We start from the raw sequence: 71,262 nt of genomic DNA on the forward strand, positions 1-71,262 counted from the left end.
GGATGTACGTATGCGTGGTGGAAGAGTTGAAAGGGGACCAATGCGAACAGTAGTTTCGGACAACACCCGTGCAACTATTGTGGACAACGTCATAAACCATGGCATGTCCCTCAGTGAGGCTGGCCAAAGGGTTCAGCCCAATATACGGAGATCAACAGTGGCATCCATTATTAGGATCTTCAGGCACGAAAATAGGTAAGCTACTGTTACCCTTTTTTACAGCACTTCATGCATTTCTATTTTTATGTAGGTCTTGATCACTGTTTTTATATTACAGTACATAACATTCTCAAATATTTATTGATAGAACTGAAAGAGCACCCCGCTCTGGTGGCAGAGGAAAGAGTCTGCCATTGTTGATATGGTTGTGGCCAACAATGAAATCCGCTTAAGGGAGATTCAGGCCAGAATAATTGCAGACCAGGATGTCTTCAGTAACATTGCATCTATAAGTGTTGCAACCATTGACCGGGTGTTAAAGAGGCACCACCTCAGAATGAAACAGATCTATAAGGTTCCTTTTGAACGCAACTCTGACCGTGTGAAGGAGTTAAGGCACCGGTATGTACAGGTAAGGACCTCAATCACAGTGATGGCTTGCCTATATTTTTAGTATGTCGGACTGCTTACAGTAATGTAAAACGGTCCTCTGTTTGTTTCATTTTCTTTAGCGAATGATGGAGCTGGAAGGCAATGCATTACCACATGTTTTTCTATATGTGGATGAAGCAGGCTTCAACCTCTCCAAAGTGAGGAGACGTGGGAGGAACCTTATTGGGCAAAGAGCAACCGTCTTTGTTCCAGGCCAAAGGGGAGGAAACATAACATTGTGTGCGGCTATCTCGACACAAGGCGTCCTTGCTCACATCCCTCTAATGGGAGCATATAACACGCAACGTGTCCTTGCCTTCCTGGATGTCCTGTATGACCGACTGGTGCCACCAGAAGAGAGAGATCAAGTGAGGTCGGTTCACGTGGTCATATGGGACAATGTGGCATTCCACCACTCTCGTGACGTGAGGGCATGGTTTGAGGCTCATCCACACATGGCCATTGAGTTCCTCCCTCCATAGGCTACTCCCCATTTCTAAACCCCATTGAGGAGTTCTTCTCTGCCTGGAGATGGAAGGTTTATGACCATCATCCTCATGACAGAATGCCCCTTTTGGACGCAATGAATGCTGGCTGTCGGGACATCTCTGCGGAATCCTGTCAAGAGTGGTGTCGACACGCAAGGAGATATTTCCCACGCTGCCGCCTTGCAAGGGAAGACATACGCTGAGACGTAGATGAGGCTATGTGGCCAGACAGAGGCCAAAGAGCAGATCAGTAAAGCTATATAGATCTCATTCTCTGCTTTACTGCTGATTTACATCATTTACCCGTGTTATTTTGTTTCCAGTGTATTGCTATTCATCTTTTGTTTCTGTTACGGTGCTCTTCTGAAAATGAGACTATAAAAACAATGACATAGTTACAGTAACATACTGTTTTTCCTATATGTAAGTTTGTTTCTCCCAACTTGTCAGTTTTCCGTTCAGTTTCCAATATCGATAGCTTGAGGTTTGTGTCTTGATGATTGTAGTCAGTATTTAGTGTGCCACTTAGTAATGACTGTTCAAATAGTCTTCTAATGAGCTGACAAATGTTTGTTTTTGGAGAAGGTATCTGGTTTTGGAAGGGGTATTTTTAGTTTTGAGTGCCTTAGAGCACCTTGCAAGAAATGTATATTGTTATGGTAGAATGTGTTATTATGGTGACCGGAGTGTCAGTTATGAAAACACATTTGTCTCATTAGAGGACAATTTGTTCTGTTTCGATCGACTTATTCTTTTTTGTGACCAGTATTTTCAGTTTTGGTCATGTAAGTGCATTTTTCAAAAGATATTCAGAGTTATGGCAAGTGTGTTTCTGTTTAGATGGCTATGTTCTTGTTTTGAAGAAATGAATTTTGATTCTAAATAGTGGGTTTAGCAATTGAGAAAAACTGTAAAAGGTAAAGTTTATCTGAAACAAAATTCCTAATACCGAGTAACCAACGAGAAATTTTAAAAAGTGTGCAAAAACAAAAACAAGCTGTCCTGATGCTAAAGAACAATGTGAGAATAATAGTGCAAAGATACGCTTTACACAAATTATAATGAAAAGTGTGTTAAATGTGCATAAAACTACATAAACCTTTTTTATAGAACATTTAAATAAATGGGTATTTAATGTTAAAAAAAATGCTGAATAATGGTGTCAAGATAAACTTCTACCTAAAAAGCAAAACCAAACACTTTAATTGCTTTCTTTGAAAAGGCTGTAGGATATCTGTTTATAATGTGCATGGAAACACGATGACAGCTTGATATCCAAGTTGAATGGCTTTTCTTCAGTGGTCAAATTAGATTACAGCAATAAAAGTGTCTCAAGTGTTAATTATTAGAAGATATTAAAAGGCTACAATTAGCACCTCGAAGAGCACATGTGAGTGAGTGTAACAGTAGAAAGAGCATAGCCTGGCATGGTCTTAATCTGTCTCCACATACCAGCCACTGCCTGATATGGTGTGTGTGTGTGTGTGTGTGTGTGTGTGTGTGTGTGTGTGTGTGTGTGTGTGTGTGTGTGTGTGTGTGTGTGTGTGTGTGTGTGTGTGTGTGTGTGTGTGTGTGTGTGTGTGTGTGTGTGTGTGTGTGTGTGTGTGTGTGTGTGAGAGAGTGTGTGTGTGAGTGAGAAACCTGATGCCCACCCCCCAACTCAATTCAGTTTGGGGGGGTGTGTTTCTCTCACTCAGGATGACTTTGCTGCAGATGGTGAGGGATCTGCCAACACACAAACACAGCAGGCGCTTCTTGTGTGAAAAAGAGGAATGGAGTGAGCAAGAGGAAGAAGAGGAACTGGAGGGTGAAAAGGTAGAGACACTCTGTCCTCTCCCGGCAGATTTGGTATCAACGCTCAACTATCGACTTTCTCTCCTTGGATAGGAACTTTTTTCTTGAACTGATTGACCTCGATGTGACTTCTTGATCTCAACTTTCAAATGTGTTTTCAGTGTCGACATCTGTGTATTTTTCTCGCTATTCAGCTGGACAACAAAGATTGCTCAAACTGTTTCCCTGACACCCTGACTAAGTGAGGAGGGTATTTCCAGAATCTGAGACAGTGTTTGGTCTTTGGTCTCTACGGTCAACAGCTTCATGCAAAACTTACACAACATCTTAAGTCATTTAAATCCTGGGGAATTAAATGCAGTATATTTTGTAAAGTTATTTGAAAAATACCATTATTCAGCCTACTAGCATTAATAATTGTTGATTTTGTTCATTAGAAACATCTGAAGATCAGCCGGCTCTCCCCTGGAGGACTCCTTGGTTGTTGGTGCTTTACTCAAAGTTCCATAATTGGATTTCTGGAAAACAACAGACAACTGGATTTGCTCATTGAGAAACAAATGGATTTTCAAACAACTTGGGCAAGCAGAAAGACCAGATCTGAAGAATGAACATCAACTGCCTCCAACTCTTTAATGACTCTTTAATTGCAAACTAAGCGCCAACAGACCAAACACACAACGCTTATCAGCAGATGGAGAGGAAGGTGAGTAACCATTTTTTCCAGCTTTTAACTCATATAATGTTTTGGTTTCGTTTTTTATGAAGGTGTCCTGTGCGGGTTTGTTGTCTTGTATGTTCCTTATAGTCTATGGTTTCTTCCCCTGTCGAGTTGTGTGTTGCCTGCTGTGATATTGCATTTCTCATGGTTTTGCTCATTAACGTCAAAGCATTTTTCAGAACGTTTTTAACAAGTCCATATTTACTTGAAATCTATTTAAAGTCAGGGCACTGTATTTCTTAATTAATGTTAACACTTATCAAACTAAGGTCATCTATCAAAGTGAACATTTAGTGCAGTTTGTTTTATCAACATATCTTTAGTTATTAAAATAATAATTAACAAACACTTATATTAAATGCAAAACTGACCTTCCACTACAGATCCATCACACATGCAGACAGACTTTATTGTACTTTTTCGAATATAAAATTATGCAGCAGTCATCTAAAATATTGCCGTTTTATAGAATAGGAAAACCATAAAAACATGGAGCTATATCATGTTAACTGTAACAATCAGATAGCTTTCATGAATAGTTACAACAGAAGATTTGAATTCCTACCTTAACCTTTATGTTGTGTTCGGGTCTCCGGTGACCCGTTTCAAGTTTAAATTATATAACAACAACTACGCTCTAGTTTTTTTTTATCGGAACAAGGCTTCATGATATCCTCCACAGCAGATATAAACACAAAACAGATTTTGACCATTTCAGCCAAGTCTGAGGGTCTCTAAACAAAATTGTGTATAATTTGGTGTTCGGGTCTGGGGAGACCCGGCAGAATTGTTGTGGGTGACTCGGGGTCAAATTTGGCCCAATCAAGATTCTTCTTTGACTTTAGACACCCCACCCTCACCCCCTTCATCCACTGTAACAATAATTTTTCGCAACATGCACCTGGTCTCCCCTCCCCCCACGGGAACTCGGCCTTTCTCAAAGAATATGTACACACACATGCACGTGTGCAATATGTGGTGTAATCTAATGTGTTTTCAAATCAAATCAAGTTTTATTTATATAGCACATTTTGGGCCATAACATAAAATTACAACAGCATTGTACGGTTATGAATGCATAATAAGTTAGTTATGATGTAGTTAAACAATATTGGATGATAGTCATTATTTTTGAGTGTTTTGGACTGAAATAAATCATGGGTCAAAAATCAAAATTGACCCGCGAACACCATGACTGGTAACAGCTTTTGAACACAACACAAGGGTTAAGGGATAATAAAAAGGGAAACAGGACTTAAGGATAAGTGAACATGAACAATCTGAAAACACTAACTTGAAGTTGTTTTTCAAACTAGCGAGCAGTGACTCAAGTTTATGCAGTTTATAACTTTATAACTAAAATGTGCAAAATCACAATGCCTGTTTGCTATCCTGGCTCGGATAAAATCATTGAAAGTGCTTCTAATTGATATGAGGGCTGGTTTCCACTGCAGCATGGCCACTAAAATATAACAAACAAATAGGATAAAAAAAGAACCTTATTATAACTTATTTGTATTCAATTGATGAGGATATTATTGATGAAAACCGGATTATTTCTCAAAACGTACAGTATGTTACAGTAATAATCCTTAATATCCACGGCTATTTGAATGTATAATAATAAAGCTTTATTTATATAGCAGTTTTCATACGACTCATGCAGCTCAAAGTGCTTTACAAAATGACACATCACAAGTTCAAATCAAACAGGCCTGATGAATCAAAGACATTTCCGTGCATGCAGCAAACTATAACATGTTATCAGGTTAATAGACACAAGGAAGTGAAATGTATGATAATACAAATAAAATAAATGATGGTTTCTCTCTGACAGATAAGACACAAGACAACTGAGTCGATGCATCAATATAAAATATAAATAATGTATCCCTCCACAAACACATTTGGCTGATCAGTGTGTTTATTGAATCATTTCTGAACAGGAGGAGGTGAAGTGTGGCGGAGCAGCCATGTCGCTGCCGGGGGAGCTGGGCTGCCTGCAGGGTGGGGGGGGAGCCGAGGGCGAGATGGGGCTGTCCTCCCTGGAGAAACAGCTGATCTGCCCCATCTGTCTGCAGCTTTTCAGCAAACCCGTGGTGATCCTGCCCTGCCAGCACAACCTCTGCAGGAAGTGTGCCAACGAGCTGTACCAGGTCAGTGACACTGCTGATGTGCACTGTGGTGTAAGGAGTACTTATGGAAAGGGGCCCTATAATGCTCATTTTCAGGTTCATAATTGTATTGTGTGCCTCTACTGTGACATGTCGCCATGCGAGAGATGGAGACTGTACATATAAAGCTGGATCACACTTGTCTTTCGTCACACACTTTTTATACCATGTGTGTAAGTGGGTGCAGTGGATTATCACTTTCTAAATTAAGATGTGTGGATGGTTCTGACTCCTTTGTTCTTGTACTTGAAAATCACCTGCTGAGAGCTATATTTACTGCTACTGTTCAGTGTGTGTGTCTGTTTCACATGTTTGATTCCAAATATTAGTTCTTAATTTCTGTTGTCCCACTTAACACTGCTTTAGTGGTATGCAACTAAACGTTTATTGTCGTACAAATGTTTGAAGTTCATTAGTCAGCTACATCTCAGAACAAAGATATTTTTTATTTTTACCCCACATAATTTAACTGACAGCTGTAGTTACTTTGCAGTAAGAATTGACTCACAAAAAACACTAAGCTTATAAATCCTCAGATCATCATGAATGTCTGTAGAAAATGTCAGAGCAATCCATCCAATATGTGTTGAGATGTTTCAGTGTGAACCAACATATTGGACTGAGAGATGCTAGAGCTACACAGCTAGCATGAACAAAACAAGAGCCTGTCTTTAACTATAGTCTAAAGAAATATGACTTTTCTTCCTGTACTACAAGAGACACATTTGAGTGGACTTTAAAGGAACTCAGTTTCTAAGAATAAAGATACAGATTTAGTTTTTCTGGGTCTTTATCACCACCAACTTCTGTAGTTTTATTATTTCCAAACCTGATGAGCACACACATTTTGTTCCAGTAATATTTTACCATCCAGCAGAGCTCACATGCACAGCTACACACACTTTACAAATGTGGAGTTCACTTGGGGGTTTGTGTGGGTTTATGTATAAGTGTTATGTGAGATGGAAATCTAATAGACTTTACTTTAACTGCCGTGCTCATGTTCATGACATTTGATACCAAGAAGGCTGTCCTGAAGAACACACACACACACACACACACACACACACACACACACACACACACACACACACACACACACACACACACACACACACACACACACACACACACACACACACACACACACACACACACACACACACACATACCTTGTATACATCACTTCAGGGGACATTACATTGACTTACATGCATTTCCTGGAGACTTATCCTAACCTTAAACATAACCAACACATGCCTAACCCTAACCCTAACCAAGTCTTCACCCTACAATTAATGATTCCCCTTATGGGGACCTCCAATTTGTCCCCATAAGGGTAGCCAGTCCCCACACGTGACTATGTAAACAGATTTAGGTCCCCACAAGTATAGTAATGCTAGACCACACACACACACACACACACACACGCACGCACGCACGCACGCACGCACGCACGCACGCACGCACGCACGCACACACACACACACACACACACACACACACACACACACACACACACACACACACACACACACACACACACACACACACACACACACACACACACACACACACACAGTCTTGCCCAGCTACTAATCTTCCCTCATTGCTCAACTTTTTAATATCATTTGGAAACAAATTCAAGTGTAATTGCCAAGTACGTTATTCACATACAATAAATAAGCCATACAAATAAGATATTACGAGAAAATAAAATATAGGAAAAGTACTACCATAGTTAAGAAACATAAATATAGAATACAAAAATAACTAAAAATACAACCAAAATACTTAGACATAAACAAATATGTATAATATAACTGTACCAGTGAGAACAAATAAATGTTATTAGTCTAATAGTATTTGACGGTTTTAAATGTTTTTGCTGGATAATCTTTGTAAATTCAGAAAAAATTAATGTAATCTGTGAAAGATATAGTTTTGCCAGGATGCTTCAAAAATGTGTTGTTGTTCAAATCTTTTCCATATACAATACTCTGTTGTAATACTCATTTTACCAACAGTAGGCTGATGCGCAAGACTACCCCATGTTCTCAATAGGACTTAAATAATTTATGTTTTCTTTACATGAGTACTACAATAACCACAGATGTCATTTATAATAATGACAAAAACGTGCAGGACATAAAAAAAGAAAAGCTGTACTTTATTGTCTCTGAGGGGACATTTTGTTTTTTAAATCTGCTAGACATAGTGCAACCTATGAGTGCAACCAACATGAAACAATACAGACACCCTGAATGCAGAAAGCTTGATGAAATGTTGGCATTTTCAGAGACATGGTAGATATATTTAATGTGTAGAGACGAGAACTTTGTAACACAGATTAACGAGGTGACAAGTGCATTATATAGCAGAATGTTTTGAGCAGGATGTAGTCATTTTCTTTGACTGTCAAATCGTGTGACTGTTGACACAGCTGATATAAATCCTAACATGATAAAGCTTCTCTCTCTCTCTCTGATCCCCCCCCCCCCCCCCCCCCCCCCCCCCCGCTGATCCCCCCCACAGGCAGCAGCAGCTGAAGCTTATTACCAGGAACTATTTCAGGATCCTCGTCCTCTAACCTTCCCGCCGTCTCTCTGTCACTTTCTACACATACATCTGTCCTCCCCTAACTCTCAATTCACTAAATATTTTTTCCGCTTCTGCTCGGCTTTCTCTTGTGATCTCTCATTGTGTTACTATCTTTTACCCACTACACTTCCCATTCATACTACTGTATCTGTCTAAAGTTAACTTACTAAAGTAAACTAAAACATTTAGCTGAAAGACAATATCTTAAACTTGTGTCACTTGAAATCATTCTAACTACTGCTGGAGTAAGTAGTAGTAAATACATTATTGAATTTGAAGTGCCTCATGTTTGTAGCGATTGAGAAAAAGTCTTGCAATTAGTTTTATTTGATTTGACTTATTTGTCAAACTACAGAAATATGATTTGAACTGCTTTGAGAATAAGATCACATCAGAGGAGGTCGACATCACGTCAGCTAGCTCACTGAAGTTACTGTAAAGTACCTGACCATTGGGGAACTAGCTAGCCACAGCTTCATATTGTTTATCTTGGTTTGATTACACATTATAAAAGTATTTTTATAAATGGGACCTATTTTGCCCTAAGTGTTACTCTAGGCCTGGTTTAATATCTAACTCAGTTGTATTAAATATGTAGTTAAGGGCAGTGGCGGTTCTAGACCAATTTGACTGGGGGGGCCACTGGGGGGCCAGTTATTTTCTGAGGGGGGCACAATAAATGCAGGACGAAAAAGAGAACTAGACAGTATGAAGTAATTGCGCATAAGAAAACAATGCAATACAGTTATTGATATTTGTTCCAGTACACTTATTTATTTCAGATAGATCTTATAGTTATTACTGTTAGCTTCAGCTTAAGTTATAGTGCAATGTTTGCACTAACACCATATTTATATAAAAATAAAGGCAATGAACAGTTACATCTCTACTTTGCATAAGGGTGTCTGCACAATCTCACATTACAGCAACAAAATCCTGCAGTTTTTGGCAAACCGAGTACCAGAAAATATACATTTAAAAAAAATTCAGGGGGATCAGAGGTCAGTGTTAGGGGGGCACTGGCCCCCCCTGGCCCTCTCCTATAGCCGCCCCTGGTTAAGGGCTGGAAAAGGTTTAAGGAAACTGATTATAAACTATAGAGTGAACATTATTCTGTGTATGTCTGTGTGTGTCTGGTCTTGTTTTACCCAGTTACCTGTCCTAAACTAACTTTGACTTCATCCAGACATTTGGAAGACTTTACTCCCTTGTTGACCCCGACTGATATTAACATTGTTGCTAACTATCGAATACCAGCAAGCAGCTGTGTTGTAAGACAGCACACTTCCAACTGTTGGGTGTTGAAAGTCAGCAATGGAGGATTAAAGAGAGCTGAACATTCCTTTCTTCAAATAAATAATGACATCATTAAATATAACTTCTTTCTGTGCAGCCCTCCCTCTTCAGCGCTCGTACCACCATGCAGGTGAGCAGCGGGCGTTTCCGCTGTCCCTCCTGCTCACAGGAAGTGATTCTGGATCGGCACGGGGTCTACGGCCTGCAGAGGAACCTGCTGGTGGAGAACATCATCGACGTCTACAAACAGGAACTCAGCAACAACAGCAAGGCCACAAGGTGAAGAGAGACAAGAATCATGATGTAAAATGCACTTCCATGCACAGTGAAGGTCATTCTGAAGTGTGATTACTAGTTACCTTGTTGTAACGTAATACATCATTTCATTATTTAAAGATTTGAAATTCCACTTGTAGGTACCAGCTCGAAACGCTGATACTGTCACATCTTAAAATTCACCAATAAAGCTTATATTGCCAAAGGATTGATCTGATGTTGACAAAAGCAACAAACTTCTATTTATAAATGAGCAGAATTGACATAATATAGTTCCCTTGAAGACAAAGACACTCATCCCTTATCCCCTTAATGTGGCAAGAAATGTGTAAAAATACAAGAATCATATATAATAGGATTATCTCAGCACTCATGCTAGTTATTGATTGCTATGCAGTATAATAATAATATTTCAATAGTAAACATCTCTCTGTCTCTGCAGCCCCCTCCCCCCTCCTCCCCCGGCTCCTTCTGATCATGTGACCTGTTCGGACCATGAGGGGGAGAAGGTCAACATCTTCTGTCTCACCTGTCAGGTTCCCACCTGCTCGCTGTGTAAAGTGTTCGGGGCTCATCAGGCCTGTCAGGTGGCTCCTCTCTCTGACGTCTGCCAGCAGCAGAAGGTATCTGATACTCTAAATACTGTACTTCTAAAAAACCTTTAAACTAATATAATTTGGTTGTTTTTTTTGGGTCATTGTCTCTTTTGTTCTGTGGTTTTTGCTATGGTTGTTTTAAGTGTAATCAGGCTTTGTATCATCTTGTGTCTTTTGAGAATAAAAGGGAAAAGGCAAAACATAGTTAAAGTTCTAGGTCCAGGTTAATTACAGATGTATTGGTTGATTATATAACTTAAGGCTGTAAATAACTCCTCATCATAAGCCTTAATAACATCTCTTTTACTTGCTTCTGTTTCCCAGGATGATCTGAGTGAAGCGGTCAGTTCTCTGGTGGCCTTCAGCGACAAAGTCCAGGCTTTAATCAATACGCTGGAAGAGACCTGCAGGATCATAGAGGTGTGTGTGTGTGTGTGTGTGTGTGTGTGTGTGTGTGTGTGTGTGTGTGTGTGTGTGTGTGTGTGTGTGTGTGTGTGTGTGTTCACAATGTGTAAAAAGTTTGTATTTATGTTTTACTTAGTCACACAAGATTAATCCGCTGCTGAAAATAGTCCCCAATAAACAGAGCATTTGTTGGGGACTATTTTCTCTTCAAAAGGTCTTCAAAAGTGTTGTTTCTACGTGTGGAGCTAACCCATGCTGTCTGCCTGTCTATGGTAACAATAACACTGTAAAAGTAAATGAATATGCTAAAACTCTCATTTGACTTTGTTTACTCTCTCTGCAGGAGAATAGTAAGGCTCAGAAACAGAGTGTGTGTGAGAAGTTCAACCGAGTGAATTCAATCCTGGAGGAGAGACAAAAGGTCAGTTTTTTTTTTCTTCTCTTATTGTTTATTAATTAATGTCTGTGGTGGCCCTGATAAACAGTGATTGAATTTAACTATATTTAAGTACAATGTTGACATTTTTCTTCCACAACTGCTGATAAACCCCATTTATAGACATACTTAGCTCTATCAATCAATCAATCAATCAGTGTTTATTTATATAGCCCAATATCACAAATGTTACATTTGTCTCAGTGGTCTTCACAGTTTGTACAGAATATCAGTATGACAATACGACACCCTCTGTCCTTAGACCCTCACATCGTACAAGGAAAAACTTCCGAAGAAAACCCACAGTTTAAAGGGAAAAATGGGAGAAACCTCAGGGAGAGCAACAGAGGAGGGATCCCTCTCCCAGGACGGACAGACGTGCAATAGATGCCGTGTGTAAATTGAAAAGATAATACATTTGCAACATAGGTAGTCCAAATGTTTGGAAATGCATGTGTGTATAATAGGAAGATGAATCCACGAGGATATCCATCCAGGACTTATGATCCAGGACCACAGCCACGACTCAAGATCCAGGGCTCGCGATCCAGGACACAGGACCGCAGGATCATCCATGACTCCGGATCCCGGCGTATATAGACACCAAAAAGAAAGACATTTGGGGAAGCTGGGTTAATCGGAACATGAGAGTACACAGGTATAGACAGAGAGAAGGAAGAAGTAAGAAGTAAGATGTCCCCCGACAAACTAAGCCTATATCAGCAAAACTAGGGGCTGAATCTAATCAGCCCTAACTATAAGCTTTATCAAAAAGGAAGGTCTTAAGCGCACTCTACTTGGAAGGAAGGTCTTAAGCGCTCTCGAAGCGCTCTAGAACTTGTAGCGGCGATAGGAGTAATAATGGCAAAGAAATGGAAGCAGTTACAGTAGTAGCACGGCTGAATATATTAAATATGAAAAAGAGTAAGAGTATGTATATTAAAAAAAAAAAAATGCAGTACATTATAAAAAATGCAGTACATTATAAACATTCAAAATGTCAACACGTTTTGTAGGTACAAATGTTATGTAATGTCAGCAAGTATAGCAGTAATAGTGCTTGCAGTTGTATATTGTTGTCTTCATCTTCGTCATCATTGCAGGTGATGATGCAGCGAATCAGCTCGGAGCAGGAAGAGAAAACAGGCCACGCCCAGGCACTGATGCGTTGCTATGGAGACAGCGTGGAGGCCAACAGCAAACTGATGGAGAGAGCAACGAGCAGCATGGAGGAGCCCGACATGGCCGCCTTCGTTAAGGTGTGTGTGTGTGTGTGTGTGTGTGTGTGTGTGTGTGTGTGTGTGTGTGTGTGTGTGTGTGTGTGTGTGTGTGTGTGTGTGTGTGTGTGTGCGTGTGTGTGTGTGTGTGTGTGTGTGTGTGTGTGTGTGTGTGTGTGTGTGTGTGTATTATCAATACGATAATGAGTTGAAATGTAATTGTTCTCCCTCCCTTTGCTTCTCCCTGTATTGTTTTTTGTACGGTCTACGTGTCTAGTCGAAAGAAATGTAAATAAAGACCTAATTGCCATTCAAAAGTTTGTTTTTTATTCTCTTTTTCTTGAATCTTCCCTCCAGAATTCAAGAGAGCTGATCACACAGTGAGTATTACAATTGTGTTCCCATGATGTATTTTGACATTTTCTGTACCAAACATAATCATTTCTTAAATGTAGTCTACCCTCATTTGTGTGTCCGACATTCCTTCCATTTCCAACAACTCACTGTAACTCTCCTCCGTTCCCCCTCTACCTCCCCAGAGTGATAACAGCGAGCAGCTCCTGTCCGTCAGAGAAACTGAAAGCAGGTTTTGAGAGTTTGAGTCACTACACATTCAACTTCAGTCGACAGGAGCGAGCTTTGAAGAGCATCGACTTCTTCAAAGGTGAGAAGAGAGACTGGAAGACACTTTGAAACGTTATCTTTAAAACCGCCTGTATGTTGCACAGGACACATTGCAGCTGCACCAACACCTTTCTGCCCACTTTAATTCTACATCTGCAGCTTTACAAATACTGACTGCCAAAACATAAGATCTGAAATATTGAAACAAATGTGTTAACATAGCAACCTTTTATATTATTAAAACATTTATAAACCCATTCATTGACAATGTGATGATATCTGTTATATCCCTTTGTGTGCTGTTTGCTCTTTTTCTCCCTAAATGCGCTTAATATATGATCGCAAGATCCGTCATTTCATTTAAATAAACCTCATTAAACACAATTACATTTCTTAAGATGATTAAGGAAAAAATGTTAATCAAGTGTTTTGTGTGCTTGTGACGGCTGCACTGAGCGGCACTCAGACTGTGGGTGCACCATAAACTCAGTAACTCGATCTGCGGAGTTTTTTCATTTGAGGTCTATGGGTCTGCTCCAAAAATAGTTGGTTGCTGCAGGAGGGAAAGAGAGAATGAGTTACATCTCTCAAACCCCACTGCAGTCAGCATGTCGTTGTGTCCCTGGGCAAGACACTTCATAACAATAATGATAATAATAAATTGTATTTCTATAGCGCTTTTCTTGAACCCAAAGACGCTTTACATTTTGAGGGAGGGGAGACAAACAAGGACAGGCAAAAAAAATAACTTCACTTCACCCCAAATTGCTCCTGTGGGGATTGCCCACAGTATTGAGTATGTAAGTCACTTTGGATTAAAGCTTCTAACAAGTGACATGTACAGTAATGTAATGTAATGTAAAATACCACACTACTAATACCAGACTGTTTTTAAAAAGTAAAATGCCTGCATTTAAAACCTTACTTAAGTAAAAGTATGTAAGTGTTATCAGCAAAACGTATTCAACAGTATGAAAAGTGAAAGTATAGTCACCCCTGTGATCCCCTGTTTGACTATAATTGTTGTTGTTGTTTGTATTAATTCATCAACAATTGTATACTGTAGCTGTCCTGTCAGAACTACATATCTCTTAAAAAAGCCAACTTTTGATGCAAAAAACAGCCCTGTGTGTTGTTTTGTGAGGAAGCATTATCACGCTTACATAATTATGTTAATGATGTGCTTTTAACTAGCTGCACTAACACATGCAGTAATATTATACGATTTGAACCATAAATATATAACATTTTCTAATATTAGTTATCGCTGTAACCTGGTAGAGATCATGTATTGTAATATTGGAGTTTATAGATAAAGAACAATAATATTTATTATCCAATTCAATCTTAATTAAACAAGACTTGTACATGTCCAAACACCCATTCAGTCTCAGCAGTGTTGTTCTTGCAGTTGTGGAAGACGTTCCTGAAGAACCCAAAGTGGAACCAGAACCAGAGCTCATTGTGCAGAAAGTGGAGCCAAAGCACCATCAGGAAACCTCCACCAACAGCCCGCAGTCGGTTTTAAAACCAGTTGAAGAGCCGATCGCAGCACTGACCCCCCCTCCAGAGGAAGCAGGTCTGCTCAGGGGCTTTGAGGAGCCTGAGGGGGGGGTCCTGCAGACGGAGACCCGCGACCCGGGAGTAAATGACGCAGGGTCGGGTCTGATGAAGGACCAAACTGAGCAGGAGAAAGAGGAGGCTCCTCATCCCGTTAAGGAGGCACATATCTGTGAAGAGCCGGAGGGGATGAGCACGCTACAGGTAACATATCACACCTGCTGTCAAGAAACTACAACATACTTGTATTAAAGTGTAAACCATCTTAGTTCTTTTGTAAATCTAAAAGATATTATTGTTTTATACAGACCATGCAGCTCGAGTTAATGTTATAGTCAATGTTCATTTGTAAGTGATAAAAATGTTTTGTATGAGATGTCAAGTGTTGATTGAAAATGTGTTTATACCCTCTAAATAAAGTAAAAGAGTTAGCTCGAATAAATGAAAAGTACCTTGAATTTGTACTTAAATACCTCAGTGTACCTCGTTTCATTGCACCGCTGGATACAGTTGTTTCCTTCCTTCTTTTTCTCCACTTTAAAGTATTTCTGGTGCAGCATCATCTCTCTCTGTTCTCGAGTCACTACTGTTTCTACCTGCATTCTATCTCTCGTCTCTTTACTTTCCATCTTCATCCATCTCACCCAATCTCTCCGTCTCCCTGCAGGTGGTCACTCTGCTCTTCTACCTGCTGGCCTTCCTGGTCATCCTGCAGAGGGTTTGGGCTTACATCGGCTTCTTCATCTGCACATAACACCAGCAGGAGAACATCCACCCTCACTGCTGCTCAGCTCAGGTACAATCCTCCTGGCTTTTATTATGAAAAAAGTAGTTAAACTGCCAATTAACTTTTTTTTTTTTTAAATGCTGGCATGTAAATGATGCAGATTAAGACTATTCTTAATAATTTCTAGTAAAATATTTCCCCAATGAAAATATACTCATACTTTCTAATTATATTACAAGAAGAACAAGGACATAGAAGAAGTATTGAAGTATTGGTATTGATGTCCCAGCCATAATATTGTATAGAAAAATTATACATAGCAGTAAAACATATTTAACGCATCATCATTTGAACTTATCACATGTACTGTACCCTGTAATCATTTCAATTCGTTTTTTTTGTTTTTGCAAATTGATTTCTAAGTATTTCTCAAGCACAAAGTTGTTACACACCCTAACTAACATCTTAATCACTAACATCTTGTACTATTCTGCTGTACTTACATATTTGTTTCATTGATACCCAGTTTATACTAAAGACAGTGTTCTCTCGCCTCTGCTGGCACCTTGTGGTAGAACTGTGTACTTATAGTTAAGATTGTTAACTAAAACAACATTATAACATAATACAGAAGTATTTGTACAGTGTGGTTTGAATACTTTTGAATCAAGAACTTGAATACTTACTCCACCACTGTTGTTCACCACAAGTATCTCTGAGTCTTAGATATTCATATAAAACCATCTGTTGTCCCTCTTTGCTCCAGATGGAGACGGAGACAGGAAGTCCTGCTCACACCGGTCCTCCTCTCTCCTCCTCTTCCTCCTCTTTCACCCTCAGCGAGGCTCCTCGTCGACCCAGCTTCAGCTTCTCGTGGCTGAAGACCCTCCACAAGAAGAATGAGAGGAGAGAGAGAAGCTTTTTAGAGGAGAGGTTGTTCTGAGGAAAGAAAGAAAGACAGAAAGAAAGAAAGAAGGAAGGATGCACTCCGGAGTCAGATTCCTCAGCTCAGTGGTGCCCTAAGACTGAACGCATATTGTACTTGGATAACACTTCAGAATGAGTGGTAGTTTTTTGAACAATCTGTTATTTTTAAACATTACTTTAGGTCTGTGTGCCTAAAGGGGAAAACACTGACTTGGGTAAACCGATGGAAGAGAAAAAGATGTTTCCCTTTCACAACAAAGGTCTTCACAACTTTCAAGATTGTGGTTATATTTATCGTTAGCAGAGGAGTACTAACACTGAAGACAAAATGGTAGTTTAGTATTCATGATGGTATTGTAGTAAAGTAGCTAGGGTCACTCAAGTACTGTGTAAGTTTTACAGGTGATGTGTGCCTAAGGTCAGAAATGGGGAGAAGAATAGTTGTTAATGTTAGAAAAACAAATGTTTCAACAGTATGATGGTGAATGTTTTTAAATTAAGTTTAAAGAAGTCCAGTTTGCAGTGCACCACTTAAAGTGTGTGCTTTTGTATGTCACCTGTCATTCAGTGTGGTATCTGTTTTCCGATGTATTTGCAGCAGGTTTTATGTGTATCTGTGTGTCTGAGCACTTTTTCCTTTGGAGCGTTTGATGTTTTGTAAGCTGGTGTTTTTGCATAATGCAAGACATCAATTTGATTGATAAATGTAAAGATGGAATAAATATTATTTTATTCACGGACACTTGCTCTAATGCACACTTTTTTAATGTATAAATAATTAAACTACAAAACAACAGCAAAGAAGCCTTGTCTTTCAAAGTCCAACAGGAGAAATGTCCCTAACCAAAAATATTTTTGACAACAGCTGTTTCTGTGACGTCATTTGACCATACCGGAAAATAAATACTCAGAACCCCAAACCTGTAAACGGTGAAGAACACAACTTCCGGTTTGGAGGACACGCCTTTAAAATAAAAGCACGAAAACAAAATGAGCTTTACCGAAGCATCTAAACTTCGTTGCACATTTGAGTTGAATACTTTATTTGAACAGCAGCATCGCTCGCTGAGTTTAAAATGTGTATTTGCTGTCTTTGTCTTAATGAAATCTTAAAATAATTACTACAAGTTATAATAACAATAAAGCAGGTAATTCACTTAGAAGATACAAATGTGAATGAAATCAGTGTTTCCCGAAGAACAAGATGATGTCATTAAATCTATTTGTTGTCCAAATATTAAAGATAGAAAGTGTACTGTCATAGAGGAAGAAAGAAACCAAAAACATCTATAAATAGAAAGATAGATTAGATTGTTTTGATTAATATAATTATTTAATTATCATAGACCATTGAGAGGTTGGAATCAGATCAGTTTTCTTAAACATTACATTAAAGGTAACCTATCATGCTATTTCTAAGCAATAGCATAGGTCTCAGATATATACAAAAATATAAAAAACATGTCGTGTTTTGCTCAAAATACCAAACAGATCACCCATTCCAGCCATGCCTCATCCCTTTATTTCACTTCCTGTTTCAAAAGTGCTGATTTGGGGTATAAAGCTTTAAAAAAATTAAATAATTGATACAAAATAAAAAAGGAGGGGGCTGAGCTCATGCGAGAGATTCTACCAGATATTGCGGTGATGAAATGCCATATCATGGATATCAAGGATGTCAAGGATTATTTCTGAAACATTATGGAGCTCAAAGGCATTCGCTCTTGCTGGTTATACCACAAGGTGAGTTCCTTTTTATTTCCTGCTTCTTCACACACATGCTCTCCAGTACAGGTTAGCTCTGAGTGTTAGCGATGCTAATGTAAACATGCACCGACCATATTGTCCAACAGTTGGGCATTGTTTCTGATAGGGCCATGGGTGTAAAGCCAGCCTACATTTCCGATAGTACGTCATATCGGACGCAAATCTGGATCAGCTCCGTTGCTGCCCCGTTTTTAGAGATTTGGGTACGGAGGAAAAAGAGAGGGTTTTATTTTCTGACGCTGCGTGAGTTCCCCGACACACCGGGGACAAAATACATAAAAAAAAGTGCATTTTACATGATAGGTCCCCTTTAATGTATTTATATTTATCCTTATAGTTGGTGATTCATTTAACATAATCAAAATAATAATTAATGTATTAAAGCGTATATTTCAACCTTCGCAGTTCTACTGTTTTCTATGTTTATAATGCACAAACACTTATCTTATTTCGAAATTCCTCACCGGATGTGCGTGTGCTCCAGCCGTTAGCTTCACATAGAGCTGTTTTAGCTGAGCTGACTGTTGGGCTGTTTTGAGTTCCTGTCGACGACTTTCTCTGAGTGGGAGCAATCTCTGAAAAGCAGGAAGATTAACACTTCGAGTAAGAAGCGTGTTGAAACAGCCTCCTATCCACATTTCACACCAGCTGTGTTAAGCTTTTAGCTAAAAAGGAGTTTCAGCTCTGTGGAAGCGACGCCGAAATGGACCCCGCCAGTCAAGGTAACGTTAATTGTTAGCTTAGCAAGTTAGCTCCCGTATAGCTTAGCTTCAGAATTGCGTGGACCTTTTGTCAAGCTGACAGCAAACGGTTGTGATTAATGAAACCGCCGCCACGTAGCTACTTACTCTACCCTTTTGCCGGATTGTTTGTGTGAAAGTTTGGATTAGTTTGGAGCTAATAAATCATAATAATGGGATATCCGTCAGGACTGGACGGGCCCGCTTGTATAAATGACAGGAGCCATAAGTGATGATCGTGTTACTATTGACAACAACTTCCCCAGCACAATATGATCTGATATGACTGACATGTATATCATTTAATTAAGTGAGGAACAGTGTCATATTTTCTGTGAGGTTTTTCGGGGGTTTGAATCTAACGAGAGGAGCTTAGATCTTGTAAACAATAGGACTTAATGTTGCCTAAACAAGTGTTGGCAGTTTGTTTTGGGGGGCTTCTCAAAGGGCAACACCAATTTGCCATTTCTTCTTATTTACCTGAATACATGCTCTCAATTTCACTCTTAATCACACTTCCTTAGCTAATAAGAGCTAGATGTGCTGACTAACTGAGCCTGCATAACAGCATTGTTGCTAGCATGCTAGCTGCTGCTTTATCAATGTCACTCGTGGCTATATTGACAGCTCTTGACCTCCATCTTCAGCTAACCAGAGAGCATCTTGTGATATTCAGCGTCTATTTATTTAGTTGGCTAAAAAGAAAACACAGGTGTTCCTGATTTTTCATTATATAACCCATCCTGACATTGTGCCAAACTGTTTTAAGATACGTTTTACTTAAGGCAGCAATCATACAGTGTTGGATTGAGACTAATACAGCTAGACTATGGGAGTTATGGCTTCAGTATTGATTTTTTAAATATTTTCTACAATTTGATTGTGAATAGTACATCTAATTTAAATTGAACTGAGTGTTTACATAAAAATAACTGAGGTAAATATGGTTTTGGTAGAATAAAATACCAGACAAACAAGGCATTTCAACACAATTATTGTGTAAAACAATTTTGACAGTAGCAAAAGACAGCATTTAGGAAAGTGACATTACAATAAGCATAACTAATAGGAATACAATGTACATTGGTTTCTCCTTTGAGGATGTCCTAATGAGACTTCCTGTGGTTTGGAATAGTGAGTGGCCATGATAGACATGTCATGCTGTATCAGGCTTCCTGCGTCTCAGGGTGAGCTCTTATAGGAAACCATTAAGGTGTGCCTTCATTTCCCTGCTTTGAAGTATGACACACTGGGGTGCATTAGGGGCATGTCTGTCCGAATACAATCCCACTACTGGTGTTCCCTAAATGAGGCTGAGCTGGGGACTATTTCTGACTGATGCATCCTCACATGATGCTGTCATGTCTTTGTTTTAACATTTAAAAAAAAAAAAATGTACGTCAATATGTGGTGGTAATAACTATTTTAGTTTTCCTGTAAAGAAAATGGCCAAACAGTTTAAAAAAAATCTCCATTCCAATAGGTGTTGCATTTATTGTCAATCTATGTCAACTAGGAAAGAAATCTATTTAGCGTTTCAAAATAGAAGTGCCACAGACACTCATTCCTACATCAATATCTGCAGGAAATAGACCAGGATGCAATGCAGCAGCAAGGTCTTAAGTGGAGGGTGTAGCTGATCAAATACACGCCTCAGTGTTGCACAAACTACTCGGCCTGCTACTATATAAACGAAGCAAATCTTGACCAAATATGCAAAATAGCTTAACTCTTGAATTCACTATTGTTGTCTTAGGGCATTCTGGGAAGTGTAGGAAATAACTTAATTTGTACTTTCCCCTTTCCTGTTCTCTATGAGCTTGTTTGTTGTCTCTCTTAAACCTGGCTGCTGTTGTTTCTGCGGGCGGGGCTGAATCCTTCCTGAATCAATACTCCTTGAGGGTGGAACAGCCGAATGTCTGCGAGCTTGTATGCGGATGTTGTTGTTGAGACACCACATCAGTCACCAACGCTACCTGCAGATAATGCTAAACTTGGTCTTTTAAAACACTCTTATGTGTTTGTTGATGTTTTTGTGCACTCATGCAGACATAGTTGCTGCGCTGCTATTATGGAGAGACTCAGTGTTGCATTCAGGACTCCTATCATGCTGAAGCGATGGTTAAGATGTCATGCTAAGCTGCTAAAGGTGAAAGTAAGACTGTTCTTTAAAAGAGGACAGCCTTACACTCAAATCACTGCCTGTTCGCTGGTTGGTTTGTAAGTGTAGGTCTACTTTTCTTCACAAGAGGTTCGCCCACTGATTAAATGCAATTTTGAATGCGCTACTATTTCAGCATTGGTCTATTTTTACTCATTGTTACAGAAAATGTTTCCAGTTTGTTTGTTCCCCTTCGTTGTGTCCTCCATGCCAGCTCTGACTGCCAAACTCCTTTATCTGCCAACATTATGAAGTTGGCTTCGTTTGAATGACACTACATGTACTCATTGTCATATAAAGGTTGACATATAAAAGCTAGGTTTCAAACTATCATTTAACCTCAGGATAACTTAAGGTTTATTCACGAATAGATCATAGCTCGGTGTTGTTCTTATTGGGAATCGTTTCGTCTCCCTTTTATTTGTACTTATATTAATGATCCCGGACCTCCTGTTTACCGAAAGCAAAATATGTGATGGTTATGGAAAGGAAAGCATGTAGTTCAACTCCTGTCTCCGCTAATTGCCACTTTCTCTTCCTGTCCGATATCGCCTGCTGGCACCATTAGCTTTCCCCTGGCCGAGAGACAGACGATCGTATAAAACCACTCAAGGCAGACCTCTGCTGCCTCTTTATTTCACTCTCCCATCAACTTCTTCTATTCTCCACCTTGTCTTCTTCCCCTCCCTTCCTGTTATCCCATCTCCTCCCTCTCCAGATATCAACCTGAACTCTCCTCACAAGGGCCTCGTTGCAGAGAATTCAGCCGTCCTGTCTGACGTTCAGGTGGAGGGAGTGGTGGAAGGAGCGGTGGAGGGAGCAGGAGCAAATGCATTGAACCCTCTCCCCCCTGGCCTGACGGAGGAGGAGGCCGAGGAGCTCCGCACAGAGCTCACCAAGGTGGGGCACTGATGATTAAAAGTTGTTTACATGTAGAGTCAGAGTTGTGGTGTGCATTGTGTTCAGAAAAGAATCCGAAGCTTTAATTATTAACTCAAGGCAGATTTTCTCAGGCCTGTGCCAGGTGGATAAAAGCTTTACTTCTGATTCCACTGTTTTAGTTCCTTTTCATTATAGTTTGCTTATTTTTCATGTGACTTCAAATTATTTTCAAATATGCTCAAACATTTGTTAACATGATTTACAGCTTGAAGCTTTACGATTTCCAGATTTTATTGTGGTTTCATCTGCAGTCATTTTAATCACAACCTTTCCATATATTTCCCATTTGACTGATACATTTTCTCCAATGGTATTATTATGAATATATTCAGTTTGGCTGCTACATAGTCTGAGGAAATCCATGGTTCATTGTGCATAGAGAATCACAATGTGGCTGCATCCCTCACATTTCACAAATTGCCTCCAGTTCTTGACAACTCTTGACCAGTGGGTGTTTCTCAATGTCAAGGAAGGATGCTCCAGAGCCACTATTTCAAGGATGCTACGTCATCGAGTCCCGCCGAATGTCCAGGATGCTTGGAATTCTACCGAGGCCGGCGTCCTTCGTTGCGGGAAATTTCGAGGCTGCACATGTGTATCCTCCGCGGCCTTACAATCCCCACAATGCTTTGCGCACGGACCAATTTCCAAATCTTTGGCGGAAATCATGCTCCATTTAAGGCGGGGCCTCACATATGACGCACACCTGTTAGCCTGTTCCACCATTCTTCGTTTTCCGAGGCTAGGAAGGATTCTTGCCTCGAAGGACCTGACTCGGAGGGACATGTCCTACCAAGGAAGCGTCCTCGACATTGAGAAACACCCAGGTTCTTGATGGAAAACAGTATTTTCTAACAAACATTTGCTAGAAAATACTGTTGGGATGATTTGATTAGGATCCTACGGTAATGGATCGCCAACCACCTTTGTGTTTCTCGGTGATTGAGAACCATGAACAAAGGAGACTTTTAACACTTTCTGGTGACTCTGTTGTGTTTAAAGGTGGAAGAGGAGATCAACACCCTGCGTCAGGTTTTGTCGGCCAAAGAGAGACACGCCCAAGAGCTGAAGAGGAAACTCGGCCTCAGCACGCTCAACGAACTCAAGCAGAACATCACCAAGAGCTGGGCGGACGTACAGACCTCCAACGCGTATGTAGCAACACAATTACTTAAATGTACAGTGCAAACTTTGGCTTAATCACTACCAAGCAAGTTTATTTTTAAATGTTCTATTTCACACAGTCTTCATCAATTTGAATTTAAGTGTGTAGAAAACAATTATTCAGTCTTTTTGTTACTTTAGCACCTAGTTACCTGGTTGAGTAGCTTCAGCACTCTCACCCTGAAAGATACTATTGTGAATAGTCAGTTTTGCGTCTTTCCATAATTTTTTCTTTTATTACCAATTTTTTGTTATTGCTTTAATAACTAAATCTTCTTTAAGTCATATCTAAATGTAATGTTAATATGGAGCTACACTTACTAGAAGATGTTATAGACTCTGGATTATTGTTTTCTGCTTTGGGAATGAATCAAGGCAACAGTCATTATATTATTTGTTTCTATTGAAATAAACGCTTACCGAGCCACAGTTGTTAAATATTAAGAAACGTATATGGTGTCCCTTTTAGTTCAGGATATGGGTAGAAAACATCAGTAGCTTTTCCTACCCTGAAAGGGGCATCACCCCATATGCAGACATTAAGAAATATTTAACACGATGGAAGAGTAAACATATTTTCACCAATGCTGTTTGCTTTAGGTTCATACTGTACATACTGTACATATGTTTCCATCCCAAATGGCTGTGAGCACAGCACACTGAGATGAATCGGCCCTTTCTTTGATAACGAGGGCTTTATCAGGAAGAGCCAGTCACAGCGTGACTCACCATGGTGACGCATCCCGGCTTCTGAAGTCTTAACACTACTTCCTGCACAGGTTATACATGAGGACTGTAACGCTTTGAAACAGATGACTTCAGCAGAGGAACAGTTGCTCTGTTTGAGATTAAGTTAATTACTTTAACATTATCAAATCATTGTATGTTAGCAACTTAAATGGTAAGATATTCTTAATGATTTATTTAGCAGCTGTGGTTTTTGCCCTCAGCTGGGGGTATTCACTCGGGGAAGAATCTTAATGGGCGCACAACAAACTTCTCGTTAAATGATGAACGTCGTTATTTTTCTGATGAAACATTTCATTACTTGGCTTCATTTAAAAGATCTGTATCAGCTCAGAGAAAAGTAGAGTGTCTCTTTCCCTTTATTTCATTTATATAAATTCTATCATTCAAAAAACATCCAAAACAAAATTCAGAACCCAACAGTAAACAGAAATGCTTACTAATATGACCACATGTATTTACTGTACACTTGCCAGACAATAACTGACCCGTATACAAAAACAGATGCAGTTCTTAAACGGCGTTAAAGCCTGAATTGGCTTCTAAAAGATGCTGCTGCTGCTATATTCAATTCATTTGATTTAAATTAAATGTTTATTATTAAAAGGACCACACAAAAAAAACATTATTTTCAAAAAGAGGAAATACAAATTCTGCCTCATTGGTACACAAATAATAATCAACAGACACGAAAAACATTACACAGTCCCTCTAGCGATTATAAAGTAAGATCAAAACTTGGTTCAACATATTTAAACCAGCATCATTATTCACACAGTTGAGTCGGGTCGCTTCATTTAAAGCCCCATCAGTGCTTTGAGATTCTCTGCCCTTCCCTCACCCTCCCTCTCTGAGCCAGCTTGCTCCGAGTCCCAGCTGAGCGTCCCGGTGTAACACCCTCGTGTCTCTTGTTTTTAGCTTTGTGAAAACCACTGAGAAACTGGGCGAGTGGAGTGAGAAAGTTACCAACTTGGAACTGTGAGTCTGTGCACTGTTTGCTGCGCCTGGGCTGCGCCGTGTTTGCTCTCTCACGCTCTGAATCTCTTTCACTAAAACACTAACCTTCCCCGTTCGCACCTTCTAACCATGGTTGGGAACGCTGGTGTTGACCTTCGTGTCTGTCAGGAGGAAAACCATTCCCCTGGCGTCTGTTCCAATCCTTTTTTTGTTTAACTCATGTTGCAGGAGATGATGTTAAGGAACAATAACAATGTATCTGCTGAACTTCATTGGAGAATGTGAATGCTTGTACTTCTGTCTAAAAGTAGTACTTCCAGTTTGGGCTGCATGATTATGGCCGAGATGAAAACAACACATATTTAACATAATTATTGATAAAAGCCACAATTATATTTCTATACATATATATATATATATATATATATATATATATATATATATATATATATATATATATATATATATAACTTTCATTATTAGATTAGTTGTGCAGCCCTACTTCTGCTAATACTGCCATTAGTACAATTTCATAGGTGGTGGATTTTGACCCTGTTCGGGAGCTTTTTGGGGTTTATGCAACGTTCCGTGTCAGATCTGGGATCTGTACTTCTGCTGCTGTTAGAATGTGTTTCATATATGGCTAGACTTGTAGCACTGAAGTGGGATTTGGTGTGTTTAAGTTTCTAGCCCTACTGCTTTAGTTACATAACTGATTCACTTGAATCTGTGTTTGTCTACTGAGGACCGTGACCTTTTTTAAGGTGGAACTGTAAGCTGACGTGGCAAGATGTAAATCTTTGCTGATAAAAGTAAAACTACAGGATTAAATGCATATAACTTTCTTCCATTTGATCATATACATATTTATATTACATCATTACGTTTTGTTTTTTTCTCCTTTTTTTACATCCCCACGTCCCTCCTATCGGCATCCTTCGTCTGTTTTAGTCCCTCTCCCAGAGGTCAGGTGTCCGGTCTCCCTCGATCCAGAAGTGATGACACACATCCTGCTCTCGACTTCCTTTTAGAATTCTCAGATACTACATAACCTGTGGCCACCGTTTCATCTGATTCTGCATTTGAAACAAAACACTCGGTTTAGATCAAGTAGAAGGCGAGGAGTTTCGTTTAAATGAAGTAACCCATTTTTTATTATAATTGTTAACTTTAGCTTGCCTTGCTAAACGATATGATGTCTTATTTAGTTGTGTATGGTAACCTAGTTGGCACAAGCAGACAACTTGTGTTACAAATCATAATCTCTTAAGCCACACTCTAATGTTTGCTTGTTGCATAAGGATTTCAGTTTGAGGGGGCGAATTAGCTACATCAAATCAATTGGCAGTAATGATGTCATTACATGACATTTGTTAGACGCTTTTATCCAAAGCGACTAACATACATTCAGTACTGTGGACAATCCCCACAGGAGCACTTTGGTGTGAAGTGTGTTTCCCAGGGACACAACCACACGACACTGACTGCAGTGGGACGCAAACTTGCTATCCCCTGATTCGAAGTCCAGCACACTATCCACTGAGCCACAGCCTCCCTGTTATAATTATGTAATAACCAGTGATCAGCTGATGCCCGGATTGTTTTGTTCTGCATCCATAACTAAAGCTCTAAAGCGCTGCAAGGTAAAAACTGGATCTGAGCTTTGTTTGTTCATGTTGAAGATAAGAGAATGCTTACAACTCCTTTTCAAAGACACACTGACACGGCCCTACAAAAATAATTGGCGAGTATCGGTAGTTGAAATGTCTCAACGACAGATATACTGTGAACAATTACAGTTTCCCCCTCATTAGTACGAGTTTAGTTTTTTATATTGGTTGACCATCAATAATGCAATGTAGCATGTTACAAGTAAACCAGTTGGCACCAAGAAAAGGGTCTTCATAACCAGTCTGACTGAATGGAACTATGTTTATCGTTTTATTCTTTTAGTGAACAATCTGAGTTGGTAAAGTTTCCCCAGGAGCTGGTGTTTGATTTCTAATCTTGACTCTGTACTGCTGCTGAAACATTCAATAGTATATATTTAGCAAGAATTCTATCTGAGTGTTCTGCACGTTTCCACCACACAGCTGCTTCTGCTGCGTCGAGGTCTGAATTCTCCGTGTGGCTGATCTGATTTGAACTGGATTGTCAAGCTCACTCAGCTAGTTAGGCTAAACTGACAGTGACTGATACTGCTGCTGACTTAAACACCTTATGCACACACCTTTACAAATGGCAGCAGGTGCACTGGTCTTTGAAGTGTTGGTTCTACTTCCACACCTGGAAATAGACGCGCTTACACATTCCTCACACTTTATTTGGTTTTGTCGTCCAGTAATGCCCAGAATAATTGTGGATTATTGCACACATTTGCCTAAAATAGCAGGAGCAGGCGTGCACATTATGCTTGGTTTAGGCCAACACTCACAGTGCCACGTGCAGTTCAGCAGCAGTATGTGTTTGTGTCTTTTACCCACACACATGCATGCGCCAGGTCGTGACTGGTGACCAGACGGGCAGCTCAGACTTGCTGCTGCAGGAACGAGTGGGAGGAGAGGAGAGGAATGTGAGAGGGAGGAGGAGAAAGATAGCTTGGTCACATGATATCAGATGTCCAGAGATTGAGAGAGATGATGTACGACCTGCGCACAGATCCATTTGAACTAGAGAAAGACACAAATAGGTTATGAATATGTATGAGTCATGAAGACAGAGTGAGTTTCCATGAAAACTGCAGTAGGAGAGAGTCAGCTGGTGTACTTAATGTTCAGGTCGGTTAAGAGTGCTTTATTAGCATGATAGTAGAAATGTAGGCATTTTAGGCCACATCATATTGAGGGAAAGAGAAGGTAACACCTTTCATTTAACCAATGTGTGTATTTCACACTGCCATGTAGTTCCCTCTGTATGTGATGACAAATATTGACCACTCATTTGACAGCATGTCTTCATTGTTAGCAGCATTTTTGTGCATAAACTTCTTGAACTGGGATTTTTGTGTTTCTAAACAAATCCTTGAAAAAGTCAAAGTGAAGTTCCTATTCAAGGTATTGTGTTCTCTGCTGTAAGCCAAAACAGAAGTGAAACGGTGAGGTGGTGTAATGTGACGACGCTGGTGTGCATCACTGTGCCGTACAGTAAGCAGCATTGTGCTGATGTGAGTCGGGACATAAAGACTGGCCTTGTTGGGAGCAGAGCCGTCTCCTGTTAATGTACAACGATTCCTGTATCTTTTATTTGATTAATAGGCATGGATCCTGAACCAGTTGCTGTGGTTCCTAAACGTTTCCACTTTGCAATAATACCACTTACAGTTGATCGTGGAATATCTAGGAGAGAAGAAATGTCACTGACTTGTGGCATCATATTACAGAACCACGTTCGAAATCAGTGAGCTCTTTAGAACGACACATTCTTTCACACGTTTGTAAAGGCAGACTGCATGGCTAGGTGCTTGCTTTTTTACCTGAGGCTATGGAACCTGAATTAAATGATTACGAGGCGTGTCCCAAAACGTTTGTCTATATAGTGTATTTATATTTAGATCAAATCAAACTTTATTGTATGCAGCCCAATTTAAAATATGAAACATTTGTCTCAGCGGCTTTACAATCTGTACCGCATGACTCCCACTGTCCTTGCAGACCCTGCCAGCGGACAGGGGAAAACTCCCTACACAATGTTGTACACAAAAGTATCAGTTTGTCAAAATATGCCTCCCGCATTCTCTGACTGTCTGCACGAGAACTGAAAAGCTATTACACATCTCTGGAATGTGGTTAGACAACTCTTCTGCAGCAGCACATCTTCTTTTAAACAGCTCTGTCACCTAATGACACCATTCAAGCTGTTTATTCTGCTGAGTGAGACGGGATCAGGAGTATCACGACCATCAGTGTGTAAAGCCTCCACCAGTTGACTGTAATGGTAGTTCCCTTTCATTATTGTGTTGCGTTGGCGTGCTTCCTTAACTTCTCTTCTACAAACACACTTCCTCTCGTTCTGTATATGCTCAGGCAGGACTCTGCGCATGGGCGTGACTCAAGCTTGCTTTGTTGCTAATATTGATATGCTGTGCTATCCGGTGTTTATTCTATTAACTTTTGTGGTGTTTACTGTGAAACTGTGCTTCACTGAGGCATCAGGTTTTTCAGCTTTCCACTAACAGTGTCTGTCTGCATCCCTTTGCCCTCAATGCTGCCCGTCAACTCAATTGAAAGACTAATAGACACAAAATGAGCTAAACCAGTTTTTAAATGACCTTTCCTTTATTACCATTATATGAAAGCAGTTTGATCTGGAAGTGTTTCCTTCTGTTGTTTTGACAGTTTGCTCAGTTTTGCCCCGCCTTCAATGTAAGCAGAATGAGCAAGCAGAAAATGGTTATCTTTTATAGATATTGAAAGAGGAAATTCAATGTTTTGTAAAATCTGCTAGTATAGCATGTGTAACACAGAAATGGTATTGTTATCATGCCACGCATAATTTAGTAGTTCCCTGATACCTTGCTACCCCATATTGTTTATTTACTTCCTTAAAAGGACAATGTCACCCTCATTTAGTCTTCTTTTTGTTTTGAGGGTGACTTAGCTGTGTTAGCTGAGGGAGGAGTCACTGTTGTTGTTAAAATATAATATGATGTGAGGAAGTTTCTCCACAGCTTAGAAGACTTACGGTAACGTTATCTCATCCAACACGCAGGCTTATGTCTATTTTTCTTACTTCTAGAGATGGACCTGTTTTAATGTAAAGATCGTTTTGTGTCCGTATACTTCCTCTTCCTGAGGAATTGTCTGTATTTAAAACAGCTTTGAGGACAGCAGAATCATACACTTGCATATGGTTAATAGTGTTATTTTGTCATTGGTACAATAGGAGAACAACTTAAAGTGCACCTATCATGCTATTTTTAGGCAATAGCATAGGTCTCAGATATATAAAAATATATAAAAACATGTCTATGAAGTGTTTCGCTCAAAATACCAAACAGATCACCCATTCTAGCCATGCCTCATATCCCTCGTTTTCACTTCCTGTTTCAAAAGGGCTGATTTGGGGTATAAAGCTTTTTTTTTTTTTTAAAGTGCATTTTTTTAATGATAGGTCCCCTTTAATCTTTGGGCACAATACAAGTGAAATGTATTCAATCTCCTTTTATGGTGACGTTTCATTCTGTCGACCTAATGCTGTGTGGGTCATCATAAATATTCTGCACTACAAAATCATATTTCTCATGTTTTATCTCACTTTTTTCATCCTTTTTAATAGACACATGTTACTTCTATGATTTTGCATGGTGTTTCAACAAAAAACATTGACTATCCTGAAATATATTAAATGTGTAAGATCTTTGAAATCCGACTCAACATCCTTCAGGTCCGATGAGGAGTGTGTGTTGAAGCTGTAACTCTATATGACTGACCTTTGAACTACTGTACTGTACTGTGAGTGTGTGTCTCCCCCTGTGTCATTATCCTGCTGTTGTGTCTTCAGATATCTGTCTGCCTCAGCCACTTTGGATGACATTTCCCGCTCTGAAGCGTGAGTTGACCCCTTTCTCTTTTGTGTTCTTGTTCTTGTAGTTGATTTAAGGTTTCTTTAAGTTTGGTTTCCCTTTTTGGAAATTCTCTTTTTCATTTTTGCCTATCCATCATTTTATTTTTGTTTTCCTTTTACTGTTGTGATGGTGAGGGTGTTTGTGGCTGTTGAATTTGGGAACGTCTTTTTCTGTTCTATGGTGGAAGACTCACAACAATGCCTCGAAAGACAAGTTGTTCATGTTGTACTTAGATTAGCACTACATCCAACACATTATGAATTAACACTGCTAAAACCTCAGTAAGTATCCTTTAGTTTCATTTTAGTGTGTGTAGGTACTGATATTTGCACCATCTGTTGCTGAGACTTGTGTGTTTGGGTGGATCAGCTGATCATGATGTTGGCTTCTACCCACAATGTGTGTATGTTTTTATTGTGTGTGCATTCAGCCAGGGAGGTGGGGTTATTTCGTCCTTTTGGTAGCTTTTGCCAGTTTAGATTGGTGATTGCTTATGTGCATATTTCTGATAAATGTTCTGAAATGTATTTATTAGTGTGTGTTTAACCACACTTGGCCACTGTGTTAAACCCAGTAACACTTGTGGATTCCCAGATGGTGATACGCCCCCCATAGTATCCACTAACCTTAAGGAGTAGTGCAATGTTTTAGGGAACGGATAACTAATATCGGCTTTGTGGTGAAAGTGAGATGAGAAGGCTCACACCACTCTAATGCATTGAGCTATAAAGGAGGTGTTGGCTGTTAGCTTAGCTTATTTTAGCATGAGAACTGGACAGCCATGCTGGCTTCATCCCCTGCTCATTTGTTTACTTTGAGTCACTGAGTGGTAAAAGTAAAGAATGTCCAGAGTGTCAAACTATTTATTAAAACAAAAAAAGAGCTTTATTTCCGCAATCTCAGATTTTAAAATCTTGTTATCACTTTTAGATTTAAAGGTATGGGTAGATAAGTTTGAGAAACCAGCTCGAGATACACTTTTTGTTATATTCCATGGAATGCTCTTAACATCCCGATAGCAATGAATATCTTAAGTGCTTTGACAAAAAATCCATAAAAAAATATAATCTGTGGAAGCCGTGGCACTGTAAAAAGCACGACCAATCATCTGAGCCGGCCCGGCTAAAATAACTGGATGGCCTACCTGCCTGTCAGCCTTCCATCTGTGCACAAACTTATCTCGTGCCCTTATTGGTAATGCACGTTCGTGTGTGTTGGAGAAGGGGCTCTGTGAGGAAGTGTATTTTCAAATTCCAGCACACTCGAGCTGGTTTCTCCAAAATGACCTACCCCACCTTTAAGGTTACTCAAGGTCAGTTTAAATTAAAAGAGCAACCTAACACCACGCTGAAAAACATATTTGGAGATCTGACCACACAGCCGTGAATACCACTCACCTTTCACTTAAGGTTAGGAGATATGGCCAACTTTCATCTATGAAATGCATTAGAAATGTTTTTAGGACTTTGTGTGCAAAGCATTCATAACTAAACACCTGCACCACATGACAGCTTTATTTGGAGCCGTTTATCATCTGCAGCTTGTCTCTCTCCGATGGCAGACTTTCCCATTTTTAAACAGCTTTTAACACTTTCGCCTTAAATCATGTTTAACAACACTTTGTACATCCTACTTTATTGGAAGCTTTACCCATAATAACAATGGTTTTCCAGCTGTTGTTGTTATTTTCAGTAAGAATTAAGAAAAGGGGGAGTGCCATAGACTAAATTCAGGTTTTTACTAATAGGACAAGGGCCAGACTGAAATATAAAAATAAGAGTCTGAACTTGTATTTATTCAAATGTATTTTGCATTTCAAGAGTAGTCCAAATGAAATGAAGTCCAAATTCTAAGAATAAAGTCAAACTCAAAGGACTGGTGCCAGGATCAGTACAAATAAATCAAAAGTTATTTTCTCTTTTTGCATTTTGAGAATAGTCTAAATGTTTTTGTTTCAAAGGATAATTCGACTCAATTTACAGAGTTTAATAAACCACTATTACAGTTGGATTGTGATTGTCTTTAGAAGTACTGCTTGTATAGTGATACTTGGTGTATTACCACACCCTGAGAGATGAGTCTGAATGTTTGAATTCTTCATCATGCACTCTCTTCCATTGTGCTGAAATGTACACCATCCGGTCCTTGGCTGCATTGGGACATGCTGAATCATACCTGCCATTAATGCTGATGCTCTCTGCACTTGGGTGTATCTCTGGAGGAATTGACTAACACACACAGGAGATGATGAAAAAAGGAATCTTCAGTTTTATTGGCAAAGATGACTTTTTTTCCTTACACTCACATTGTTGGCCCTTAGTTGCTGTGCCCTAAATTCCTGTGACTGTATTTCTCTGTGAATACTAACCATTGGCACGGTAGATACTACGCTGTGTGTGTTTAAGCTGTAACCTAAATCACTGTTGGCTTTTGTTTGTGTGTTTTCTGTGTCGAATGGTTTGCTCTAATTAACCTCTGTCTTTTCACCCTCCTGTCCCTCCCCTCTCCCTGCTTTGTTTTCCTACACTTGATTTATTTCTGCTCTATATCTGTCTTTTTCTCTGTCCATCCTTCCTCCTTATTACTTCCTGTGCCTCCTGTCCTTTTTCTTTCTTCCCCCCTCGTTTTCACCATCCAAATCTTCTTTTTCATTCCACTCCAACCATCTGTCCTCCTCGCTGCATTCCTCGTTTCTTGTATCCATCGTTCTTCTTCCATTCCCCTGTTCCCATCATCTCCTCCTCCTCCTCCTCCTCCTCCTCCTCCTCCTCCTCCTCCTCCTCCTCTGTGCAGATACAAGAAGACTCAGGAGACTCTCTCCCAGGCGGGACAGAAGACCAGTGCAGCTCTCTCCACAGTGGGCACGGTCCTCAGCAGGCGACTGGGCGACATGAGGTACGGTGCAGCAGAGCCAAAATGGCCGACTCACTGGCAAAGCTACAAGAAAGAATGAGCAAAGTGGACGGTGTTAAAGCAGAGAGGTAAAAAAACAGATCTATATTTGATTAACCCTTGGACAACAGGGTGAAACGGAAGTTTAGAACTTTTGACAATACGGCAAGATAACATAGTATTTTAGAAACATGAAAAAAAACTGGTTTTGAGAAACTAAAATATGCTCGCTGGAATACTCCAATAAAAAATAAAAGATCAATGAAACAAAGACAGATACATGGATAAGGCCCAAGTATTGTATAGATGTTGCTAAACACAGATCATTCTGTCTTACGTTCCACTTTATTTCCCAAAAAGTGTCAAAACAACGATAAACTGATGGTAATCGGTTATCATTTTGAAAATTAATTATAATTTGGTGACTGTCCACTGCTCTTTTTTTCTTGAAGCATTGCATTTCTCTCACGCTGACCAGTGATCAGCAGAACCGGCTCTAATAACACTAGTCTCTGTTAAAACTACATTTGTTTATTTGAACAGTTGTATGTCCTGAAATGTAATTGTACTAACTCCAAAGGGGTGGTTCAACAAGATTAAGAGTTGGACGTCTTTTGGCATCAAATACATCGTTTAAGGGAAGGTTTTCCGCTATGTCTCGGAGTCAAATCCCAGATGCTACATTTGAATTTCAGCCACTTGAAACGCTATCTTTGTCTGCCTACTCATAGTTGTACCACCCCTTTAATGTAGAATACTTTTTCACCCTGGAATCACGCTTTGTAGGGGTTTGATTTGACTTCAAACTGTGCAGATTTCTATAGACATTTTGATGTCCATCGAACGTGAGAAAACATTTGTTAAAAAAACACTGTTAAGTTCAGCGTCAAAGCAACAACGTCTTAAAGTGTGATTAAGGGGTGAGATAGAAAAAACGTTGGCTCTGGAAAAACAAACCGACCGAGTGGAAATGCACTAACCCTTAACTCATTAACATCTCACATCTCCGATGGCTCTTTGTCGACTTGCACAACCGTCTGACTTTTTTAATGTTCCTACTTCACCTCCCATATTTGCTCTTCATGCAAGTGTGTGTGTGAGGAAAGGGATTAATGTTTGTGTGTGTGTGTGTGTGTGTGTGTTAGGGCTGCACAATTTTGGAAAAAAATCTAATTGCGATTTTTCTGACAAATATTGCGATTGCGATTCGAATTGCGATATTTGTTTTTAAGCGACCCAACGGAAGTTTATTGTAAAATGCGGCCATATCTCCGGCTAGGAAGGTCGTATCAACATACTCCTGTCTCTAGCACCCCCGCAGCCCGAGCTACGAGTGAAAAAACTAAACTTACATGACACTTCCGTTGGGTTGCTTTAAAGTCAAGCTTCAGTTTAAGATTCACCCTGTAATAGAAACATGTGATGGAGCATTACTAACCTGACTCAGATGGTTTGTTTCACCAAACCATCTAAAGCTCCATTGGAAGCCATTTGGAAAGGGCAGGCACTTTCAGAAGCACTTAGACAGATTGATCCAATCACCTGCCATCACCTTCTATCATGGGCCGCTTCTGATTGATTAACAATGGCTGGTACATGTGGAGCACAGCACTTCTGATTGGTGTGGATGACTGACACACAAGAAAAAAAAAAATTGTACATTTTTTTTTTTTTTTTAAATCGCAGGCTTTGCGCTTTGATAATCGCATAATTTAACATCGATTAATCGTTCAGCCCTAGTGTGTGTGTTTTCCCAACTAACATATTTCAGCAGGGTTGATCTGGTTTAATGTCCCTGCATGTTACATTCATTCATTTGGTATTATATAGCAAAAGTGGTAGTATGATATTGTTTCTGTTCTGGTTGTGTAATTTGGCAAAAGGAAATTAACTACACTTGCACATGATAGTTGAACTCTGCATATATTCATTTCAAAGGATGCCAGCATATTGGGTCAAATATGTTTATGTTTGGATTGAAAGTAAATTGAAGTGGCCCTTAATACCTCAGAGGCTGATGGCATGACTACTTGGTACTAAAACTGTCCTCTGATCTCCAGTTAATGCAAACTCAAACGTTTTCTTGATAAATGCAGTAAAATGTCCATTTCCAATCAATAAAGCAACAACGTTAATCAGCTATGAATCAAAGTCAACCCTTGCTCTAGAGTTTTCCCCTTAAAAGCTCTCTTAATGGGTATGCTTTGATTGTGAACAACCATCAGAAGGTGGTCAGTATTATTGTCTGTCGAACAACATCGATTAGGAGAAAGAACCTGAATTATTTAGAGTAATAACACATCTGTACAAAATAAATACAGCAGCATAGTGATGACCCTTTATTTGGAATACATTTACCATGTGAGCAGCTGCTGTTGTTGGCTGCACGGTATTCAACTGTCTTTTATGGCAAATTGATTTCATTAATGTAACTTCAGATTCAGATTAGGAAAAACTATATCTTAGCTTGTTTCACCTCCAATAGGATTTCTAAATAATCATGAAAGAAACGACGTTCATATGAACCACAGAAGTGGTGCTGGTGTCCTTAGCTACACACACACATCCCTGCTCCTGCTGAGGACTCTCTCTCCTGTGTGTCGCCTGTTGTTGCTTTCATTTTGTTTCCTGATGCTTTTTGCTAATGCCCTCTTCTTGTTTTTTTATTGCTTCCTTGGTTTGACCTGCAGAGCTCTTCCTTTCTCTAATTCCTTTAGGTAAGACTAACATGCCCGACTAAAAACAGTCATGTGGCTTGAAATGTGTCATACGCAATTGTTTTAATTAGGTTAAGCATAAAGGTTAAGCTCTGCCTTTTTTTACTAATAATAATACTTGATAATAATGACTTGCATTTTTTTTTGTTATCCTCAATTATGTTATTCCCTTAGATTATCTGAAAGTAATTCAGTTTTGTTTACAGTTGTTAAACTATCCATTTGAGTAATATTTTCATTTTTAATTAAAGTAGGGCTGTACCAACGAGTTTGAAGCTTCGTTTATATAAGAATGCAGACTAGTTTCAGACCCGTCACTCGTGTGATAACCACATTACCAATGACTCCTGAGCATTATAAAGTTTACGTTTAAGTCAAATGTATTGAAACTTTTTATCATTTAAAAAGTTCAAAACATGTTTTTATCTTACAAAATATTCAGCTTGAATCCATATTAGCCTTTCAAAAACAGCTAACCTTTATTAACAATCGTCAACAGTTTCTTATAACACAATAACGCTACATTCATTTTTTAACACCTTTTTAAGTGTAATGACTTTACAAAATATGACAACACAAATTCAAAGCTTTCCTAGAAAATGTTGTTGTAGACATTTAGTGTTAAAAAGGCACTTGGTACAGCCCTACTTAAAGTGTATTTGAATAAGAAATAAAACAATACGTCAAGTTAACTAATAACCACCGACAGCAGTGTGTGTGTGCGCTAACACTTGCACTTCTGTCTCCTCTCTTTAACGCTTACAAAGTAGCAACTATTCCATTCGCCACTCGATAAGTATGCCCGCCATGAGGTAAAGTAACACCAACCTGTCAGACTGTAACACACATTGCTTTTATTAAAGAACTGTATTCCTGCACTGCTGCCGCCTTTCTAAATGTTCTTTATCTGTTGATGTCAAAGCTTGTTTTGTTAGCGGTTGCCTGATTTCTCAACTGTGAGATTTTTAAAGTTGAGTTTACTTAAATACTGAGTGAAATGAGAAGATTTGTCATACACTTTCCTCACAAGGGTATTGCCAAATGTGGTTATATTTTTCACCAGCTTTTGGCAGCATTCAATTGTGTATAAGTATGTATTTGTTATTTGCTTGTGATGTGTTGAATTTGTGGATCTGCTGAGAAAATGTTGATTTTTACTTTTGTCATCTTCTGCATTATTTAATTTAAAAATGTTCTATTTTTGTGTTCCTTACATGGGTTGGGGAAACTAAGAAGGTTTTTTAAAATAATGAAACCCTATTCTAAACAACACGTTGTGTCAGTTACAGACAGTGTGTGGCAGTATTACTATGGCTGCAGTGAAGCATTAAACCAATCATTTTTTATTTAACTAGTCATTTTATGAGCAGATATACTTCTCTACAAAATATATCCTGATACAAAGACTACAAAATGAAAAACACACGTTTAATTGTTGTTATTTGATTTTCTGTTTCATTTAGCTTCTATGTGTTGCCGTCACCAGCTGGAGTGTCCTGTTATCTTGCCTTTTTACTTGTCTTGCTGATGCATGTAACATCGCATGTGTGTGTATTTTGTGAGTGTAACATCGTGTCTGTCCTGCAGGAACTCTGCAACCTTCAAGTCCTTTGAGGACAGAGTGGGGACCCTGAAGGTGAGAAGACGGTTTTCAATTCAAACAATAAACATATTTTTAAAATAATTAATCATGAAAGTGATTATTCATGCAGAAATTGTATTCGCAGCCTCTCCGATGTGGAGACTTACTGATTTTCTCTGTTTTTATATCATAATAAACGGAACATCTTCGTGTTGTGGACTGATTAAAACAAATACTTTAAATGGCAAAACATTGGGTAGACTTTTTAAAATGTATTTTTCTAGTTTCTGACTTAAAGGCCGAGCGCTTCTTTAATACTCTATAACCAAATCAGCAGAGTAAAAAGGAAAAGGACCTTAAATTGCAGACCTATAGTGTATGCATTCTATCTCCTTGTCCCGTCTCAGATGTGTTATTGATCTCAGGATAGCGTCTCTGTACGTGGTCAAAGTGTTTTCCCCCGGCAGGAAACAGAAACTGATGAGTCAGTATATTAGCGCTGACGATCAATAACACTCTCTTTCTCTCCCCCCTCAGACTAAGGTTGTCGGCCCCAGAGGAAACGGAGAGCCCGTCACCCCCACTGACACCACCCCCACTCAGGAGAACCCGCCTTTCTGAATGCATCCCTCCTCCTCGCTGCCACCTTCCTCACGACCTGAGACTGTACTGTTAACACCTCACATCGCTGACCCTCCACTGCACCAACTCCACTCTCTTTGCCCTGTCAGCGCAGACGGGCAGGACTCGTGGGGTTGAGGTGGGACGAGCTTCCCATCGCTGCTGGTCCCACGGCCTCCATTCCCCCGCCTCGCTGCGGGGGGAAAGGAAAATGTTTTGTTGATGTCTAAACCTGAATCATTTACATCTTCACCCTATTAAGACCCACATTTGTTACCTCAAATAAGTTGTCAGACACCTTTTTTCAAACAGGTTGCTTCTGCAAATCACCTGGCTTACAAAAAGGCATTATTAAGATGTCAGGCTCCTCAACTAAATGAGAAACTTCACATTTAATTCTTAGATGCATCTCTGCAGCAGTATCCAAAATCACAGAGTTTAAGAAGCAGGACATCTTTAGACTGAGGGTGGAGGAGCATTTTACGGGCATACCTAAGATGGTGGCGTATACTGCTACTATTTCTGTCTTCTCGTTTCTGAATACTATCGTGTACTTTAAATCATGCATTCACACTGTGATCACATGCTAGTGTCACCACAGTATCCCTCACCTTCTTTCAAACTTGTACAGTTACCTTCACGACCCGCAGTGTGAACGCAGGCTACACTCGCAGGTCAGCGTGCACACCCCCCTCCCCACACTTTAGACCTTTTACTGCTACATGCATGTGCATCTCATCTCAGTTGTACCATACCGACCAAGCAAAGAAGACCCTTAAAAACACACACACCCAGGATGTAAAAACAAAAAATAAACCGTAAACCATTTTGTATTACAAACTATTTTACACTGCTTTGCATAATGTTTTTACATAACTTTTATCAATATGTATACACATATATGAATAAATATATTGTCACTGATACTGCCGTATGGTGGAAATCAGGTTCGGGGGTTTAGGCCAAAAAAAATGCCGGAGGAGGAGAAACACACTTAAAACAAACACTGGGTCAGTTTCACAGGCGTGAGTTATTGTCAGTCAGGAGGTTTTTCTTCTTTAAACACGTTTTAAATGTTTGTGAAACTGAGCCATTAACAGGCTGCAGTCTACTAATCAGACGAGAAGGAACATAATCAAACCGGTTTCATTTAACAACATGCATCTGGATGCTAGCGTCGTGATTTGCAAGTGAAACTAAGACCGCCGGTCGGAAGTGAAACTACCTTGACTGCGTTTCTTCTCTGCTCTGGTGTGACCGCTGTTCCCTTCATGTTAACACACAGCACTCCATGTGAGACGATGCTTTGCTCTGTACACTACCTGGTGAATGTCAACGCTTGTTTTCTTTTCTTTGTTTGTGTTCCTTTTTTAAAATTGTACAGACTGGTTGTAATGAAGGAAGGGGAGTAAGGGTTGTTTAGAGTCCGGCGGGCCACAACATGTGTCATGAAAAAAATCTAGCTGCCATAGAAGAAACTTTGCCAACAACCCCTTAATGCACTCCTGTTAACACTAAATGTCCTGATCGCGCTCACACACTGTGCATTAAGCCAAACTCACACTGTACCAAATCACTGTTGCTCTGATTGTTTTGCCCCTGAAGGTATAAAGCCGAAGCTCTTACAAACTGGCATTAAACCTGAAAGCGCAGAGATGTGCAGCACTGTCACTTTTCTCCTAAAAACAACAAAGTTGTGGTTGTTTTTTTCAATAAAGTTGCAGATTCAAAGGCAACAATGCCTCTGGAGGTTTGACAAAATGTAACACTCCTATTAGTTAAAGTTCCAAGCCAAAGAGATGGGGCAACTCTCAATTAAAATTGCCAAAATTAGTCTGAAATTGTAAGTCAATCTCAAGTTGTTGTTGTTGTGGTCGAGGATGATCATGTAAAAATGTTCTCAAGGGAATTAAGATTTTTCCATGTTGCCAATAAATTGTAGAAATGGTTTCTCTGGCATCCTCACTGCAATGTCTCAAGTAATCTTGTGTAGAGCTGTTGAATACCTTAATATTTTGGAAATCATTCAAGGATTCACGACAAAACTTCCCAGCTTGTAGTCTAACAAAAAGAGCAGAACATTTTTTTTAAAGACATAGAAACAGTTCTCGGTGAAGGAGCTGGCCTTCAAAGAACAAACATTAAATAAAAATATACAAACTGCTTGTAAACAACTTTCGGCTTCAAAACTGCTGCCAGTTTATCTTAAATGTTTTTCATTGCTTTGTGTGTTGCTCATTTGGTAGGTCATATATTACTGTTGGGTGATTTTCTGTTTTCTTGTGGCTTTCCTTCTGTTTGGAGAGGTGTACTCTGTTATTTGTACAAATTATATGCCATCAGTTTAAAAAAAAAAGTTGCCAATATTTAAATATCTGTTACAAAAATCTTTCTCTTTCTGCCTCTGAATATCTGGAGTCTTTCTGCCTCGCCAAGATACAACATGTCGTTATACTATAAGAAATATTGATCTCAAGTCATTTACTACAGGATTTACACATAACATCATATTTTTCATGAAGAAAGTAGAGGGCATACTTGATGCTCCCTGTTGGGCAATGATCCCACTTTGTATAGGAAAAATACATTTTAAAATAAATCCTAAATTAAATGACTTGAGATGATTGTTTGTTTTACAGTGTAGCTGTTGCCTGTTTATTGCTGCATTCAGTTTTGTGAGCCTGACGGAAAATGATGATGGTCTTTTGTTTTGGGTGCCAATGGGAAGTGCAGCACATGCTCGGAGAGGACACTAGACTTATAGCTTTATTTAGGTCCTGGGCCTAGCTGATGTAGAATATGGAAAGGGATCAGATATAGAAAAATATGGTGAATTAATTAAAACATTTGGTTTTGTTGTATATGTTTGGATATCAATAAAGCATTCCTTTAAATGAACAAGTGGTGTTGGATCAGTGTGTCACATATGTCCTTGAAATGTACTGAAGGTAATACAACATTTACAATTTACTTTGTTGGAACATTTTCCGCACTTTACTCTTATCTTTTTTTCGTTTCCTTGTACAGCCAAAATTCAAACAAAAATATTTACTCTTGTTAATTTTGTTTATATGTTGAGAAAGACCTTAACTTTTAGCTCTGTCTGATTTTAAGGGGATTTGTTTCAAGCAGTGGCCAATTGTACACCGCTTCACCTAAAAATGCAACAATTGGCACAAAGTTGAATTTATTAATTTGCATTAGAAGCATTATAGAGTTTTTACTGTTATCACACGTTTGCTGGTGTTCAAGTCGTACCTTGAGTTATGATGATATAGAATGATTATATTACAATATATAGTTTGTGCATTATGCCTTTGCTCGGTGGGTTTAAATCAACACTGTATGTAAGAAGACAGTAGTAAATCATTCAAAACCTTTATCCATGTAACATTACTTCACATTTGTAATACAGTAGTGTTCGATACTTGACAAATGATAAGTTAAACACGAGATAAAAACGGTAGTTCCCTGACCGGGAATCGAACCCGGGCCGCGGCGGTGAGAGCGCCGAATCCTAACCACTAGACCACCAGGGAAGGATGAGGGCGTCGTTTCATGTGAAGATTTAATAATGACACAAACCTAGACGTCTGAACATAAATTGATTTAGCATCAGGATGCACAAAGTCAGTCTGGAGTGAACTGCCTCGATGTGTTTTTAATTAAGAAATTCAACCCAAAAGTTACACCCGGGCGCAACGCATACAGGGCTTAAGTCTAAGTGGTGCACTAGTCATAATTTTAGTTTGGTCTTAACCTTCGGTTCTACGTCAGACGTAGAGTTACGCCCAGCTTATAGCTGGTGCACTCCACTCCAGGGCTTTTATCTATCAACGAGGCTTTTGAAAAAGGCAAGAAGTTTGCCAGTTTTGCAACTCAAGGCATATGCTCGAACCGGAGCTGCCTGGACGTCTGTCCGTCCTGGGAGAGGGATCCCTCCTCTGTTGCTCTCCCTGAGGTTTCTCCCATTTTTCCCTTTAAACTGGGTTTTCTTTGGAAGTTTTTCCTTGTACGATGTGAGGGTCTAAGGACAGAGGGTGTCGTATTGTCATACTGATATTCTGTACACACTGCGAAGACCACTGAGACAAATGTAACATTTGTGATATTGGGCTATATAAATAAACATTGATTGATTGATTGATGGACGCTGCAATCATGTTGCGCACTATCCGTGCTGAGTGTGCTGACTTTTCGTAAAATGTCCCACTGTCTGCTTCCTGCATAAAGTCAAGTGCTCGGCGCAGTTGTGGCGAAATGTCGCTCCTCTGTTTTCATTTAAACAGGTCCTTATATCTGTTAGCGCAGCTAGCTAGCACCAGATGCTAACAACAACAATGCACTAAGGTCTCTCTCTCGCTCGCTCGGGCCACACATACACACACCCTCCCGGTCCTCCCGATGGCCAGTCGGTGCCTGCCGGTGAGCGTGGAAGTGTGGTCTGCCACAAGCGGGCGGCAGGAGCGGGGCTCCTCAGCATCAGCTTGTAGATGGTATTTTAAACTCGATGCGCTCTGAAACTACGGGGCGGCCAAGGAAAAAAAATACACATGCGTTAATCGCGTTAAAATAATTAGTGGCGTACATTTTTTTAAATTATCGGTCTTGAGAAGCAGGAAGTTATCGGTATCGGTTTCAAAAAACCAATATCGTGCATCCCTAATTAATAGAATATCACCTCCCATCTTCAGAGCAATCTGACTATTATAACATTAGCGTTAAGAAAGCTTACTTAAATATCGGCCACAACATAAGTAACCGGATCAGAGTACATTAAGTACAGTCCGCGGCATATCACTTCATAATGTATCATATATTTTATTATCTGAGTCAGCTGAGCCGTATCTGGCCGTGCAACACTCAGTGTCACATACTGTATGCAGAAGTATTATTTTAAGCAACACATTAAGTTGACGAAACACTCGAGTCAAATGTAATGAAAGTCAGATCCACTGGTGTTTTAGACGGGGCAGTGATATCATAATATATGCATTCAAACACTTTTTCTTTTATCCTGGATAAAGTGTTTAAGTCATGGATGTTTAAAGTTTAACTTCTTCATATGTCTAATATTATAGTTGACTTTTCATTCAGGAAGTATGACGCTGCGCTGTCAGTACGCTTCTCCATGTTTGTGATTGGTCGAATGCTCCAAATACCACCCCTTTCATGTGAACGCGCACGTAACTAGATAGGACACGGCTGGCTTGAGCGATCCACTTGATAACCAGCGTCGTAGTACCCAGCGCCATATAGATAGAAGAGTTACGACACCGGAAGTCCAAAAACGGTTATCGTCACGTGGTTCATGTAGACGAGGATCGTTCCCGGGAAGTTCATGGCGGGCAATGTGAATGCATTGATAACAGGAGATAGAACTACAATTTTTGTTAATTATTAGTGAATAAAGGTTTTGATTTGCAATATTTATACAACAAATCGATGTGTATGTATTTACATCAATATGTTTTAAAAAATAAAATAGAATTTGCTAATATTAAGTGATAATATTAGGATTAGTGTGAACAACTAGTTTACATGTTACTAACAGTGCCTTGTTAAAGAGCCTGTTGCTGTTTATTTATAGCTTTGAATTCTTTCAAACCAATATTATCTTCTTAAACTTGTATGGTAGTCAGGAGCATCACTTTCTAATGTTTATTGATATATTTAGAGGTAGGGGATCTAAAGTAATGCTTTAAAATTCAGATTGGATTCATTTCTACCATTTTCTTAAATTCATGGTAGTTTCAGTAATCCCCTGGTAATTGAGGACACAAGTTATCTAAATGACTAATGTCATCTTTATGGCTTTCAGAAAGGACAGGAGACCGACAGGTGACTATCAAAGGACTAGCAGCAGCAGCAGGACTAGCAGCATATGATGATAATGATGATGTTAAATGTGTTGTTTTAGGAACATCCATTGCAAATACATGGAATTCAATAAACATTGAATAGCATATCATGCAGTTTGTCGGTGCCTTTTCCTCCGTGTTGTCCTGGTTTGCTGTGCTGCCTCCTAGTAGCCACCATGGTTTGCTGTGCTGCCTGGGGATGCTCAAATCGCTTAGAGAAAGGAGTACGAATGTACGGCTTCCCCACTGACACAGAGCGGAGGAAAAAATGGCTGGCTCAAGTCAGCAGGAGCAATTTCACGACCAACAGCAACAAAATATGTGATGTAATTATATACTGCATTTGCACTTTTTCACAAAACGAAAACCACACCATTGGGAAAGCTTAATGTTTTGTTTAATACAAAAAAACAGGGAAAGGCTTGAAAAACACTGAGAGATGAGACTCAGGGTGCAGGGTGAGGGTCTCAGTGCAGGTATTCAGGCTCCATTGAACCCCCCTCTGGTTCTTGTGCTGAAAGAGGGAGTAACAGACAGGAGAAAGGGTTATACACACACAGCACACCTATTGGATGGGAAATGCCTTGGGGAGATAAGGTGTTTACTTATATAAAACAGTATTACACTTACCTTGTGTTTTCACTCACTTAAGTCCCTCTCCCTTTGCCACCAATCCAGAATCAGCTGAGCTGCAACATTATACAGACAGGTAATAATCAACAGAATCACAAGGACACAATATGGCTCTGCTAAAAACACTCACTCTTACACGCACCAAAGTTATATTTATCTAATATTTAACTCCCTCCACCCCCGCATCCAATCCCGTTTAGAAGCCCCTCTTCTCTAATTCAACATGTTGGACGAAATGACATTAAGAGAACGGAATTTACAACAGGCTGTTCAACGTGTGTTGCTAACTTGCTTCGGTATGCTAGCTTAATCTGTTATCTGTAAACGTTCCCTAAATCTACTAATTTAGGGATAATCCACTGACATCCTTTAATACACATGTTCATTTGAATCAGATGTACTGATAATATCCGCAATATAAATCTTTAAACTTCTTCTTACCTTTAAAAGTCTGTCACGAACGGTCTATTATGCTGCAACTCCACAGCTCTGCCAGCCTTGGCGCTAACTTCCGGGGAACGATTGAGAGGCTCCACGATCCGCCATTGCTGTAAAAAAGTGGTCCATTGGAGTGAACGGAGATGTCGTAACTCTTCTATTAAATAGCTCTGGTAGTACCGTTTAGCGAGAGCGCGTATGTTTTGGATTAGGCCAACCGGCTAACTCAAACATATCCAGGTTAGGTTGAACCAGCTTCGTAGTACAGGCCTCAGGGCTCCGTACAGAAGCTGTTTGTATGTGTTTATGTTTTACTGAGTGCTTATATTCAATTTCCATCCGAGTATTCAGTTAACTATTTATTTTCTGTGCACATTACATAGACTAGCTAATATTCTACCTACTGCTTGGGACTTTGAGTCTTCAAAATGTCCAATGTCACAGACTGGGACTTACTTTAGAGTCAGTTGTATTTACATTCAGTATGACTTGTTATGATTCAATGTGAAAGAGTATACTGCTCAATAAATAATGATCACTTCACCACCTCTCTTGACATCTAGGCGCTTGAGAGTGAGTCAGAGGCAGAACACAGGGACAGTGGAGAGATGTCCGTTGCTGAGGTGAGTGATGAAAGGGAAATGACAGTTTAGAGTCAATTTGATATGTGGACTCTCATCCCAGAGTGTTAAGGAAATCAGTGGGGATATTGAACGTGAAACATTTCAGTCAAGGGGCATCATATGACCAATATAGACAAAAGAGCAACATTTAAGTCAATGATACCATTCCTAGGTGAACTTAACTTAACTTAATCTGTATGGAGTCTGATCAGTCTCAATATTAATAAATGCTCACAGAAGGATTCACAAATGTATTTTGCGATGTATATATAAATGACCCCCCCCCCCCGTTAAAAATGTCCCCCCCACATTCAGGATGCTTCCTACGCCCATGTTGTGATGTAATGTGTTTTTATGTGTTTAAATTACATGTACAGCACTTTGGCTCGACCAAAATCGTTTTTAAATGTGCTCGACAAATAATATTTGATTTGATTTGATTTAATTACTTATTTTCTTTGTTTTACTTGTAGTACTGATAAATAATCTGTGACTCGTTTGTGTGTATTGTGTTTGGAAACACTCACAAGAAACACCGGCTGTTGTTATGCCTGCTGTGACGTTAAGTTATCGCTTGTAATTATGCCATTACAAGCTTAAAAGTTGTATTTATCATGTGAATTTGGCGAAACAAGTTTCATATTCTAAAAACCAAGACTTTGTTTATTTGAAATCAGATGAAAACAAACTGTCACGGACCCTGCCGTGTTATCTATGATTACTATACGCTTTTCATTCATAATTTCAGCGGGAGGGAGGGGGAGCGGCGCTGAGGAACAGCAGAGTGCGGGTTGACAGGTGCCTGTGTTGACATTCCCCTTATTGTGTCTTAGGTTCAAGTTAGTACATAAATGATGTGGCCCCCACCACCATCCAAGTTGCCCATCCCTGCCTCAAACAGATGTTATTAGGGAAGTAAACCCACCAGGGGAAGTGTTAGGAGATGTGCTATGACCGCCTACCTCATTAGCATACGGACACAGAAATACATAAATCAATGTAAGTGAAAGTAAATGTAGAAATACATTAAAGATTTATAATAATGTGTATTTTGTTTTATTCTCAACTTTTATGTATACATTCATTTATGTTATTCCATATTTATTTATGCATTTATTTATTATTTTATGTATTTATTCCTGTATTTATTTCCACATTTATTTATTTCTACATTTATTTATTCATCCATTTATTTATTTATTCCTGTTTACATTTTTCGTCTTCCGTACTACGGCGCCCCGATTAAATGCAAATGCACCCTAACTGACTTTTGACCTTTGTCCAGTATCGCGAGATTTGAAAAAGTCTCATTCAACAAGACGATTATCGGTTGTCGTGAGTGGTTACGGCGATGGACTAGAAATCCATTGGGGTCTCCCCGCGCAGGTTCGAATCCTGCCGACAACGAGTAACGTTTTGGCTTTACTTTGACCAGATACTGTTAGGTCGATGTGTTGCAAATCATTTCTACAATACACAAAGACAGATAAGTATGATATCATAGTGTAAACATGACAATCAACAAATGTGCATTTTAAGTTTCGTTTGGTTATTGGGTAGAAAACCGATATTCATATTGTAAATATTTCGCATATTAGTGGGAGCCTGAAACCTATTATCTATTATTTTATGTGCTGAAACTTGAAACTGACAAAAGATGATTGTAAACATGAATTTGCAAACAACATAGAAAAACGACACGTGTATGCGTCCTTCAATCTGCTGTATTACATTTTAAATTAGATGCATTTCGTAGATTTTACCGCCAGAGGGAGCTCTTATTACGGTGTGTTTTTTCTCTGGGTCATGCTCACTGTGGTTTGTGATATAGGCCTACTACTCTGACTATAACAGTATCACACTTTAAAAGTCAATTAAATTAATCTTATTTTTGAACTTTACCCTATAACCCCTATCCTTTAACAAAAACACTTGTTGAGGTATGCTACAAATATTATAAAAATAAAGGCTACACATATTATAAAATAGACCTTTATTAATCCCCACAGGAAAATGCAAGTGTCATTTGTTTAAGTGAGTAAAGAGATTAAATACAAATGAGCCTATAGGCTATTGAGGAAATAAATAAGTAGAGAACAATTGAAAAAATAAAGAAAATCATAAATGACAAGAAGTAAGCTACATAAAGTAAAGATACAATTAAAATGATTAGTACTGAACATTTCCTACCAAGTTCAGTACAGTAATTTAACATTCTGTTTTTAACTCATATTAATAAATTCACATGTATATAGTTTACTTGCACATTGCTCACTTGCAACTATTTTGTTCAATTTCTGGTCTGTTCTACTCTACTAACTTCTACTTTATTTCATTTATTCATTATTTGTTATTTATACTTATTATGTTGCATTGTTGAAGGAGCCTAGGTCTTAAGATGTGCATGTCAATATCTACACTGTAGCTACTGTGAATATGACAATATAAAGCCTTTGAATCTTTAATATACCTGAGTAAATTAACCCTATATTCCACCACTGTGGCTTTTTTTGTTGTAATATAAAATACTTTGAATTGTTGTGTTTAAAAGTTTCTACAGTATTGAGTGTAGCGTGGATGTACACCACATGTGCACTTCATGGTACAATCCCTGCGCAACACATGGGCTGTTATTGAACACGCCCCGCCCCCTGCATGATGTGACGTCACCGCCCGGCTCTCTATAAAACCACGAGATGACCGTTTATGCCAACAACAATCCGTTGATCTCTGCTCGGACCTTGGAGGGTTACATTTAACCAACACTTATTTTCAAATGGGCCTCGTCGCCTAGCGTTTACTCCCCCAGCCTTGCCGACTGAGTTGAATTGGGTGCTACTGAACATCAAGAACGTTTGGGTTCCTAAAAAGGTGAGGGTTTCCCCGGGTTATGAAATGGTGGTAACACTGTTTTTGGTGGTGGGCGACCTAGCGATTCTATGCTAGTTTGTTATGATCTGTTGCAGAATCTCTGTGTTGTTTAAAAATATATATATATGCTATGTATGTAGTATTTTCTCGTTGTATTCGTATTTTTCTCATTCATAGCATACTAAAAGTCCTATTACTGATGTTGTCGTCGTGTCGACCCTCAGTTTGAATATCAACATCACTGTTATGATTTGTTTTTTGTCTTCGTATCGTTCGAGACAAAATGTCCTCAGTGTGAAAGAAAGGATCCGTCTGTTTTTGCTTTGTTCATGTACACTCTTCAAGACAGACTTTACTAAGCACTCATATTCTCTGATTTTATACGTAAAAAGGTCGGTTTTCTGCATTGACAGTTTAATGTAAACAAGACTCCTGTAAAACATGGGCTGACGTCATTGTAGTGTAGGTGTGAACGTGATGTTCCAGCGAGGAGGAAACTAAGAATTCTGTATACAAACGATGTACAATGTCCTTCAGACATGAGCAGTTAATGTGCATTTTGTTTTAATGTGTGTGGATGTTACTCGTTGGAGCCTCATGTTTGTTTCTTTTTACATCCATCACAACTGGAGTCCAGGATGTTTTTCTCTTTTGTATGGGTTACATGTTCCTTTGTATCATCAGCCTGAAGGGATTAACGCCAGTTGATTAAGTGTTTGACGTCATTTATCAAGCAAAACAGCCAAACATGTGCCTGTTGATGTAGTCCCTGTACCTTAAACACACACACAGACAAACAGTTAGAAGAGATTAAAATAAAGAACAATACACAGTTTTTATATATGTATCACAATTCTTATGGATTTTGTTCAGTTGGTTGGACAGAACAAGACATTGGAATAATTAAATAGGCATTTTTCTGATTCATCATTTTCCAGCAATTTATTGACTTAACAATTACTCAATTCATTAAGGAAGGGATAGACACACAAAACAACAACGTTAAGTTCTTAATTGTACAACTGGTTAATTATGATTAGACAAGATAATGACATATAGCTTAATAATAATAATTAGTTGCATCCCTTGTAGTGATTTGAAACCATCATTCTTCCTGTTTTGAACCTCTGGCTGTGGATATTCTTCCATGTATTGCTGTCTAGTGTTGATCACACTGTTTGCCCTCCCCAGGTTTCCATCCAGCACAGCGTACAGAGACCAACTACAGTAGAATGGCATCTATTCCAGCAGGCGGTTCTCTCGTGGCCACCACTGATTACTATCGAAGTGAGTCTCTCCTTTTTGTATTCCCTTATCACACAAATGCAGATGTTCACAACTGGAGTGGAGTGCACCAGATGGACGTAAAAAAGTAGGGCTTAACTCTAACGTCGGGCTTAGCTACGTCCGACATAGTGATTCGAATTTACACCGAGTGCACCCAGCCTGACTAGTCTCGGGTGTAGCTGCGCCTGGTCTTAAGATGCGCGTCCACACGCGAAACAGTAATTGTTGCCAAGCAACGCCATTATACAGACTTAGAGGACCGCAGAGAAGAGGGAATTCCCACACCCACAGCGTCAGCGATGACTCAAGGGGAATCCCAAATGGCCACACCCCGAAAGAGAAAGAGGGATTTGTCAGAGCTACAGCGGAACTGACGGAGAAAGAAATCGGTGCTGGAGGGCCAATGAAACTTGTCTTATAGCCCGACATGCAGTTGTGCGATGAACATTAATCATGTCTCCCACAGTATTTTTGAAAGGCCCCGTTCGCGTAGAATCTGAGCGCAATCAGCACCTGCAAGGTTGGGGAGAGCGCAGCGTTTCGATCTGATCCGTGCTGGAGTTGAAGGGAGATCTCCTCGATTAAATCAAAAAGGGCTTGTCTGCCGAAACCTCTATCAGTTCACTGTCTGAATAGATGTCCAGTGGGTTTGTTCGATCACGGACGACTCTTTCTCTTCTTAATGCCCTTTCATTGTTAAACATGTAAACAAGACGCCCTGCCATTGTTAATATCCTTCTTGCCTGTTTTACGTTACTATGGATACTAGTCTGTCTTTCCGATTTACGCCTGCTCCATACTAGGCGTAACAGTTACACCCGGGCGCAACGCATACAGGGCTTAAGTCTAAGTGGTGCACTAGTCATATCTTTAGCTTTCGGTTCTACGTCGGACGCAGAGTTACGCCCAGCTGGTGCACTCCACTCCTGGTGACTAACTCTGAGTCTGCCGTACGATTGACTTAATATAATTCCTACTAGCTTCCGCTCTTTAAAGGGTTAACATTTGAGATGTAATGAGTCACCTTGGGTTTCTCTGTTTAAAAGGTGACTAGTATATTCGGGCCAATAATCTGGTTCGCTGGGTAACGTTTTTAATACTGGTAGCATCATTGTTTGAACATGCGTTCAGAGTAGCTAATAGGTTATCCTTGCAAGTGAAATAAAGTCCCACCCTGCGTGGGTTTAGTAATGATCCTTTCAAGCTTGAATATAAAACCAGATATATTTTGATTAGTGCTTCAAGGGGAAGTTGCAGTAGGTTTTTTTATTTCAAAGTTACACCCTTCCTGTGTTTCCCAATGTCTTCGATAGCTTCTTGAGATCACATCTTTTTCTTCAGAATATGGGATGGTATAAATGGGTTTGGTTTAGGTTCCTCAGAGTGCCAAATAGACTTGTAACCTGTCTTAGTAAATCAAATCAAAAGCTTGCATTACAACCATAGAGTGGCCCCTCGGTCTGCGGTTATATGACGAGAGGATTTTTCGTGTCCATGTGAACGGGGCGTTCACATGGACACGAAAATTAAAAATCCCCTCACCACTCTTAAGGCTAGATATTATGCAAGTACGTCCATTGCAATCCTTGGATAATGAATTTGGAATTATTTAACCTTCTTTAGTTTGGTTGAGTCCCTGTGATTAAGCTAAACACTATTTTTCTCTCCTCTTTCAGGGCGCATCGGCTCTACATCCAGTAGCAGCTCTTGCGGCAGTTCGGAGTACAGTGGAGAGGTCATCCCTCACCATCCAGGTGTGTGTTACTCTTCATGAACATTCCTTAAATTGTCTTAGTATTAACACTAGGGAAACCGGTTGCCCTGCATAACTTATTGCGTCAGTGTGGAAACAGAATTTGGACCCCTGAGAGAAGTTAAAACTCAGTCCTTTAAACCCTTTAAAATGTAAATCACATGATTTTCAACATTCTTCACAAACTGATTTAAATAATGTATGCAACTGTCTTTTCACACAACTGGTTTATTAACAGTAAACCAACACAACAATCGGTGGTTAAATATACTCTGAATCAACATACAGCTGCTACAAAAGAATTTCAGATTTTGTAGTAAATGAAGTCAGGAAATGATGCAACAAAAGAGTGATGCACTTTAATGGCTGTGGTTTTGGAAAGAACAGCTCGTTCCTTTCAAGAGAAGTGACGTGTGTCTCTGTTTAGGCTCTAGATGTGTCTGCGCGAATATCTATCTGCAGTTAGAGCAACAATCTTAACTTAAACTATAGTGACAATACTCAATCCACATCACACTGCTTACCCTTCAGGTAACATGGCAGGCAGGGCATGTCTCAAAGCATTGCTGAGGTTGAGTCAGCTATTGCTCAGACCCAGTGGCGAGCCGTGACTTTTCTACCTAGGCCCTCTGACCCCACCCCCCTCTTCCCTTGAAAAAAAAAAATGTTATTACGTCACAGCCTATAGTATACTTCTTCAGCGGAATATCAAAACAGCGGCCCAGGGTGCAATACGCAAATTAACGCGTGCGCACACACACATCATCTCGGCTCGCGCAGCACACACACAGACAGACATAGATTGCGCAATAATGTATTGCGCACCTTGGAGGTGCAGCGCAGGCATATTGTCACTCAAGAGATGCGTAGTTCATTTGGAAAACATGTTTTTCTTTTAGCCTATTTACCTCGTTAACGTAAATAATACTCTTTCATGCTATCCGTCATTACACTTGCGACAGCGCTGATCAGGTCATTCTGAATCCTTGAAGATGTGCCGGTAAAGACTGTTGATGTGGCGAGGTGTGGTGTGCAGGTCGCTGTCATATTCTGCCACTAAATCCAGCAACTCTATGTAATTCCCCTTGTTTGATGAAGTTACACTCTCATCGTGACCTCGGAACGGCAACTCCTGCTTGCCCAAGTACACCACACAATTTATGAGGCGTTTCAAAATTCCTCGGTTCCTCTTCACCTTTTCATTATGAATGATGACACCCCGGCGTTGTTGCTCATCCAGCTGGAGCTCTATCCTGGTGTCCCCAAATGTTTTAAGCCGAATAGTAGCTCTGAGGTGACCTGAAGCATTCTGATGGCGATGTGCTGATTTGGATAAACTTCCTAAATCAGAATATCCATCTTTGGCCCATGACCCACTGTCCGCTCCAAAAAGCAAGCAATCCCAGCAGTACAGCTTTTGTTCCCTGGTTGATCCGGTCATCCAGTTGTATCTGGCGTAATTGCCGATATTAAAATGCCTCTCGAACCGTTTGGTTTTTTGAACCAAAATAAGCTGTGGTGTTGGTCGCCCTTTGGTAATTAACTCCAATTTATCCGTGTAACTCATTCTTGAAAAAGACTCAGTTAGTAGTTTCGCAACGATGTCATCACTATCACTAACGTGAGCCATCGTGAATGAACGTATGCTAATTATCTAATTCCTAGCTTGACCCGTTGATATATCACATGCATAAACTTGGCAGCGCAGCGGGCGGAACCTGTCATAAAGTCCGCGATAATAAAGCCCTCCCATTTAGAGGGGAGATATGATTGGTCAATTGGACTGTCACTTGACATTACTCTCTCGTTGAGTTTACTATAGCGGGCCCTCTGTGAATCGCAGAGAGGGCCAGACGAGCTTTTTTCATGTAACGGTTAAGCTAACCCTTCACATTCAAACAGAAACTGAACAGGCAGATTCGAAGGATTTATTTCTTTGGAAATGTTATTTTAAATACAATTAAATCAAGTTTTTTTCGGTAAAACTAATGAAAAATATAACAAAAATAATATTTAAAAAATATATATTTAAAAAAAATATATTTTTTAAATGTTTTTAAATATTATTTTTTAGAATATCTTAGGCCCTCACAGAGGGCCTAGAGGGCCCTGACCGCTCGCCACTGCTCAGACCACACAGAGCTACTATTGTTGAGTCATCGTGCCCCCTTATACACCATTCTAACCCTCAGCATCAGTTCATATCTTCATCTCTAATTCTGGCTCAGTGTAGCTTCAGGTAAAAACCATGTGCTCTGACCGAGAAGTGCTGGCTCGTGGTTTTCAGTTGCCATGCCTGATTTAATAGCTATGTCAGCTTTTTAATGGTGTCAGGGAATATTTGTACACAGCGACGTGGATACACATGCAGTGCAAATCAAAGTAGGGGAAATATGTGTGTACATGGAGAGTGAAGTGCACATACCTTGTTTAGTAAGTTTTACAAACTGTTTTTTCCTTAGCTGTGAAATCATGGCACTATTTATATCCAGAAACATCTTTAAAACATAGTTAAAGATGTCTTTTAGATTGCTTAGTAGTTTACACGTGTTACTTGATTAGACGATTTACCTGGTTTGCTTGGTATAATTAGGAAGTCAGTATTTGTCCTTAAGTGACACCACTTTGAGAATTTGACCTAGAAGTTCATTATGACACACAGCAGCTGTAGTATAACTTGAACTGCCTGTATGCAAATTCAGCTGTTCAGTCACTACCCAAGGCGCCGCAGTCTGTCACAGGGCCAAACACGAGGGCTGACGGGGGGGAAACCCGAGTCATGGCTCACTCGGTGTAGCTGATGAAACACACTCGACTCAAACACACACAGTAGTCTACATTCTTACGCTTAATAAGTTATATGTCACCTATTATTGAAAATCCACTTGTTCATGTCTCTTCTACATCAATATGTGTCCGCTCTGTGGAAAGAGATTCTGAAAGTTTCAGGAAAAAAGATTTGCTCACCTTTTTGTCCTGATCCATTTATATAAAAACCTGTCTGAAAATGAGCTGATCAGATTTTGGCCACTTTATGATGTCATAACGATTTTTTTTGACTTGTGTAACCATCAGCCAATCAGCAACCAAGGTAGTCCCCCACACCCACACCTTACCCTGAATCTCCTCCTAGAGCACATTGTGTTCTTTCTAACCACATACCTCTCAGAGGGCGTGGGGAGGGGCTCCTTATTTGCATATCTAAAGTAACAGGACAGAGAATCAGCCACTTTTGAAATAGGGCTTGAATGAACAGAGGGGATTGTGGGTATATGCTGCAATGATCTGTTTGGTGTTTGGAGTCCATAAGCACTTCATGAGGCTGTTTTGTGTATCTTCTGAGAACTGTAACCATATGATGATAACCGTATAATAGGGGACCTTTAAGTCTGCTTTCTCATTAAGTGGCATACAATGTTTCTAGTACAGCCTCACAATGAAGACCTTATCAATGTACAGTAGATACTTTGTTGCCCTGTATCAACCTGTATCTTCTTCAATTATCGGACTCCACAGGACTCCCTAAAGCAGTGACTCTGTGGCCTGATTGGTTGTCCAGTTTCGGCTTTGGGAAGCTAGTCCCGGGGATGACTCCACTGACTGAGGAGGCACAGCAGAAGTAAGTATATGCACACTCACTGCTGACTCATCTCCTAATGCTGCCACTGCTCCTTAGGCTTATTTTAATCCTGATCATTCTTTGTACACTCACTAAAAATGCAACGCTGCTGTTTTTTTTTTTTTAAAACCTTTGTAGAGCTCAATTTAGAGCTGCAGATGAGTCCACGACAGATTTGTACATTTTGTAAAATAAAGCTACCAAAAAAACCTGACATGATATTTGCAGTGGGTTTTCGCAATCCAATACCGTAAGTGGCCGGATTGGTAGAACCTGGCAGTAAAGCAGAGTTTTGCACTGTATTCAGCTTTTACTTTAGGACATGAATAGAAAATATATCTGTCCTGGCTGGCAGTTGGAAGTGGCTACAGGCTAAGACCGGTCCCTGTGTAAACAAATCACTCCTTAGCCATCTGACACAGTCACACCCTTTCTGTTATAATGACTCAAGAATAGCCTTTCACAATATCTCCATCCCTCTTTGCCTCTCAGGGCGAGGGTCCAAGGTGCAGTGACCAATGGTCAGATCACCTGCGTTGCCAGGGAGATGGTGATGCGACGGCAGGTGAGTGAGAGCAGCGACGCCGGAACCTCCTCCTGATCTGCAGCTCACTCTGATCCACGATGGGGGGGAGGGGGAAATCGGACCAATGACCAACGCTAGGTGACGGAAGGATGTCCCCGTTAGCAACATTATTAGTATTTTTCTGTTATTATAATTCATTGTAGACATAGGCTGCTTCTGTCTCTCTAACCGTGTGGTTTTTGTATTGACAACAAAGAAAAAGAAGAATTGAAAAGAATTAAAAAAACAAGACTATGATGCAAGTGATAAGCTCCTTTGTGTTTTTTTTTTTACATTTGTACTGTGTTTGTAATACTGTGTTGCATATACACACTGTGTGGTGCATACACATCACTTGCCTTTGTTAAACATTTTACACTTTTGTCACCTTGTGATTGCAAATGCAATAAAGTAGACTCTTGCAGCCTAATGTTCTGTGTTGGATTCACGTCTTCTTTCACACACAACACCAAAGCAGACGTTTTTAGCACAAACATCTTTCTCTGACCTTTTTAAGAACATGATTTAAATTCTGTTTATACCTACATTTTATAATAAGTGGTGTCCCAGTAGCTGTTGGTTGAAATGGCCTGATAAGGACCAGTATGTAGAAGAGTCAGTGTTTGGCAGGTAGTGGGTTCACTTGTACTCGATACAGAGCTATTCCAGGAACAAAGTAAACGCACAGAGAGAACAGACTGGTGCTCGCAGTGAACCCAGAGGCTGGGGTTGTGTAACTTTTTGTTTGGTGCCTAACACACACCACATCTGGAAACAGTCCAGCAGCCTCTGTGGATGAAAAAACAAAACATTCCGGCACATACCGGTTTCAACTTCTGGGGTCTTGCTCCTGTTTGCTTACACTTTCAGAGGCGATTTTCTTTGCAAATGTCTCACATCCTTGTTATTTATTTTTTTACACATCTAGGGAATCTTATGTTTAGGAAATATATGACTGATGTTAATGTTGGAATGATTACGTTCACTCTCCAAATAACAAAACAGTCAGTAAAGTTAGTAACGTTTGCAATCATTGTAATTGCTACCTGCTACATCATGATGACTTTGTTGATTATATTTGTTTTATTTATTTGTACAGTTGATATAACAGAAAATGTAAAAACTCAAGAACACTATATCCTCAACAGTACAACAACAACATACATACGCCGCCGGTCCACACTGCTGCTCAAATGGAGCGCACCTTTTCAATCTGGCGGGGTGTCAAAACTCCACCCTCTGCATGTGTTTGTTGCACACCTGCAGCCGCTGCAGGTCACACTAATTAACTAATGATACAGTTGTAAACACTTTTTACTACTTACTACCACTCTTGTTGTAGGACTATCATAAAAAACGGACCTACAAACAACAACAGGATGTGGCCTTGTGGTGGTGTTATGTTAATGTACCATTTCTGCAAATTTGGAAGTCTGAATATCCGGAGCTGTTTGAGACCGCACCGTGAATCTGCCCAGACGTTCAATTTACCGGGAGAGCTTATTTTCACTAAGGTAGGAGCATGGATGTATAATAATAAGCGTAGAAGCAGATTGTGAATAGAGAAGTCCCTCCCTTTCCGGTGGAACTCATGGGACCTTATTCCGAAAAAATGATGTATTGAAGTCAATGGCGAGAGAAAAATTATCTTTCGATCCTGTTTGAATTGTGCCACGAATTACTCATATGATGTTTGTCAATCTTAACAAATAATGTTCATGTCAAAAAAGTGACAGTTTGTCGTAAAACTGTTGAAATATAAGAATATGAAAAATATGCAGCTAGAAACACACAATAGCCAGCATGTGTAGTTATGGGGTGAGGGAGGGGGACGGGGTGGACCCGTTCAAATCCAGTTTTGGACAGTCTGCCTTGGTTCCATCCCATTTCAAAGTGCTGTTCGACTCTCGGCATAACTCTCGGCGCACAGTCAAACATCCAATCACAGAGCTTGAGGACTATCACGGGGTTTGTCAAGCGAAGCGGAGAGAATACTTACTTCCGGGTGTAAAATTCTCTAAAGCAACTACTATGAGCTGCTCCGACCCTCGGTCCTGACGGACTCCAACTTGTGTTTATTAATCAAACAAATAAATAAACACAAGGATAAGTGTGTTATTGTTGAGTAAATAACAGTGTGTGGTTTAGAAAAGTAGGTGGCCCTGAAGTGCAAGACACAACACATTCACACAAAACACAACAGCATTTCACAAAACACCACAGCATTTCACAAAACACAACAGCATTTCACAAAACACCGCAGCATTTCACAAAACACCACAGCATTTCACATTGGACGGAAAGGGTATTCCTTAGGGAGAACACTTCTTGTTTGTGATTGGACAGAGCCAGCCAGAGAAGCACTGCTGTGATTGGTTGTTTTTGCTGCCAGTCAAGAGAAATGTCGCTTCGTCATTGGTCAGTGACCGAAAGTCTAGAATATCCGAAGGCACCGGGCGGTTTTACTCATAGACTGTATATACTTTTTACTCTGCGTGTTTTCGCCCATTGCGCGCGCGACTTCTGACTCTGAAATTATGTATTGTCCGCGTTGTGGGAAGACATTTCAGTCACTTCAACATTTTTGCAGTTATTGTGGACAGTCATTGGCTGCATTAAAAGAAACTAAACATGAACCGGACTTCAGTGGCCCGATTCCAGGTAAAACATCAACTCAAACTGTGTAACAATGCTCTGTAAAACCTTTAAGCCTGTCTCGTGATTCATGTTTGAACCATAGACAAGGTTTTAACTCATACTCGCATATAATGTGAATGCAAATAAATAACCCAGGCTAAGTTCAGCTTGGTTATCATAACATTGTTTTTCTCTGTTTGTGTAACGTTAGCTGCTGCCCCAAAAATGCCATCCCTGAAAACTTTCCTCGAGTACAGAAGTAAGAAGTCAGACGAAAGGCTTAATTTCTCTTGCCAGAAGAGAAAAGTGAAGAAGAAAGAACAGACACAAGTACAGGTAGCCAATAGGGGGAGGAAGTGCTGGAAGATATGGTTTACTAGGCAAGATAGATGGTACCTGTTTTAGGTGATTAAATAATTACTTTTACTGTGTTACAATTGGACAGCTCAGATGTATTAGTAAATCATGAGTACAGGGACAAATGTGCAGTAGGTCCTGGCTCATTTCGTGGCATCTGCAGGCAGTGGAAAGTCCTTCCGGCATATGCCACAGAGGCCGCTACTCTGTGGTAGCTGTGGCAAGTACTTCCGGCATATGCCACAGAGGCCGCTACTCTGTGGTAGCTGTGGCAAGTACTTCCGGCATTTGCCACAGATGCCACAACTTGCGGAGGCATCTGCCGCTGCTCAACGGGAGTTGCCACAAGATGCCAGAGTAAGAGAACGTTTACGGTAGCTGCCACTCGCATTCCGTGGCAAATGATGTTATTTAAACCGTATTTATCGTGTAAAAAGCTGTTTGGCATGACTTTATCGAACTGATCTGTACACAGGACTGATGATCTGTCCACAGGGTGGGTTGTAACGGAATACATGTAAAGGCGTTACGTAATCAGAATACAAAAACAAGTAGCCTAACTGTATTCAGCTCGCGTTACATTTGAAAAAACTAATCCGAATACAGTTACTTTCGAAACCTGAAGGAATACATTTGGAATACTATGGAATATTGGTGGAAAGGGAGCAGCGGTAAATTAGATGCATTTCGTAGATTTTACCGCCAGAGGGGAGCTCTTATTACGGTGTGTTTTTTCTCTGGGTCATGCTCACTGTGGTTTGTGATATAGGCCTACTACTCTGACTATAACAGTATCACACTTTAAAAGTCAATTAAATTAATCTTATTTTTGAACTTTACCCTATAACCCCTATCCTTTAACAAAAACACTTGTTGAGGTATGCTACAAAATTATAAAAATAAAGGCTACACATATTTAAAATAGACCTTTATTAATCCCCACAGGAAAATGCAAGTGTCATTTGTTTAAGTGAGTAAAGAGATTAAATACAAATGAGCCTATAGGCTATTGAGGAAATAAATAAGTAGAGAACAATTGAAAAAATAAAGAAAATCATAAATGACAAGAAGTAAGCTACATAAAGTAAAGATACAATTAAAATGATTAGTACTGAACATTTCCTACCAAGTTCAGTACAGTAATTTAACATTCTGTTTTTAACTCATATTAATAAATTCACATGTATATAGTTTACTTGCACATTGCTCACTTGCAACTATTTTGTTCAATTTCTGGTCTGTTCTACTCTACTAACTTCTACTTTATTTCATTATTCATTATTTGTTATTTATACTTATTATGTTGCATTGTTGAAGGAGCCTAGGTCTTAAGATGTGCATGTCAATATCTACACTGTAGCTACTGTGAATATGACAATATAAAGCCTTTGAATCTTTAATATACCTGAGTAAATTAACCCTATATTCCACCACTGTGGCTTTTTTTGTTGTAATATAAAATACTTTGAATTGTTGTGTTTAAAAGTTTCTACAGTATTGAGTGTAGCGTGGATGTACACCACATGTGCACTTCATGGTACAATCCCTGCGCAACACATGGGCTGTTATTGAACACGCCCCGCCCCCTGCATGATGTGACGTCACCGCCCGGCTCTCTATAAAACCACGAGATGACCGTTTATGCCAACAACAATCCGTTGATCTCTGCTCGGACCTTGGAGGGTTACATTTAACCAACACTTATTTTCAAATGGGCCTCGTCGCCTAGCGTTTACTCCCCCAGCCTTGCCGACTGAGTTGAATTGGGTGCTACTGAACATCAAGAACGTTTGGGTTCCTAAAAAGGTGAGGGTTTCCCCGGGTTATGAAATGGTGGTAACACTGTTTTTGGTGGTGGGGCGACCTAGCGATTCTATGCTAGTTTGTTATGATCTGTTGCAGAATCTCTGTGTTGTTTAAAAATAATATATATATATGCTATGTATGTAGTATTTTCTCGTTGTATTCGTATTTTCTCATTCATAGCAATACTAAAAGTCCTATTACTGATGTTGTCGTCGTGTCGACCTCAGTTTGAATATCAACATCACTGTTATGATTTGTTTTTTGTCTTCGTATCGTTCGAGACAAAATGTCCTCAGTGTGAAAGAAAGGATCCGTCTGTTTTTGCTTTGTTCATGTACACTCTTCAAGACAGACTTTACCAGCACTCATATTTCTCTGATTTTATACGTAAAAAAGGTCGGTTTTTCTGCATGACATTTAATGTAAACAAGACTCCTGTAAAACATGGGGCTGTACGTCATTGTAGTGTAGGTGTGAACGTGATGTTCCAGCGAGGAGGAAACTAAGAATTCTGTATACCAACGATGTACAATGTCCTTCAGACATGAGCAGTTAATGTGCATTTTGTTTTAATGTGTTGTGGATGTTACTCGTTGGAGCCTCATGTTTGTTTCTTTTTACATCCATCACATACTGGGAGTCCAGGATGTTTTTCTCTTTTGTATGGGTTACATGTTCCTTTGTATCATCAGCCTGAAGGATTAACGCCAGTTGATTAAGTGTTTGACGTCATTTATCAAGCAAACAGCCAAACATGTGCCTGTTGATGTAGTCCCTGTACCTTAAACACACACACAGACAAACAGTTAGAAGAGATTAAAATAAAGAACAATACACAGTTTTTATATATGTATCACAATTCTTATGGATTTTGTTCAGTTGGTTGGACAGAACAAGACATTGGAATAATTAAATAGGCATTTTTCTGATTCATCATTTTCCAGCAGCAATTTATTGACTTAACAATTACTCAATTCATTAAGGAAGGGATAGACACACAAAACAACAACGTTAAGTTCTTAATTGTACAACTGGTTAATTATGATTAGACAAGATAATGACATATAGCTTAATAATAATAATTAGTTGCATCCCTTGTAGTGATTTGAAACCATCATTCTTCCTGTTTTGAAACCTCTGGCTGTGGATATTCTTCCATGTATGCTGTCTAGTGTTGATCACACTGTTTGCCCTCCCCAGGTTTCCATCCAGCACAGCGTACAGAGACCAACTACAGTAGAATGGCTCTATTCCAGCAGGCGGGTTCTCTCGTGGCCACCACTGATTACTATCGAAGTGAGTCTCTCCTTTTTGTATTCCCTTATCACACAAATGCAGATGTTCACAACTGGAGTGGAGTGCACCAGATGGACGTAAAAAAGTAGGGCTTAACTCTAACGTCGGGCTTAGCTACGTCCGACATAGTGATTCGAATTTACACCGAGTGCACCCAGCCTGACTAGTCTCGGGGTGTAGCTGCGCCTGGTCTTAAGATGCGCGTCCACACGCGAAACAGTAATTGTTGCCAAGCAAACGCCATTATACAGACTTAGAGGACCGCAGAGAAGAGGGAATTCCCACACCCACAGCGTCAGCGATGACTCAAGGGGAATCCCAAATGGCCACACCCCGAAAGAGAAAGAGGGATTTGTCAGAGCTACAGCGGAACTGACGGAGAAAGAAATCGGTGCTGGAGGGCCAATGAAACTTGTCTTATAGCCCGACATGCAGTTGTGCGATGAACATTAATCATGTCTCCCACAGTATTTTTGAAAGGCCCCGTTCGCGTAGAATCTGAGCGCAATCAGCACCTGCAAGGTTGGGGAGAGCGCAGCGTTTCGATCTGATCCGTGCTGGAGTTGAAGGGAGATCTCCTCGATTAAATCAAAAAGGGCTTGTCTGCCGAAACCTCTATCAGTTCACTGTCTGAATAGATGTCCAGTGGGTTTGTTCGATCACGGACGACTCTTTCTCTTCTTAATGCCCTTTCATTGTTAAACATGTAAACAAGACGCCCTGCCATTGTTAATATCCTTCTTGCCTGTTTTACGTTACTATGGATACTAGTCTGTCTTTCCGATTTACGCCTGCTCCATACTAGGCGTAACAGTTACACCCGGGCGCAACGCATACAGGGCTTAAGTCTAAGTGGTGCACTAGTCATATCTTTAGCTTTCGGTTCTACGTCGGACGCAGAGTTACGCCCAGCTGGTGCACTCCACTCCTGGTGACTAACTCTGAGTCTGCCGTACGATTGACTTAATATAATTCCTACTAGCTTCCGCTCTTTAAAGGGTTAACATTTGAGATGTAATGAGTCACCTTGGGTTTCTCTGTTTAAAAGGTGACTAGTATATTCGGGCCAATAATCTGGTTCGCTGGGTAACGTTTTAATACTGGTAGCATCATTGTTTGAACATGCGTTCAGAGTAGCTAATAGGTTATCCTTGCAAGTGAAATAAAGTCCCACCCTGCGTGGGTTTAGTAATGATCCTTTCAAGCTTGAATATAAAACCAGATATATTTTGATTAGTGCTTCAAGGGGAAGTTGCAGTAGGTTTTTTTATTTCAAAGTTACACCCTTCCTGTGTTTCCCAATGTCTTCGATAGCTTCTTGAGATCACATCTTTTTCTTCAGAATATGGGATGGTATAAATGGGTTTGGTTTAGGTTCCTCAGAGTGCCAAATAGACTTGTAACCTGTCTTAGTAAATCAAATCAAAAGCTTGCATTACAACCATAGAGTGGCCCCTCGGTCTGCGGTTATATGACGAGAGGATTTTTCGTGTCCATGTGAACGGGGCGTTCACATGGACACGAAAATTAAAAATCCCCTCACCACTCTTAAGGCTAGATATTATGCAAGTACGTCCATTGCAATCCTTGGATAATGAATTTGGAATTATTTAACCTTCTTTAGTTTGGTTGAGTCCCTGTGATTAAGCTAAACACTATTTTTCTCTCCTCTTTCAGGGCGCATCGGCTCTACATCCAGTAGCAGCTCTTGCGGCAGTTCGGAGTACAGTGGAGAGGTCATCCCTCACCATCCAGGTGTGTGTTACTCTTCATGAACATTCCTTAAATTGTCTTAGTATTAACACTAGGGAAACCGGTTGCCCTGCATAACTTATTGCGTCAGTGTGGAAACAGAATTTGGACCCCTGAGAGAAGTTAAAACTCAGTCCTTTAAACCCTTTAAAATGTAAATCACATGATTTTCAACATTCTTCACAAACTGATTTAAATAATGTATGCAACTGTCTTTTCACACAACTGGTTTATTAACAGTAAACCAACACAACAATCGGTGGTTAAATATACTCTGAATCAACATACAGCTGCTACAAAAGAATTTCAGATTTTGTAGTAAATGAAGTCAGGAAATGATGCAACAAAAGAGTGATGCACTTTAATGGCTGTGGTTTTGGAAAGAACAGCTCGTTCCTTTCAAGAGAAGTGACGTGTGTCTCTGTTTAGGCTCTAGATGTGTCTGCGCGAATATCTATCTGCAGTTAGAGCAACAATCTTAACTTAAACTATAGTGACAATACTCAATCCACATCACACTGCTTACCCTTCAGGTAACATGGCAGGCAGGGCATGTCTCAAAGCATTGCTGAGGTTGAGTCAGCTATTGCTCAGACCCAGTGGCGAGCCGTGACTTTTCTACCTAGGCCCTCTGACCCCACCCCCCTCTTCCCTTGAAAAAAAAAAATGTTATTACGTCACAGCCTATAGTATACTTCTTCAGCGGAATATCAAAACAGCGGCCCAGGGTGCAATACGCAAATTAACGCGTGCGCACACACACATCATCTCGGCTCGCGCAGCACACACACAGACAGACATAGATTGCGCAATAATGTATTGCGCACCTTGGAGGTGCAGCGCAGGCATATTGTCACTCAAGAGATGCGTAGTTCATTTGGAAAACATGTTTTTCTTTTAGCCTATTTACCTCGTTAACGTAAATAATACTCTTTCATGCTATCCGTCATTACACTTGCGACAGCGCTGATCAGGTCATTCTGAATCCTTGAAGATGTGCCGGTAAAGACTGTTGATGTGGCGAGGTGTGTGTGCAGGTCGCTGTCATATTCTGCCACTAAATCCAGCAACTCTATGTAATTCCCCTTGTTTGATGAAGTTACACTCTCATCGTGACCTCGGAACGGCAACTCCTGCTTGCCCAAGTACACCACACAATTTATGAGGCGTTTCAAAATTCCTCGGTTCCTCTTCACCTTTTCATTATGAATGATGACACCCCGGCGTTGTTGCTCATCCAGCTGGAGCTCTATCCTGGTGTCCCCAAATGTTTTAAGCCGAATAGTAGCTCTGAGGTGACCTGAAGCATTCTGATGGCGATGTGCTGATTTGGATAAACTTCCTAAATCAGAATATCCATCTTTGGCCCATGACCCACTGTCCGCTCCAAAAAGCAAGCAATCCCAGCAGTACAGCTTTTGTTCCCTGGTTGATCCGGTCATCCAGTTGTATCTGGCGTAATTGCCGATATTAAAATGCCTCTCGAACCGTTTGGTTTTTTGAACCAAAATAAGCTGTGGTGTTGGTCGCCCTTTGGTAATTAACTCCAATTTATCCGTGTAACTCATTCTTGAAAAAGACTCAGTTAGTAGTTTCGCAACGATGTCATCACTATCACTAACGTGAGCCATCGTGAATGAACGTATGCTAATTATCTAATTCCTAGCTTGACCCGTTGATATATCACATGCATAAACTTGGCAGCGCAGCGGGCGGAACCTGTCATAAAGTCCGCGATAATAAAGCCCTCCCATTTAGAGGGGAGATATGATTGGTCAATTGGACTGTCACTTGACATTACTCTCTCGTTGAGTTTACTATAGCGGGCCCTCTGTGAATCGCAGAGAGGGCCAGACGAGCTTTTTTCATGTAACGGTTAAGCTAACCCTTCACATTCAAACAGAAACTGAACAGGCAGATTCGAAGGATTTATTTCTTTGGAAATGTTATTTTAAATACAATTAAATCAAGTTTTTTTCGGTAAAACTAATGAAAAATATAACAAAAATAATATTTAAAAAATATATATTTAAAAAAAATATATATTTTTTAAATGTTTTTAAATATTATTTTTTAGAATATCTTAGGCCCTCACAGAGGGCCTAGAGGGCCCTGACCGCTCGCCACTGCTCAGACCACACAGAGCTACTATTGTTGAGTCATCGTGCCCCCTTATACACCATTCTAACCCTCAGCATCAGTTCATATCTTCATCTCTAATTCTGGCTCAGTGTAGCTTCAGGTAAAAACCATGTGCTCTGACCGAGAAGTGCTGGCTCGTGGTTTTCAGTTGCCATGCCTGATTTAATAGCTATGTCAGCTTTTTAATGGTGTCAGGGAATATTTGTACACAGCGACGTGGATACACATGCAGTGCAAATCAAAGTAGGGGAAATATGTGTGTACATGGAGAGTGAAGTGCACATACCTTGTTTAGTAAGTTTTACAAACTGTTTTTTCCTTAGCTGTGAAATCATGGCACTATTTATATCCAGAAACATCTTTAAAACATAGTTAAAGATGTCTTTTAGATTGCTTAGTAGTTTACACGTGTTACTTGATTAGACGATTTACCTGGTTTGCTTGGTATAATTAGGAAGTCAGTATTTGTCCTTAAGTGACACCACTTTGAGAATTTGACCTAGAAGTTCATTATGACACACAGCAGCTGTAGTATAACTTGAACTGCCTGTATGCAAATTCAGCTGTTCAGTCACTACCCAAGGCGCCGCAGTCTGTCACAGGGCCAAACACGAGGGCTGACGGGGGGGAAACCCGAGTCATGGCTCACTCGGTGTAGCTGATGAAACACACTCGACTCAAACACACACAGTAGTCTACATTCTTACGCTTAATAAGTTATATGTCACCTATTATTGAAAATCCACTTGTTCATGTCTCTTCTACATCAATATGTGTCCGCTCTGTGGAAAGAGATTCTGAAAGTTTCAGGAAAAAAGATTTGCTCACCTTTTTGTCCTGATCCATTTATATAAAAACCTGTCTGAAAATGAGCTGATCAGATTTTGGCCACTTTATGATGTCATAACGATTTTTTTTGACTTGTGTAACCATCAGCCAATCAGCAACCAAGGTAGTCCCCCACACCCCACACCTTACCCTGAATCTCCTCCTAGAGCACATTGTGTTCTTTCTAACCACATACCTCTCAGAGGGGCGTGGGGAGGGGCTCCTTATTTTCATCTAAAGTAACAGACAGAGAATCAGCACTTTTGAAATAGGGCTGAAACAGAGGGGATTGTGGGTAATGCTGCAATGATCTGTTTGGTGTTTGGAGCCAAACACTTCAGAGGCATGTTTTGTGTATATCTGAGACCTGTAACATATTGATGAAAACCGTATAATAGGGGACCTTTAAGTCTGCTTTCTCATTAAGTGGCAACATGTTCTAGTACAGCTCACAATGAAGACCTTATTCAATGTACAGTAGATACTTTGTTCCCTGTATAAACCTGTATCTTCATTATCGGCCTCCACAGGACTCCCTAAGCAGGACTCTGGCCATTGGTGGTCCAGTTTCTTCTTTGGGAAACAGCCGGGGATGACTCCACTGACTGAGGAGGCACAGCAGAAGTAAGTATATGCACACTCACTGCTGACTCATCTCCTAATGCTGCCACTGCTCCTTAGGCTTATTTTAATCCTGATCATTCTTTGTACACTCACTAAAAATGCAACGCTGCTGTTTTTTTTTTTTTAAACCTTTGTAGAGCTTCAATTTAGAGCTGCAGATGAGTCCACGACAGATTTGTACATTTTGTAAAATAAAGCTACCAAAAAACCTGACATGATATTTGCAGTGGGTTTTCGCAATCCAATACCGTAAGTGGCGGATTGGTAGAACCTGGCAGTAAAGCAGAGTTTTGCACTGTATTCAGCTTTTACTTTAGACATGACATAGAAAATATATCTGTCCTGGCTGGCAGTTGGAAGTGGCTACAGGCTAAGACCGGTCCCTGTGTAAACAAATCACTCCTTAGCCATCTGACACAGTCACACCCTTTCTGTTATAATGACTCAAGAATAGCCTTTCACAATATCTCCATCCCTCTTTGCCTCTCAGGGCGAGGGTCCAAGGTGCAGTGACCAATGGTCAGATCACCTGCGTTGCCAGGGAGATGGTGATGCGACGGCAGGTGAGTGAGAGCAGCGACGCCGGAACCTCCTCCTGATCCTGCAGCTCACTCTGATCCACGATGGGGGGGAGGGGGAAATCGGACCAATGACCAACGCTAGGTGACGGAAGGATGTCCCGTTAGCAACATTATTAGTTATTTTCTGTTATTATAATTCATTGTAGACATAGGCTGCTTCTGTCTCTCTAACCGTGTGGTTTTTGTATTGACAACAAAGAAAAAGAAGAATTGAAAAGAATTAAAAAAACAAGACTATGATGCAAGTGATAAGCTCCTTTGTGTTTTTTTTTTTACATTTGTACTGTGTTTGTAATACTGTGTTGCATATACACACTGTGTGGTGCATACACATCACTTGCCTTTGTTAAACATTTTACACTTTTGTCACCTTGTGATTGCAAATGCAATAAAGTAGACTCTTGCAGCCTAATGTTCTGTGTTGGATTCACGTCTTCTTTCACACACAACACCAAAGCAGACGTTTTTAGCACAAACATCTTTCTCTGACCTTTTTAAGAACATGATTTAAATTCTGTTTATACCTACATTTTATAATAAGTGGTGTCCCAGTAGCTGTTGGTTGAAATGGCCTGATAAGGACCAGTATGTAGAAGAGTCAGTGTTTGGCAGGTAGTGGGTTCACTTGTACTCGATACAGAGCTATTCCAGGAACAAAGTAAACGCACAGAGAGAACAGACTGGTGCTCGCAGTGAACCCAGAGGCTGGGGTTGTGTAACTTTTTGTTTGGTGCCTAACACACACCACATCTGGAAACAGTCCAGCAGCCTCTGTGGATGAAAAAACAAAACATTCCGGCACATACCGGTTTCAACTTCTGGGGTCTTGCTCCTGTTTGCTTACACTTTCAGAGGCGATTTTCTTTGCAAATGTCTCACATCCTTGTTATTTATTTTTTTACACATCTAGGGAATCTTATGTTTAGGAAATATATGACTGATGTTAATGTTGGAATGATTACGTTCACTCTCCAAATAACAAAACAGTCAGTAAAGTTAGTAACGTTTGCAATCATTGTAATTGCTACCTGCTACATCATGATGACTTTGTTGATTATATTTTGTATTTATTTAATTGTACAGTTGATATAACAGAAAATGTAAAAACTCAAGAACACTATATCCTCAACAGTACAACAACAACATACATACGCCGCCGGTCCACACTGCTGCTCAAATGGAGCGCACCTTTTCAATCTGGCGGGGTGTCAAAACTCCACCCTCTGCATGTGTTTGTTGCACACCTGCAGCCGCTGCAGGTCACACTAATTAACTAATGATACAGTTGTAAACACTTTTTACTACTTACTACCACTCTTGTTGTAGGACTATCATAAAAAACGGACCTACAAACAACAACAGGATGTGGCCTTGTGGTGGTGTTATGTTAATGTACCATTTCTGCAAATTTGGAAGTCTGAATATCCGGAGCTGTTTGAGACCGCACCGTGAATCTGCCCAGACGTTCAATTTACCGGGAGAGCTTATTTTCACTAAGGTAGGAGCATGGATGTATAATAATAAGCGTAGAAGCAGATTGTGAATAGAGAAGTCCCTCCCTTTCCGGTGGAACTCATGGGACCTTATTCCGAAAAAATGATGTATTGAAGTCAATGGCGAGAGAAAAATTATCTTTCGATCCTGTTTGAATTGTGCCACGAATTACTCATATGATGTTTGTCAATCTTAACAAATAATGTTCATGTCAAAAAAGTGACAGTTTGTCGTAAAACTGTTGAAATATAAGAATATGAAAAATATGCAGCTAGAAACACACAATAGCCAGCATGTGTAGTTATGGGGTGAGGGAGGGGGGACGGGGTGGACCCGTTCAAATCCAGTTTTGGACAGTCTGCCTTGGTTCCATCCCATTTCAAAGTGCTGTTCGACTCTCGGCATAACTCTCGGCGCACAGTCAAACATCCAATCACAGAGCTTGAGGACTATCACGGGGTTTGTCAAGCGAAGCGGAGAGAATACTTACTTCCGGGTGTAAAATTCTCTAAAGCAACTACTATGAGCTGCTCCGACCCTCGGTCCTGACGGACTCCAACTTGTGTTTATTAATCAAACAAATAAATAAACACAAGGATAATTGTGTGTTATTGTTGAGTAAATAACAGTGTGTGGTTTAGAAAAGTAGGTGGCCCTGAAGTGCAAGACACAACAGCATTTCACAAAACACAACAGCATTTCACAAAACACCACAGCATTTCACAAAACACAACAGCATTTCACAAAACACCGCAGCATTTCACAAAACACCACAGCATTTCACATTGGACGGAAAGGGTATTCCTTAGGGAGAACACTTCTTGTTTGTGATTGGACAGAGCCAGCCAGAGAAGCACTGCTGTGATTGGTTGTTTTTGCTGCCAGTCAAGAGAAATGTCGCTTCGTCATTGGTCAGTGACCGAAAGTCTAGAATATCCGAAGGCACCGGGCGGTTTTACTCATAGACTGTATATACTTTTTACTCTGCGTGTTTTCGCCCATTGCGCGCGCGACTTCTGACTCTGAAATTATGTATTGTCCGCGTTGTGGGAAGACATTTCAGTCACTTCAACATTTTTGCAGTTATTGTGGACAGTCATTGGCTGCATTAAAAGAAACTAAACATGAACCGGACTTCAGTGGCCCGATTCCAGGTAAAACATCAACTCAAACTGTGTAACAATGCTCTGTAAAACCTTTAAGCCTGTCTCGTGATTCATGTTTGAACCATAGACAAGGTTTTAACTCATACTCGCATATAATGTGAATGCAAATAAATAACCCAGGCTAAGTTCAGCTTGGTTATCATAACATTGTTTTTCTCTGTTTGTGTAACGTTAGCTGCTGCCCCAAAAATGCCATCCCTGAAAACTTTCCTCGAGTACAGAAGTAAGAAGTCAGACGAAAGGCTTAATTTCTCTTGCCAGAAGAGAAAAGTGAAGAAGAAAGAACAGACACAAGTACAGGTAGCCAATATGGGGGAGGAAGTGCTGGAAGATATGGTTTACTAGGCAAGATAGATGGTACCTGTTTTAGGTGATTAAATAATTACTTTTACTGTGTTACAATTGGACAGCTCAGATGTATTAGTAAATCATGAGTACAGGGACAAATGTGCAGTAGGTCCTGGCTCATTTCGTGGCATCTGCAGGCAGTGGAAAGTCCTTCCGGCATATGCCACAGAGGCCGCTACTCTGTGGTAGCTGTGGCAAGTACTTCCGGCATATGCCACAGAGGCCGCTACTCTGTGGTAGCTGTGGCAAGTACTTCCGGCATTTGCCACAGATGCCACAACTTGCGGAGGCATCT

At 40.0% G+C, this 71,262-nt stretch overlaps 4 protein-coding genes, 3 long non-coding RNA genes and 1 other non-coding gene across 18 annotated transcripts in view; 7 read left to right on the top strand and 1 right to left on the bottom strand.

Annotated features, from left to right (window-relative positions):
* The first annotated feature begins 38 nt into the window (after positions 1 to 38).
* LOC117449937 (uncharacterized) lies at positions 39 to 2,524 on the top strand. The gene is made up of 3 exons (XR_011643504.1): positions 39 to 195; positions 308 to 571; positions 672 to 2,524. It is a non-coding gene; the product is annotated as an uncharacterized lncRNA (long non-coding RNA).
* An 87-nt stretch (positions 2,525 to 2,611) lies between these two features.
* Positions 2,612 to 17,173, top strand: trim101 (tripartite motif containing 101). Of its 3 annotated transcripts, none has more exons than XM_034087566.2 (13): positions 2,612 to 3,114; positions 3,311 to 3,579; positions 5,541 to 5,750; positions 9,763 to 9,944; positions 10,384 to 10,564; positions 10,862 to 10,957; positions 11,286 to 11,363; positions 12,482 to 12,637; positions 12,953 to 12,975; positions 13,135 to 13,259; positions 14,631 to 14,983; positions 15,447 to 15,575; positions 16,273 to 17,173. In XM_034087566.2, exons 2-12 carry the CDS (start codon positions 3,568 to 3,570, stop codon positions 15,531 to 15,533), a joined length of 1,503 nt encoding a protein of 500 aa, XP_033943457.1. In that variant the 5' UTR covers positions 2,612 to 3,114; positions 3,311 to 3,567; the 3' UTR covers positions 15,534 to 15,575; positions 16,273 to 17,173. The 3 variants fall into 3 exon arrangements, with proteins under 3 accessions (XP_033943457.1, XP_033943456.1, XP_071059829.1); XM_034087565.2 differs by having other exon boundaries at positions 2,612 to 2,894; XM_071203728.1 differs by lacking the exon at positions 2,612 to 3,114 and having other exon boundaries at positions 3,121 to 3,579.
* A 1,524-nt stretch (positions 17,174 to 18,697) lies between these two features.
* Positions 18,698 to 41,187, top strand: tpd52l2b (tpd52 like 2b). Of its 8 annotated transcripts, none has more exons than XM_034087567.2 (10): positions 18,698 to 18,922; positions 21,820 to 22,001; positions 23,046 to 23,194; positions 24,873 to 24,932; positions 30,411 to 30,458; positions 33,268 to 33,369; positions 36,057 to 36,083; positions 36,851 to 36,895; positions 37,671 to 37,719; positions 38,203 to 41,187. In XM_034087567.2, exons 1-10 carry the CDS (start codon positions 18,904 to 18,906, stop codon positions 38,284 to 38,286), a joined length of 765 nt encoding a protein of 254 aa, XP_033943458.1. In that variant the 5' UTR covers positions 18,698 to 18,903; the 3' UTR covers positions 38,287 to 41,187. The 8 variants fall into 8 exon arrangements, with proteins under 8 accessions (XP_033943458.1, XP_033943459.1, XP_033943460.1 ...); XM_034087568.2 differs by having other exon boundaries at positions 36,854 to 36,895; XM_034087569.2 differs by lacking the exon at positions 36,057 to 36,083.
* Positions 41,188 to 41,753: 566 nt separating this feature from the next.
* On the bottom strand, positions 41,754 to 41,825 carry trnae-cuc (transfer RNA glutamic acid (anticodon CUC)). Its single transcript has one exon. It is a non-coding gene; the product is annotated as a tRNA-Glu (tRNA).
* Positions 41,826 to 48,533: 6,708 nt separating this feature from the next.
* Positions 48,534 to 51,775, top strand: LOC117448974 (uncharacterized). The gene is made up of 3 exons (XR_004552429.2): positions 48,534 to 48,712; positions 49,904 to 49,999; positions 51,676 to 51,775. It is a non-coding gene; the product is annotated as an uncharacterized lncRNA (long non-coding RNA).
* A 3,554-nt stretch (positions 51,776 to 55,329) lies between these two features.
* Positions 55,330 to 56,366, top strand: LOC139434086 (uncharacterized). Its single transcript, XR_011643505.1, has 2 exons — positions 55,330 to 55,371; positions 55,864 to 56,366. It is a non-coding gene; the product is annotated as an uncharacterized lncRNA (long non-coding RNA).
* Positions 56,367 to 60,559: 4,193 nt separating this feature from the next.
* Positions 60,560 to 68,371, top strand: ppdpfb (pancreatic progenitor cell differentiation and proliferation factor b). Its single transcript, XM_034087873.2, has 5 exons — positions 60,560 to 60,736; positions 61,937 to 62,032; positions 63,710 to 63,787; positions 67,285 to 67,378; positions 67,869 to 68,371. The coding sequence occupies exons 2-5, from the start codon at positions 61,978 to 61,980 to the stop codon at positions 67,975 to 67,977; spliced, it is 336 nt and encodes a 111-aa protein (XP_033943764.1). The 5' UTR covers positions 60,560 to 60,736; positions 61,937 to 61,977; the 3' UTR covers positions 67,978 to 68,371.
* Positions 68,372 to 70,498: 2,127 nt separating this feature from the next.
* The window catches only part of LOC117449933 (G2/M phase-specific E3 ubiquitin-protein ligase-like), a 6,205-nt gene continuing 5,441 nt past the window's right edge, over positions 70,499 to 71,262 (top strand). For both annotated transcript variants that reach the window (XM_071203729.1, XM_071203730.1), the window contains exons 1-2: positions 70,499 to 70,607; positions 70,795 to 70,919. In XM_071203729.1, the coding sequence (XP_071059830.1) occupies positions 70,809 to 70,919 (111 nt within the window). In that variant the 5' untranslated portion in view covers positions 70,499 to 70,607; positions 70,795 to 70,808. The remainder of the gene's footprint in view (positions 70,608 to 70,794; positions 70,920 to 71,262) is intronic.

Source organism: Pseudochaenichthys georgianus, chromosome 7 (genome assembly GCF_902827115.2).
Source record: "Pseudochaenichthys georgianus chromosome 7, fPseGeo1.2, whole genome shotgun sequence".
Taxonomy (NCBI): Eukaryota; Metazoa; Chordata; class Actinopteri; order Perciformes; family Channichthyidae; genus Pseudochaenichthys; species Pseudochaenichthys georgianus.

Excerpts from the sequence above, each read along its gene's own strand:
- trim101 (XM_034087566.2), top strand. Across the intron at positions 9,945-10,383 it reads AACAACAGCAAGGCCACAAG|CCCCCTCCCCCCTCCTCCCC; the intron begins GTGAAGAGAGAC and ends CTGTCTCTGCAG. Across the intron at positions 11,364-12,481 it reads TCCTGGAGGAGAGACAAAAG|GTGATGATGCAGCGAATCAG; the intron begins GTCAGTTTTTTT and ends TCATCATTGCAG.
- tpd52l2b (XM_034087567.2), top strand. Across the intron at positions 33,370-36,056 it reads AGGCGACTGGGCGACATGAG|AGCTCTTCCTTTCTCTAATT; the intron begins GTACGGTGCAGC and ends TTTGACCTGCAG. Across the intron at positions 36,896-37,670 it reads ATAAGTATGCCCGCCATGAG|GAACTCTGCAACCTTCAAGT; the intron begins GTAAAGTAACAC and ends TCTGTCCTGCAG.
- ppdpfb (XM_034087873.2), top strand. The coding sequence starts at position 61,978 with ATGGCTCTATTCCAGCAGGCGGGTTCTCTCGTGGCCACCACTGATTAC. Across the intron at positions 62,033-63,709 it reads CACCACTGATTACTATCGAA|GGCGCATCGGCTCTACATCC; the intron begins GTGAGTCTCTCC and ends CTCCTCTTTCAG. Across the intron at positions 67,379-67,868 it reads ACTGAGGAGGCACAGCAGAA|GGCGAGGGTCCAAGGTGCAG; the intron begins GTAAGTATATGC and ends TTTGCCTCTCAG.